Here is a 72,089-nt window from a genome sequence, read left to right as displayed (position 1 = left end):
GAAAGAAAAATCTCAGCCAGCACCATGGCTCACTTGGCTAATCCACCACCTGCAGCACCGGCATCCCAAATGGGCACTGGTTTCTAGACCAGGTTGCTCCTCTTCCCGTCCAGCTCTCTGTTTTGGCCCAGGAAGGCAGTGGAGGATGGCCCAAGTGCTTGGGCCCCTGCACCTGCATGGGAGACCAGGAAGGAGCACCTGGCTCCTGGCTTCAGATCAGCGCAGCACTGGCCGTGGCGGCCATTTGGTGGGGGGGTGAACCAACACAAGGAAGACCTTTCTCTCTTTCTCTCTCTCTCACTGTCTGTAACGCTACCTGCCTAATTAAAAAAGGAAAGAAAGAAAAAATCTCTCTAAAATAAATGAATAAAGGAACGGGTTAACACCAGACAAAGTCAGGGAGAGGACAATGAATGCCAGCAATAGGCAGAGCACGTGCAAAGGCACTGAGGCCGGAAAGCTCCTGGCATGTTCCAGAAGTTTCTCCCATTCCTGTGCTGCTGGGCCACGTGGCCCAAGGAAAAGGAGCTGACTGGAACCTTGTAAGTAGGAGAGTGACAAGGTCAGACTAGTCTCAGTCACAGCCCAGGCAGACCTGGATCTGGACGTGGCTCTGCCATTGAACAGGCAAGTGCCTGGGGCCACTGTGGGACATCACAGGTCCAGTCTCTCGCGTCCACATATCCCAGGATGGCGGTCATCCAGGAAAACATGGAAGTTCTTCTCAAGATCTCTACACGTGGGGTGGGAGAAGCCCCGCCCACCTTACCTGACAATGGGGAGCTTGGTGAAGGGCACAGGGTCAGGGTGAGGCCATCTGGGAGAGTGATGAGCTCCATGGTCCCAGGACACTTGGAGGTGTAGTTCTCCAGGCTCTGAGTCACATCCTTCTTCTCTGAAGAGAACACAAACACAAGATAAAGGCTCATTAAACAGAACGGACAGCTGCGGTATTTCCTGAGCACTCCGAGGTAGACAGGTATGGACCATGGAGGCGAGGGCTGTGCAGGGCGTCCCTCAGTGGATCCAGACATTCAGCAGCAGCTGCTCCATGTGAGGGCCTAAGGATGGAGGCAACATCAAGGCACTCTCCTCGACGAAGTTTCCATTGGCCCAGGAAACGTGTCTGCACCAAGTTCCAAGGCAGCCAGCAGGCAAGACGGGGGGAGGAGTGTGCCTGCGACCAAACAGCACTTTCCCAGTTGTTTGTTTTTTTAAAGGTTGAGAAGTAAAGATACAGCTTTTGGGACACAAACTCCTTAAAGGGAAGAAGACCTTGCCTTTACCCATACTTGAATTTTTCTGAGCACTCATGCAGGCCAAGTACCATGCTGTGTTCCTCAGACTACAAAATCTGGAAGGAGGGGCTGGCATTGTGGCATAGTGGGTAAAGCCATCACTAGCAATGCCAGTATTCCATTTGGGTACCGGTTGGAGTCCCAGCTGCTCCATTTCCAATTCAGCTCCCTGCCAATGTGCCTGAGAATGCAGCAGAGGCTAGCCCAAGTTTGTGGGCCTCTGTAGCAACATGAAAGACCCAGATGGAGCTCCAGGCTGCAGCCTGGCCTAGCACTGGTCATTAAAGGTATTTGGGGAGTAAACCAGTGGATAGGAGATTGCTCTCTGTCTCTCCCTCTTTCTTTCTCTGTTATTCTGCCTTTTTTTTTTGACAGGCAGAGTGGACAGTGAGAGAGACAGAGAGAAAGGTCTTCCTTTGCCATTGGTTCACCCTCCATTGGCCGGCACGGCTAGCACGCTGGTGCCAGCGCACCACGCTGATCCGATGGCAGGAGCCAGGTACTTATCCTGGTCTCCCATGGGGTGCAGGGCCCAAGGACTTGGGCCATCCTCCACTGCACTCCCAGGCCATAGCACAGAGCTGGCCTGGAAGAGGGGCAACCGGGACAGAATCCGGTGCCCTGACCGGGGCTAGAACGCGGTGTGCCGGCGCCGCAAGGTGGAGGATTAGCCTAGTGAGCTGTGGTGCCAGCCTGTTATTCTGCCTTTCAAATAAATAAAAACAAATCTTTAAAAAAAAAAAAACCTTGAAGGCAAGAGATCTTGGTATATTTAAAGAACTTCAATACTTTTTATTCAAAATAGGTACATGATACTTTCCCTCAAAATTTCTATAAAAGAAGGGGTGAAGAGGGGGTCCAGTGCCGTGGCACAGAAGGTGAAGCCTCCACGGCAGTGCAGGCATCTCATATGGGTGCTGGTTCAAGTCCTGGCTGCTCCACTTCTGATCCAGCTCCCTGCTAATAGCCTGGGAGCACACTGGAAGATGGCCCAAGTGCTTGGCCCCTGCATCCACATGGGGGACTGGATGAAGCTCCTGACTCCTGGCTTCAGCCTGCTCTACCCCTGGCCACTGCAACCATTTGGGGAGTTTACCAGCGGATGGAAGATCTCTCTGTCTCCACCTCTCTCTTGGGAATTCTGTCTTTCAAATAAATAAATCAATCTTTAAAAAAAATCTTCAATTATTATTGAAACAAAAAGAGGTGGGGGAGAGGCATTATTATCCCCTTTGAAACATGATAGACTAACTCAAGGATAATCTGGAAAATTTCATTATGCACTGGTTATAAATGCTACCAAAATCTAATTTTTTAAAAGACTTATGTTCAGCACCCATTTGGAATGCCAATGCCAGAGGCATCGGCTTAACCCATTGCACCACAGTGCCAGTCCCTAAACATTAATTTTTAACTATGATATTAACATTGTGGTAATATAAGAGCATGCCCATTTTTTAGAGGCTTACTAAAGTATGAAGATGTGAAATGACACAATGTGGCCAGGATTTTCTTTTAAATAACTCAAACAAAAAAAGCAACAGATGAAGTAAATGCACAAAAATCTTGGTAAGTATTAAATTTTGGTGGCTAATATTTGGAGATTCACATTACTATGCTTTGTACCTTTTTTTAAAGATTTTTTTCAACTGAGGAGGCTTTAAAAAGTTCATGAAGGGGCCAGCATTGTGGCATCATGGGTGAAGCTGGTGCCTGCGACACCAACACCCCATATGGCTGCTGGTTCAGATCCCAGCTATTCCACTTCTGTTCCAGCTCCCTGCTAATGGGAAAGCAACAGAAGCTGGCCAAGTGCTTGGGTCCCTGAATCTCCATGGGAGACCTGGAAGAAGCTCCTGGCTCCTGACTTCAGTCTGGCCCAGCCCTGGCCATTGTGGCCATTTGGGCAGAGGACCAGCAGATGGAACTCTATCTCTGTCTGTAACTTCACCTTTCAAATACATAAAATAAATCTTAAAAAAGTTCATGAAAAACGTGTATTATGGAAAATCTATTAATGAATCTCAAAAATGTCTTTTACTGAAAAAAAATTTTCCTTTAATTCCATTTTCCTTGAACATTTTGAAGCATCCTGGAAGCTTAAGGGGCTTGGGGACAGGACATGATTTCTTCCAGGTCGTACAGAGAAACGAGGTCAGCTTGCATCCTCCTGTTCCAACCTGCCCAGGCACCCATGTAACAAAGGGGAGCGAGCACAAGGTCCCACGCAGCAGCCACTGACATCTGCTCCACACACCCAGACTCTCACCCCAGACGCTCCGGTCAGCGGGAGGAGGGCACTCATTATTTCACTAAAATCCAATACATCCTGTCCATGTTGACCAGAGTACCTACCGCTAACTGTAGACAGAGCATCTAACGCCTTTGAAACTCAAATTTTCCACCCCAAGAAATTAAAGAATTCACACAGAAAAACCAGAGCATTCTTAATGAAAATGAGCTGTCACCTCACTACAGAAGCAGAAAATCCGGCAACCAGAGCTTCAGACCATGAACGGCTTCCAGGCCATTTGCCATCCATGAGCTGACACCGGCAAGAAAACCAGCACGTCAGGATTTCACAGTTCACTCCTGCTTCTCCCCAGCAACAACACGAGACAGCCGCATAAGCACCCAGTTAGGTGTGGCTTTCTGAACAGGCGGACGACAGGATGAGGACAAGCAAATGCACCCCCTTTTCCTGGAGGAAAGTGAAGACGGCAGAGGTGAAAGTACAGCTGAGGCTGGACCCCAGCTGAAACAATGTTTTCAGAATCTAGCCCTGGACTGTCAGCTACACAAACAGGGACCACACCAAGGCTTCAATTCTCATAAATGGAATTGTTGATCTGTGTGGGGAAGAGAGAATCCCAGCACACGGCTGGTGGGAATGTGGATGGGAAAACTCCATGGAGGCTCCCAAAGAAATTTAAAAGTAGACTTTCCAGTCCTTCCCTTAGCTACTGACCCAAAGAGGGAGAATTGCCTTGTGCAGATACGTGCACCCTCATGTTCACTGCAGCCAAGGCACAGAAACAACCAACATGCTCACTGGTGAGGGGGTGAATAAAGAACTTTGTGTGTTTGTGTGTGTGTGTGTGTGTGTGAGAGAGAGAGAGAGAGAGAGAGAGAGAGACAGAGAGAGACAGAGAGAGAGAAAGAGACAGAGAGAGAAATGGGATACTAGTCAGCCTTAAAGAAGTAGGAGATCCTGCCATTTGCCACAGCACAGAGAGACCTGGAAGACTTGCTGTGTGAAATAAGTCGGACACAGGAAGAAAAACACTGCATGATTTCATTTACATGCGGAATGTTTAAAAAGAGCTCAAGGGGCTGGAGTTCTGGCACAGTGGGTTAAGCCACTTCTTGTGATGCCAGCATCCTACAACGGAGCACTGGTTCGGGTACAAGCTTTTGTGCTTCCAGTCCAGTTCCCTGACAGTGCACATGGGAAAGCAGCAGAAGATGGCCCAAGTGCTTGGGCCCCTCACCCAGGTGGGAGACCCAAAAGAAGCTCCTGGTTCCCAACTTTGGCTTGGCCCAGCCCCAACCACTGCAGCCATTTAGGGAGTGACCCAGCAGATGGAATCTCTCTCTCTCTCTCTCTCTCTCTCTCTCTCTCTCTATCTCTAACACTGCCATTCAAATAAATAAATAAATCTTTAAAAAATATCAAATGCCCAAAGATATTCACTGCTTACATCAAGATGACACGTTAATCCACTCCACTCTACTAACCATTTTACTACCTATACAAAGATACTCAGAAAGCTTATGGATAAATTCACATTTTTACATATATGTATATATATATGCATTACATATGTATAGATTTCAAACATGTCCACATTAACACAAGCTTACCTCTTAATTCTATTTTTCCATGAACTTTCTGGAGTCCCCTCATATGTGAGTCATGAAACCATGTTGTAAGCCTCAAACAAACACAATGAACTTTATTTTAAATACATTTCTGTTAACAAAAACACAATGTGCTGGTACTTGTGACTTGTACCTAAGGCAGTACTGAAGGGAAATTTGCAGTTTTGGGTATTTATCCTAGGCAAGAAGGAAGACTGAAAACCAAGGATCTGTGTCTTCATTGTAAACACTAGTAAAATCGTATAATTAAACCCAAAGTGCAAAAATCCATGTAACAGACAACACAAATTAATTTTTAAAATCAACAAAGTCAAAAATTGGTTCTTAGAAGAAAAATTAATAAAATTGATAATTCCCCTAGGAGAAAAACACAAATCATCTATATTGGGATAAAGGGGCACAGATCCTATGTTCATTAAAAGGATATTAAGGGAGTCGGCGCCGCGGCTCACTAGGCTAATCCTCCGCCTTGCGGTGCTGGCACACCGGGTTCTAGTCCCGGTGAGGGCGCTGGATTCTGTCCCAGTTGCCCCTCTTCCAGGCCAGCTCTCTGCTGTGGCCAGGGAGGGCAGTGGAGGATGGCCCAAGTGCTTGGGCCCTGCACCCCATGGGAGACCAGGATAAGTACCTGTCTCCTGCCATTGGATCAGCACCGTGCACCGGCCGCGGTGGCCATTGGAGGATGAACCAATGGCAAAGGAAGACCTTTCTCTCTCTCTCTCTTTCTCACTGTCCACTCTGCCTGTTAAAAAAAAAAGAAGAAGAAGAAAGGGATATTAAGGGGGCCGGCACTGTGGCACAGTGGGGTAATGCCCTGGCCTGAAGCACCGCCATTCCACATGGGTGCCTGGTTTGAGACCCGGCTGCTCCACTTCCAATCCAGCTCTCTGCTATGGCCTGGGAAAGCAGTAGAAGATGGCCCAAGTCCTTGGGCCTCTGCACCCACATGGGAAACCTGGAAGAAGCTACTGACTCCTGGCTTTGGATCAGCGCAGCTCCAGATGTTGCAGCCAACTGGGGAGTGAACCATCGGATGGAAGACCTCTCTCTCACTCTCTCTCTCTCTCTCTGCCTTTCCTCTCTGTGTAACTTTGACTTTCAAATAAATAAATATTTTTTGAAAAAAGGATATTAAGGAAATATTAATAGCCATATGCCAACAATTTTGACAACTTTGGTGAAACAGAAAAATTCCTCAAGGAAAAATGACAGAAGACAAACTGACAGTCTGAATAGCCCTGCATTTATTAAAGAATCTGAACCTGTAATCAAAACTCCCCAAAAAGAGCGTCCTGCCCCAGATGGCTTCACTCCGAAGTCCTATCACACATTCCAGGAGGGAGTGTTACCAAGCTCACTGCTTACACGAGTGCTCCAGAAGACAGAGAAGGAGGGGGTACTCCCCTCCATGCAAACCACTGACACCAAAGCCCAGGCAAGAACTGAAAGAACACAAATTCACTCAGCAAAAGCAGCTTGGCGTTTTTAGCAGTCTCACACAGCTGAAGAGACAAACACCCAGCTCTCACAGGGACCCATCGTAGGACCATCATGGGGACCCTGGGCAAACCCCCAGAGCACTACACAGTGAGAGTAACCCAAGCCTCCACACAGGGCAACACATCGATGCTCAGACAGAAATCAAGGGAGTGTCTAAGAAGCAGGAGGTAATGCGGGACATGGGAAATACCTAGGTGTGAGTCCAGCCAAATATCTACACCATCAACTGTTGTCACACAGTGGGGCCGGTGCTGTGGTGTAGCAGGTAAAGCTGCCACCTATGACACCAACATCCCATATTGGCACCGATTCAAGTCCTAGCTGTTCCACTTTGGATCAAGTTCCTTACTAATGGGTCTGGGAAAAGCAGTGGAGAGATGGTTCAAGTGCTCAGGCCCCTGCTAAAACCGTGGGAGACCTGTTGAAGCTCCTGGCTCCTGGCTTGGCCTGGCCCAGCACTGGCTATTGTGGGCATATGGGGAATGAACCAGCAGATGGAATATCTCTCTCTGTCTTTGTCTCTCCCTCTCTCTATATAACTCAGACCTTCATAATAAATAAATAAATCTTAAAATGGTTGTGAGACAGTGGGTGCCAAGCACAGTACAAGGCTCTGGAGATCTGAGATGCACAGATCTAAGTAACTTCCTTATTACTAGGGAGTTACAGCAAAAAGGATTCAAAGTTCAAATGGACACAGGAGCTGAAGACAAAGATGGAGACAGGGCTGACACTAAAGGAAACAGCTCTGGACTGGTAGGAGAAGTCCTGAGCAAGGCAGGAGTACAGAAGATGAAGGTCAAGGTGACCCCATCTGCAGACAGGGCCCTGGGGGACCACCCGGAGATGAAGAGCACCCAAAAGCTGTGGCACAGCCACCAGGAAAGTGCACTGGGCACAGGGAGGACTTCCAAGCACCAGGAAGACCAGCAGAGAGAGCATTTCCTAAAGAAGGTGACAGAAGGAAAATGCAGGGCCCAAGGACAACACCTGGGAAACACAGAGGTCAAGGGCAGTGGGGAAATGAGGGTGAGAAGAACCCTACGGGATCAGGACTCAAGAAGGTAATGGGGGGCGGCAGCATTGTGGCAAAGCGGGCAAAGCCACTGCACACAGTGCCAGCATCCCACATGGGCACCAGTTCAAGTCCCAGCTTCTCCACTTCTAATCCAGCTCCCTGCTAATGTACCTGGAAAAGCAGTGGAAGACAGCCTGAGTGCATGGGCCCCTGCACCCATGTGGGAGACCCAGAAGAAATTCCTGGCTCCTGGCTTAAGCTCGGCCTTGCCCATTGCAGCCATTTGGGGGAATGATCAAGGTAATGGAAGACCTCTCTCTCTCTCCCACTCTCTCTCTCTCTCTCTCTCTAACTCTGTCTTTTAAATAAATAAGTCTTTAAAAAAGGCAACAGTCGGGGGGTTGTTCTCTGGCAAGAAGAGAAATGGGCATGAATGTGACAAAGGTGTACTGGTCATTTGTGATCTCCAAAGCAAACAGCAGGGGAAGGACTCCATGCAACAAGAAGAGTTGGGTGGGGGCCGGCGCCGCGGCTCACTAGGCTAATCCTCCGCCTAGCGGCGCCGGCACACCGGGTTCTAGTCCCGGTCGGGGCGCCGGATTCTGTCCCGGTTGCCCCTCTTCCAGGCCAGCTCTCCGCTGTGGCCAGGGAGTGCAGTGGAGGATGGCCCAGGTGCTTGGGCCCTGCACCCCATGGGAGACCAGGAAAAGCACCTGGCTCCTGGCTCCTGCCATCGGACCAGCGCGGTGCGCCGGCCGCAGCGCGCCGGCCGCGGCGGCCATTGGAGGGTGAACCAACGGCAAAAGGAAGACCTTTCTCTCTGTCTCTCTCTCACTGTCCACTCTGCCTGTCAAAAAAAAAAAAAAAAAGAAGAGTTGGGTGGGAGCAGGGTGAGCAACAGCAAGGCTCCTTGGTCCTGAGTGCTGCTTAATGGGTACCTAGACAGGACCCCATAGGATGAGTATACTACCAGGGGCTTCCCCAGCACTGCCTCACACAGAATTGGCACTCACCCAATTACTACAAAATCATGCCCAGCCCCACACAAGGGACCATCCAACTAGGCCCTGAGACACCCCGTCCCTTTCCCAAGGTCACAGTGCTCATGAGCAGAGTTGAGGTTCTAACCCAGCCCATCAAGCCCGTTCCAGTCCTAGCGCAGAGTGCATCCCTGGGGAATCACAGCGCCCATTTCACAGACCTGGAAAAGTGACATGGCTTTCACAGGGTTCTTGAGGTTCTTCAGACTCAGAGCCATGAGCTCCGTTGTTCATTTTGTCACACTGCCCACCCATGGTGCCCCAATTTGTAAAGTGTGGAAGAAAACACAGATATCCCAAAATAGCCAATCACCATGGCCAGCGAGTTCAGCACCTTACATGGGCAAGAAAAATCAACTAGGCTTTCCTGGACTCTGCACATACGTCCTTGTGACATGATGGTTCCACTACACAAAGTGAGGAAGATGCGTGTCACTACCATGAAGACAGGCCACGACACACCTGCATCCTCACAGAACACTGACAAACAGAGATGAACCCTGCCTTCCTCCCTCCCAGCAACAGCAGCTCCTGTCTGCTTGTCACTTCATTTACCTACGACAGGCTGGAGGCCCTGATAAGCAATCATTCAAGTAGATCAAGAGACTAAATATTTTCCTTGTTCCTTTCAAGTGCATAAACATGGTCCACCAAAGGCAAGGCAATTATGTGAAGTTGTCAGCTTATTATGTAATCATCTGTGTGAAGCACTACCTAGAAAAATTTTAAGTATTTCTCTGGATCTTAACATAATATCCAGATGAAGAAATTACCTTAGTAACATAACAAAGACTTGGGGCTGGCAGTGTGGCACAGTGAATTAAACCACTGCCTGCAATGCCAACATCCCACAGGAGCATGGTTGTAGTCCTGGCTGCTCCACTTCTGATCCAGCTCTCTGCTAATGCACCAGAAAAACAGTGAAAGATGGCCCAAGTACTTGGATCCCTGCCACACACAAGGGAGACCCAGATGGTTCAGGCTCTTGATTTCTGCCTGGCCTGGCTCTGGACATTGCAGCCATTCAGAGAGTGAATAAGCAGATGGAAGAGCTCTTTCTCTCTTTCTTCCTCTCTCTCTAACTCTGCCTTTCAAATAAATAAAGAAATCTCTTTTTTTAAGGTTTGTTCATTTACTTACTTGAAAATCAGAATTAGAGAGAGAGAGAAAGAGGGAGAAATAGATAGCTTCCACCTGCTTGTTCACTCCCCATATGGCCACAAAAGCCAGGGCTGGGCTGGTATGAAGCCAGAAGACAGGAGCTTCTTAGAGGTCTTCCATGTGGATCCATGGGCCCAAGCACCTCGGGCCATCTTCCCAGGCACATTAGCAGGGAACTAGATTGGAAGTGGAGCAGCTGGGACTCCAATGGATGCCCATATGGGATGGTGGCATTGCAGATATGCCACTGTGTCACAGTGCAGGCCCCGATAAATAAATCTTTAATAAAAATAATTTTAGAATAGTGATAAATAATTAGAATCTATTGACTATGAACTAGTTGTTATAAAACCTATGGCACACAAACATTCCAAACAGATGCAGTGATTAAAAGTGACATTGAGGGGCAGGTTAAGTCTCCACTTACAGTGCTGTAATCCCATACGGGCACCAGTTCAAGTCCTGGCTATTCCACTTCCAATCCAGTTACCTGCTAATGGCCTAGGAAAGCAATGGAGGATAGCCCTAGTGCTTGGGCCCCTGCATCCATGTGGGAAATCTGGAGGAAGCTCCTGGCTCCTGGCTTTGGATTAACCTAGCTCCAGCTGTTGCAGCCATTTGGGGAATGAACCAGTGGATGAAAGACCTCTCTCTCTGTCTCTTCCACTCTAAATATGCCTCTCAAATAAATAAGTTTAAAAAATAATAAAAGTGGCATTTATAAAAAAATCTTCATAATATGGAAAAGGCTTATGCTACTTCGAAAATCAGAATACAGATTTATAGAATAAATTTTTAAATTCAATCCAATTTTTAAAACGAATAAACAATACTAAATAGACACATAAAATGTTAAGTGTGCCTGTCTATGCACAGTTAAGATGCAGGATGAGGAATTATTTTTTCCTATCCATTTTTATTTTTCAAGATTTCTAAAAGGAAAATACATAATTTGTATTTGTGAACCACTGGATGGAAGATTGCTCTCTTTTTTTTCTGTCACTCAGCCTCTTACATAAATAAACAAACATTTTTTTAAATGCTTCAACTTGAATTTTCAAAAAGCCAAAAAGCTTTTACAAAGAAAACTTGGGGTCTGCTACAACCCTCCATCCGGGTACAGAATCCAGCACCATAAAAAGTCAGAGGTGGACAGAAGCTGCAAGGTGCCTTGGTTTGAATGCCGGGCATTCCTAGACCTGAGATGACCGTGGCAGCAGCGACAGGTATCCTGGACAGTGCAAACTCGGGACACACACAGTCACTGCCATCCCTTCTCCACAGATTAGGAAGCCAAGGCTCAGAGACTCACCCCACGTCGGGGGTCTGCCACTCCTCCCCCACGTGCCCAGATTTCACTGCACTCCCCCCAGCACGCAGACACTGCCTAAGCAGCCATCATCCTGTGAGGAAGACCCTCCCTGACACCACTCAGCGAGATTCCATCTCTTGAAGAGAAACATCAGTCCTCTAACTCCTGGATCTCACTCTGCCTGGGATATTAAACCTTCAGAAAAGACAATGTGAAGTCGTTCAGCTCCACACAGACTGCCCGACTTACAGGGAAAGAAAGACAGCAGGATCCCTGTCCCCAGGAGTGCACAACACAGGGAGAGATCAGCTAGCTAAGGGACACTAGGAGCCTAACTAAATGATCTCATTGAGATCTCAGCCAGGTAATCAAAAGGAGAGGAGGAAGAATCCCCTGACTTCTTAACAGCAGGGGAGCTGGGGAAAGGAGCAGCCCAGAGCTTCTGCTCAGGCAGGAACAGCACCAACTACATGACCTGCTCCAAGAACCAAAAATGCCCAGTAAGCCAAATACTCACTATGTAGATGAGGAAGACTGGAAGCGACCCTGGGGCTCCGGACGCTGGATGCAGCAGTGTGCAGATGCGTCCCTGGGCACCATGGCGACGGCCATTGGCGAGTGCGCCTGCGCCTGGCGCTGTGACCCGGAAGTGCACCCGCACGCCTGACCCCAACTCCGCGGTGCTCAGGTGAGAGTCAGCGCCGCATCCTCTCCTGCCCGAGAACCTGTGAAAGCCAGGAGGAGAGGAGCTGTCCTCGACGCTGCTGGCCAAGCCTGAGCCTGAGGGAGAACCAGCGGCCCCAGGGTCAGGCGAGGGTGCGGGTTCGAGGCTATCGCGCCATTTCCCAGGCGCGGTTCTCTTCTTCGTCCCCTTCCGGAAGCAACGGCCTTCACGGACCTCAGTGCCGCCAAGCAGACCAGGTGCCCTTGGAGGTGAGTGACGCGCGGCTTTTGCGGTTTCCTTCTGGGGATCTTGGCTGCAGGCGTGCCTGTTGTTCTTGGGTCCCAAAGGTGCCGGTGGAGTCGCGGTTGTGCTGTGCGGATGGACTGGAAGGGTCCCCAGGGTGCGAGCAGCTGTACAAGAGCAGAGTTGGCTCGGTGTCCTCCCGGAATGGCCCTGCATTCCCGTCTGTTTGCTCTTTGAGGACCCAGCTACCCTGCTCTAGACCACTGAGAGTGTTGTCAGGAGGAAGGAGAGCAAAAGTGCGTGTCTGTGTCCTGGTTTAGGAGGACAGTTTGAAGGTAAAATTGGGTTTATGGATCCGATGTCTGTATTCTGTATTATATACCTGTAGAGCAATACAGTTTCTCGTGTGCAATGAGTCCTGTCAACATTGAAAACTGTATGGGTGTACCCACTACTGGGAACATATTGAAGGAAATGAAATCATTGTGTAGACAGAGAGGTTTCACAGGCCTATGCTTATTGCAGTAGGATGCACAAAAGCCAGGCTATACAGTCTGCAGACGCATGTATGGTGTCCATAGCCCATAATGTCTATTCAGTCTTGAGGTGATCGGCATTTTGGCTGATGGCTTATCTTTGCTCTTGTGAATTGAGCTGTAGTAAATATGGGGGCAGAGAGAACTCTTTTTTTGTATGCCGATTTCATTTCCCTTGGGTATATACCCTGGGCTGGAATGGCTTGCTCCTATGGTACGTCTATATTCAGATTTCTCATGTATCTCCATTGTATCTTCCACAGTGGTGATTTCAGTTTATATTCCCACCAGCAGTGGATTAGGGTGCCTTTTTCCCCACATCCTCAAGGCCGTTGTCGTATCGATTTGCATTTCCCTGACGCCTAGTGATCCTGAGCATTTCTGCATGTGTTTGTTGGCCATTTAGATTTCCTTTCTAGAAATATGCCTGTTGAAGCTCCTTGCCCATTTCTTGAGTGGGTGGTTTGTTTTGCTGTTATTGAGTTTCTTGAAAGTTTCTGGTAGTTTATCTTTTATCAGTTGCATACTTTGCATATAATTTCTCCCATTCCGATAGTTTCCTCTTTACTTTGCTGAGTGTTTCTTTTGCAGAGCAGAAGCTTCTCAGTTTGTTTGTTTGTTTGTATGTTTTGGTGTCCTCATCTATTTCTTTGTTTAGTCTTTGTGATTCTCAGGTATTGAACCTCCTTCGTTAAAGTTATCCCAAAGTCCTTTATTTTCTTTGTAGCTATGTGACGGTACTGGTCTTAGAAGTGCTTTCTCAGCCATGACATTGTCTATGTATACAAATAGGATGTTGAGTTTCTATCCTGGCACTTTACCAAACTCTACTCTGAGTTTCAATAGTCTCTTAGAGTAGTCTTTTGGATTACCTATATATAGAGTCATGTGATCTGCAATTGGGGATAGTTGGACTTACTCTCTCAATTTTATCTAATATTGAGAAATGAGAGAAAATATACCAGCATGATAACATGCACATAGAAAATGGCAACAGTGACCTCAGATGCTACCTCTCTGTATTCGATCTTTCTTTGTGGAAGACTTGATTTGGCCTGTTTCCAACATGATCCATGCTTTAAATGCAGGGCTAGACTGTGCAAGGTGGTGACTAGGAAGTAGACCTGTGTTCTGTGGAGAACTCCGTAGATCACAGGTGTTTCAAGTCCTTGTGTGAGTGGGTACATAAGTGTCTGAAAAAAATATATTACTAAGATTACCTCATGCGCAAGTCAGAGATAATACCACACAGAATGTTTGTAAGGAAAAAGAGAATGAATGGGCACCAAAATTTTTTCTTCTAAGACCAAGTTAAACTTTTTTTCAAATTCTGTGTTAATAGGTTAGGTAATGCATATAAAATCAAATTCTAAATAAACTCTTGTAATGCCCTTGATGTATTATTTTATTTATTGGTATGTTTTCCTTTTTGAATAAAAAAAATGCCTTTTTTAAAAGATATTTTTTTATTTATTTGAAATTAGGATTTACACACACAGTGAGAGAGAGAGAGAGGAGAGAGAGAGAGAGGGAGAGAGAGAGGTCTGCCATCTGCTGGTCCATGCTGCAGTTGGCTGCAAGGGACAGAGCTTATTGTATCCTGAGGCGGGACCCAGGGGTTGGGGGCCCTGAAAAGCATTTATAGGTCAATTTTTCACTGACTAATTTTTGCTCACTGTTTCCTATGATTTGTTATTTGTCTTTGTGAACCCCCCCCCCCACCTCCCTGTGACCTGATAATCTTGGAATTCATTTTGGAAATGAAAGGCGGGTCAACCTCTCTGGGTTCTACTTTGGTGAATGCCACAGGCAATCACTTTTTCACAGTGGGGCTTTTGCTCCATACACGTTATTCTCATTTTCACATGCAGAAGTTGGGGCTCAGAGAGGCTGAGTGACTTGCCCCTGGTGACACAGCATGATGCTGCCTGTGTTGCGTAATTGGGGAGTGAGTCCTTGTGAGCAGAGAAGTGAGGCTGGTGGGGCAGAATGAGTCCCAAGGCACCAGCAGGAGTGTCCTCATGGGACCTCTCTGAATCTGACCTTATGCAGCTTCCTCCTCTGCCCCATCCATGCTGGCCTCTCAGGTCCGTGATGGTGCCAAGTTCTCTTTCACTTCGGGGCACTTACATTGCTTTTCTTTCTTGATTGTTTCTGTCCTTGAACTTGTGCCATGAAACTGAGGAACACACCACATTTCCAGGTGGTTAAGAGTTTGGTATCTGCGGGAGATGTCGTGGAAAGATGAGTTTCCAAGCCTCATGTTCCTCTTCTGTTACAATGGGGCAATGATAGATTCTACCTCACAGGGTCATTGGAACGGATTCCAGGAGGGCTGATGCTCAGTAGGCGTTCAATACACAGGTGTTGAGTGTGCCCATGTTGGACTAATCCATTTACATAGTCCCCAGGCCCCATGGCTGCCCTGGAGTTGGGAAAGCACAGTTGTGCCCTTGTCCCTCCCGCCCATCCAGTGGCCATAGGTCTGCTTCTGTGGGGGCCTGGCAGCCCTGTGTCCTCTTCCAGCAGTTCTCCCAGCCTGTTTCAGTCACAGCCTGTGAGGGTCGATGAGATGTTCATGAGTGAGAAGCTGCTTGGTGAACTTTTTAGCACATAGTTGGAGGTGGGAGCAAGAAGCCAGGGACCAAGCAGCATTGAGCATGTGCAGCAGAAATGCAGGGGCCTGAGCAAGACCTGCAGCAGCTCCGTCATGTGTCCAGACTCTGTTGCTGTTCTGGTCCTACTGAGATAATTTTGTCTGAAAATCTGTGGTTACGATGTCTGATTGGTACAGGACTCATGTGGTATGATTCTGCATTTTTATGGAATCATGGAATCTGCATCTGTGTTGTTTACATGAATACCCTGTAAATCCTTGGCTGCTGGTACTTTTTAAAGATCTCTGAGTTAAAGATAGTTATCCAGTTGGCTGCTTTTGGTCTTTTTGCACTAGTAGGGCACTTTTTGCACTAGTAGTGTGTGTTCGTGTGTGTGTGCATGTGTAGGAGCTGTACTGCTGGAGTTCTTCACAGCAGGAATGGTGCAGGTTTCTGCAGTGCTTCAGGGCTCCCAGAGTGTTTCAAAGGCAGTTGGGGAGATCTGGTCAGCATCTCCAGGGAAGCAGCCCACATTTGAGATGTAGCTCTTACCTTAGAAGAGATGGGCCTTGGGAAATAGTGCCATGTGGGAGTGGAAGAATATCAGTGCAGGGAATGAGAAGTACAGACCTGAGGAATACAGATGATGTTTTCTTTTCTTCCTTTTTAAAATACATACATATTTATTAATTTGAAAGGCACAGTGAGAGAGGGAGAGAGAGAAATAGAAATAGATACAGATATTACCCATGCACTGGTTCACTCCCCCAATGCCTACAACTTAGGGCTGGGCCAGGCTCAAGCCAAGAGCCTGGAATTCCATCTTGGTTTCCCTCTTGGGGGTGAGAACTCAAGTACTTGAATCTTCATGTGCTATTTCCCAGGTGCATTGGTGGGGAGCTGGATAGGAAGTGGAATCACTGGGTCTTGAGCTGGTGCTCTGATCGGATGTGGACCTTCCAAGTGGTGGCTTAACCTGCTGCATCACAACCTGCCCTTTCTGTGCTTTTAATACCTATAGGAGACATAATTTTATGGAAGAATCAATCTATTCATCTTTGCTTTCTTCTTCCCCTTCTGAAAGGGGAAAAATGGCCAATGTTTTAGGCATATTTGTTTATGATAGTCAAAGTAAATCTTACCTTTTTCTTGGTCATTCATTCTTCTAGCAACATTTGAATACATAGGATGTGCTGAACCCTGGAGTTACAGAGTTAGACTAGTGTTCTTGTGGAGTTTGAGGCTTTTTGGGAAAGATTTGTGGAAAAACTATACATTAGAATGACAGTTTAGGGTGGCATTGTGGCATAGCAGGTAAAGCTGCTGCCTTTGACACTGGTATCCCGTGTAGGGAGCCTGTTTGAGTCCTGGCTGCTGGCTGCTCTGCTTTTGATCCAGCTGCCTGCTGTGGCCTGGAAAAGCAGTGGAAGGTGGCCCAAGTCCCTGGGCCCCTGCACCTGCGCTTATGTGGGAGATCTAGAAGAGGCCTCTGGCTTCAGATCAGCCCAGCTCCAGCCATTGCAGCCATTTGGGGAATGAACCAGCAGATAGATCTCTCTTTGTCTCTCCCTCTCTTTGTAAACTCTGCCTTTTAAATGAATAAATAAATCTTTAAAAAAGAATGAAAATGTAATAGTGTAGTTTATTGGTAAGAGCCTTAAATAGAAAAGTAGGTTCTCATATTGCTTGTATAGGTGAAAAATACTGTTTAGCAATATCTGTTAAAATGTGAAATGAACATAATTTTTGACCCAGCAGTTCCATGGCTCAGACTTTATACCCATATGCAACAGTAACTCTAGGATAAAGGGTTTTTCTTTTCTTTTCATGATGATTCAAAGTTAAAATTTATCAGAGGCTTTTGCTGAATCCCTAGGACTGCTGGTTTGCCTTCGCCCATTGGCAAGCATCCCTTGTCTTGTACCGGCACTCTGTCATGGGCGAGCAACACTTACTCCCTTGCCTGTCATGGATCTAGGCTCTCTGGGGGCCCAGGAAGAGGGATGGTCTCCTAGTTTCTTAGGCAGATGTGATGTGCTTTCCAACTTCCACAGGCACAGCAGCCCCTGTGGCCATTGTCAGTCCACCAACTCGTGATGGGTAGGGAATGGCAGGTATGGCAGTTTCCTGGGTGACTTGCTGGCAGAGGGACTAGGAGATCACCTGTACTCCATAGAATCTGGGAGAAGAGAATGTGGTTTGTGGGACTCGAGGAGTCTTCCTGAGGAGCTGTTCCCATGAGGAGGAGAGCTGTGAGAAGTGCAGCTTATAACAAGGCCCTGTCCTGGATGTACTTGTGCTGACCCAGCAGGCCTCTGTCTTTTCTTCTACATCTGGAGCAACAAGATCCTTTGGGCTTATGTGTCTTGCTTTGTTAAAAAAACAAACAAACAAGAATAACAACAACAAAAAACCTCCTAAATAGCCAGAATCTTCCTTTCCACCTGGACAATCCAGTGGCCAGTCCTTCAGGGTGGACCAATGGAGTCATTGGCATTGAAAACCTAGCCCTGCCATACGCTGCCTTATCTCAAAAGCTTTCTGTTTCCTAGTGCTTACCGCAGACACTGGCAGCTGCTATGTTGTGTGCATGTTAGGTCACCCTCAAGATGACCATTCCCCCAGGCTCTCTCCCTACACACCCACATCTGGCAAGCTCACCAACCTCCTGCCCTTGGCCAAGGTTGGTCACAGCACTGACCTGCACACCCCCTTCCCCATTCCTTCCAGACATGCTGCAGAGGCAGCGTCCATATCTTCCTCAGGCAGGGTCAGTCCCTCTGCAGTAAGCATTTGCAGAGTGGTTGCCCACCTAGAATTACACAGGCATCTTCCCCAGAGTGTACATTCTCTGAAGGCACTCACTTGGTAGGTATATCCTTGCTTTAATAGCTGTTCAGTAAAGGAACAAAATAATTGAAAAATCCAAAAAAAATTTGCTGCTATTGACAGGCAAAGAGAAATTTACCGATTTTCTGGGCTTCCTGTCAGTATCCAAAGTAGAAGAATGCAAGGATCTTATAATTCTCTTCATGTGATCTTTGCTTTCTCACTGAATCACTCATTGCCTCCTAGGATGTGAAGTCAACATTAATCTTGAACAAGTTGAGCTAATCTGTGCCAAAGGAAGATGCATTATTCATTTAGACCAGATAACCACCATCTTGCTAGGGAAACAAAAACTTGTTTGTGCATGAGGAAAAAAAAAATTAGAAGTCATTTTTCCATCCCTCAAATGGGAAGGTTTCTAGGGAACAAAGCAATAAGAAATGCAAGCAGACACCTACATATGCACACACATACACACACACATATACACATGTACATACAGAGACACATGTACACACACAGACACACATTTACTTCCTGCCTGGACACCTTAGTTAGAACTGGGAGAAATGATTTTTATTTTAGTTCTTATTCCAAATTGAGTTCTCTGGGAAACATTCTGAGCTTAAGATTGATGTGCAAGAAGTTTACTCAACAGCTCTCTTGGGGGAAGGAAAACATAAGAGGAAACCAACTCACAAACTAGTTTTGCTGACCACCTGGCAGCCTTGTCCAACCCTGCTCAGAGCTCTGGAGATAAAATGGCCCGTCAAGGTGTCCCACACAAGGTCAAAGGGCTGGACCTTTCTACTCTTAACCTCAAGCAGTCACTGAATGAACCTGTATCTGAGCAAAGCTATCTGTAGCTCTAAGGAGGTCAAAAACAGAAGGCTCCCTGTCAACTGCCCTCCTGGCAGCAGGGGTAACAGTTCAGCTTTTTTTTTTTTTTTTTTTTTTTTTTTTTTTTTTTTTTTTTTGACAGACAGAGTGGACAGTGAGAGAGAGAGACAGAGAGAAAGGTCTTCCTTTTGCCGTTGGTTCACCCTCCAATGGCCGCCGCGGCCGGCGCGCTGCGGCCGGCGCACCGCGCTGATCCGATGGCAGGAGCCAGGAGCCAGGTGCTTTTCCTGGTCTCCCATGGGGTGCAGGGCCCAAGCACCTGGGCCATCCTCCACTGCACTCCCTGGCCACAGCAGAGGGCTGGCCCTGGAAGAGGGGCAACCGGGACAGAATCCGGCGCCCCAACCGGGACTAGAACCCGGTGTGCCGGCGCCACTAGGCGGAGGATTAGCCTAGTGAGCCGCGGCGCCGGCCCCAGTTCAGCTTTTAACAAAGGTCTGGGCCTATCTCTGAAACCACCACAGATCTACTCCTAACCAACTGTATGTATTTGGGCAGGTCACTTTACTTCTCTGGATTTTCACTTTATCCCCTACGAGAGGGCTGGTGAATTAGGTAATCTGAGTTTGAGTCCTGACTCTGCTCCCAATTTTAACTTCTTACTGATGCATATCCTGGGAGGCAGCAGGTGATGACATTAGTACTTGGATTGTTTAGGAGATCTGCATTGAATTCCTGGCTCCAGGTTTCAGCCTAGTCCAACCCCAGAAAGTTGCAGTTATTTGGGGAGTGAACCAGAAGATATCTATCTCTGTTCCTTCCTCTCCCCACTCTATCTTCAAAAAATTAAAAATATAGACTTTAAAAATAAAATTAATTTTCATAGTCTGACATCTACCAAAATAATGCATGCGTGCACATGTGCACACGTGTGTGCACATGCACACACACACAGTTTATATGCAGTTAAGATGTTACCTGGTATACCCACATCCCATATCAGAGAACCTGACTTCAAGTCCCAACTCTGCTAATTTCAGCTTCCTGCTAATGCATATGCTTGAGGCAGCAGATGATGGCTCAAGTAGTTAGGTTCCTGCCACCCAAGTGGAAGACTTGGACTGACTTCCTGACTCCCAGCATTTGGGAGAGGAATGAACCAGTGAAAATGTCTTGTCTGTCTCCCCTTCCCCCTCCCCTCCCCTCCCCTCTCCTCTCCTCTTTTTTTCTCTCTCCCTTTCAGATAGGTAGATGATAGATACAATTAAAATGACTACACATGAATGTGCATGTCTCTAGAATATATAATATAAAATAATGCTATTTTCTGAAGTCTTTTAATGTTCCAGACCCTCCACCTAGAAGTGATAATTCTCTTTTTCAACTGATAGCAGTTAGATCCAATTATAGAAACCTAGCAGGAGAAGAAAAAATCCCCTTCTCATTTCTCCCTTTATCAATCAACCCACAGGATCTTCTACATCCTCCGCTGCTAGATTTTTTTCAAGGCTCGTGTGGGCATCTGCAGCATGGAAACCAGCTGGCAGATTTCTTGAATCTGCTTATTCTACTTTTTAAGCATCTTTACAAAGAGTTCCCCTGAAGAACCTGCTGCAGTTAGAGTCAGCATGAGAAAACAGCAGAATCAGATTATCTGAGAGTATAAGATGCCTGAATACCAACTCTATATTAATACAGTTCAAAGGCAAAGCTCATTTGTGGAGCCTTTCAGTCATGTATCATTGAATAAAATGTGCAACTTGGTGAAATACATCCAGGAACACATTTCTTCTTTTTCATTTGGGTTGTAGAAGTGGTCACCCATGTGCAGGTAGAGGCCAAATCATAGGGGCAGGTTTTAATGTCCATTAGAATATACCATTTGCTAAAGACTTTGGGAGCATATCTTTGTCTCATGTTGAGAGTCTCAGGATGGACTAACTTGGTTCCTGGTTTTGGGAGCTAAGAGAAAATGATTAGGGAAGCATGGATGTAGAAGGAAGACATATAGGATTCTGAGATGAAGGAAGATGGAGTAGTTTACAGGTTTCCAACTGCCAGTCTGGAGGATGCGAAAAGTTGGTGTTTCAAAATTGCTTAGGCAGCTTGTTAAAAATAGGGATTTAGGGCCAGCGCTGCAGCTCAATAGGCTAATCCTCTGCCTGCGGCGCCAGCACACCAGGTTCTAGTCCCAATTGGGATGCCGGATTCTGTCCCGGTTGCCCCTCTTCCAGGCCAGCTCTCTGCTGTGGCCCGGGAGTGCAGTGGAAGATGGCCCAAGTGCTTGGGTCCTGCACCCCATGGGAAACCAAGATAAGCACCTGGCTCCTCCTGGCTTCAGATCAGCATGGTGCACCAGCTGCAGCGTGCCAGCTGTGGTGGCCATTGGAGGGTGGACCAACAGCAAAGGAAGACCTTTCTCTCTCTGTCTCTCTCTCTCTCACTGTCCACTCTGCCTGTCAAAAAAAATAGGGATTTAGAAAACTCATCCTTAGAAATTTTGAGATAGTAACAAATTCTCTTGCTTGATTTTATTATATCCAGATAAGTTTAAGAACTGCAAGAGTAGTTAAAATGTAAGACTTGGAAGACTAGAATTCATTTATTACTCAAATATATGGTTCTTAAACACTGTCTACAGAAAAGTTGCCTGGTTGAGTTCTGTGGGGCTTATAAATATGTATTAGACATAGGGTGTCTCAAATCTCTTTGACCATGACTGGAGGTCTAGCAAGGTAGGCATTTAGAAGGCAGACAGAGAGAAATGCTCTCAGACAGCAGTTTACAGTTCAGTGGGACAGAGAAAAAAGAGTGGGATTGTGAACCTGAGGAAAATAAGAAAACCACTTTAAAACAAGTAGGGAAAGAATGGGAGACAGTGTGGCAGATCTCTCCAGGAATGGTCGCTAGTTGAGATGACCAAAGCTTGAAGAAGGCCAATATTAAATCAGCCTCATGTGTTTGTAGAAAAAATCCAGTGAATGCTTACATGTAGCATTTAACACAGTGTGTAATGAATGTCAAAAAATGATAGATATTAATCATTGCATCTTTATGGGGCTACGAGGAGCCAACTTGTTCCAAAATACTTCTCTCTCCCTCCCTATCAGTTATAGAGCCTATAATTCTGTATGATAAATTTCCTTCTTGGACTTTGAGGAGTTTTCCAATTTCAAGAATTTTATTTAGAAGCTATTTTGAAAAGCTCACATCTAAAGTTTTTAATAGTTAATCTTTGGCTGGCGCCATGGCTCAGTAGGCTAATCCTTTGCCTGTGGTGCTGGTACTCTGGGTTCTAGTCCTGGTTGGGGCACCGGTTCTGTCCCAGTTGCTCCTCTTCCGGTCTAGCTCTCTGCTGTGGCTCAGAAAGGCAGCGGATGATGGCCCAGTGCTTGGGCCCTGCACCCGCATGGGAGACCAGGAGGAAGCACCTGGCTGCTGGCTTCAGATTGGTGCAGAGCGCCTGCTGTAGTGGCCATTTGTGGGGTGAATCAATGGAAGGAAGACCTTTTTCTCTGTCTCTCTCTCTCACTGTCTAACTCTGCCTGTCAAAAAAATAGTTTATCTTTGATAAGAAAGAATAACAACAGGGGCAGTGATGACCTGAGAAGAGCAGAAGTCAGAAAGGAGGGGAGGCAATGTGAGAAGCTAGACACCACTGCTGCAGATCCACCCTCCTGCAGATGAGGTCAGTGTGGCCCAGGCTCCCTCCAGGTACTGGGGAAAGAGACCATAGAGTAGGTACCCCTGTTCCTTAACCACTCAGGTCTTCACAAAACGCTTCCACTGATGAGAGTCAGTCACTTGGCCCCTCAAGTCACAAGTGGGTGGATAGGTGGAGAAGGCTTGGAAAGGTAGTCCCTGGCTGAATCTTTATGCTTTTAATAGCATAAGAATCTTTATGCTATTAAATCAAGGTACAATCAAGATTATTTGAGTGCTCAGGACTCCTGAGAACTTGACAATGCACTCACAAAGAGGAGTGAGAAGCAGAGAGACACAGGCTTGGCCCAGAAAGAGAAATGCTAAAGCCAAGAAACAATTCAGAGTATAGAATCCCCTCCTTCATGTATGATTTGACCTTTTCAGATGGGAGAAAAGTGTCCATCAGGGATGAAGTTTGAGAGAAGAGGAATCCTTCTGGGATTGAGAGTAGAAGCCTCAGCCTAATATTTGAGATTTGAGGCCAGGAGGAGGGAAAGAGGCCAACTACCTGGGACTAATCTCCAGATGGAAATTTGGTTCTGAGGTTTGACCAGCATGGCCTGGTGACCACCAAAGGTTTGTTTTTCCTGGTCCAGCCAAGGGCTGCATTTCTCAATCCCCCCCACCTTATATGTAGATGGGACATGGGACTGCTTCTCACCGATGGAATGTAAGCAGACAGGCTTGGTGAAGTGCCAGGTGGTTAGGAAGCGATGTCTACCCTCATAGTCTGTCTGCATCTGTAAGCTGCTGAGAGGAAGAAGAGGTCAAAGAAGCCACAAATTAGAAGGGGCCTGGGCCTCTGTATGATCATGTGGAAGGCCCTGCAACCTGTAATGTGAATGGAAGTAAGCATGATGTTTTGAGTCCAAAGATTCCAAGGTTTATATTTGAGCAGTCAGCTTTACTTTAACAGATAAAAGGGCGTAGAAAATTCAAGAATCAAAATGATGACTCCTTTAACTCTTCTTCCCTAAGAATAAAAACCCTTGTGTGATAAATACAGGCAACTCACATACCTCTCTAACCACCAAGGCAAAGAAAAGGGGAATTTCCCTTCCCCACATCTACATGTACCTAGGCTTCAGGATCCAGACTTTTAGAGGATTTTATTTATCTTTGTCAAGGTCTCCATCTGTCATCTTTTAAACCACTTTTACTCTAGATAAAAGTATTGGAAAGGAAGCAGGCATTAAACCTAGTGGTAAAGAAGCCAGTTAAGGCGCAGCGTCCGCGGGCTCCGGGGCGGGGCTCCAGCGGCGAAGCCCCCTCCCTGGGGAGGCGGGGCCTGGGCAAGCTCCGGAGACCCGAGCGGCGGCGGCCTGGAAGGATGCATCAGAAGCTGCTGAAGAGCGCGCACTACATCGAGCTGGGCAGCTACCAGTACTGGCCGGTCCTGGTGCCCCGCGGCATCTGCCTCTACACCTACGAGCAGATCCCCGTGTCCCTCAAGGACAACCCTTACATCACCGACGGCTACCGGGCTTACCTGCCCTCCAGGCTGTGTATCAAAAGTTTGTTTATTTTATCTAATGAGACGGTAAACATCTGGAGTCATTTGCTGGGTTTCTTTCTCTTCTTCACCCTGGGAATATATGATATGACATCTGTGTTACCCTCGGCAAGTGCATCCAGAGAAGATTTTGTAATTTGTTCTATTTGTCTTTTCTGCTTCCAGGTCTGTATGCTTTGCTCTGTGGGCTATCACCTTTTTTCTTGCCATTGATCAGAAAAAACATGTCGAAGATGGATGGCATTAGATTATGCAGGAATTTCTATTGGAATACTGGGCTGCTATGTCTCAGGAGTATTTTATGCATTTTATTGTAATAATTATTGTACTTGATCACAGTGCTGGCCATGATCCTGGCAGTGTTCTTTGCGCAGATTCATCCCAATTACCTCAAACAGCAATGGCAGAGGCTCCGTTCTATCATCTTCTGTTCTGTTTCGGGATATGGAGTGATCCCCACTCTTCACTGGGTTTGGCTCAATGGTGGAATCGGTGCTCCTATTGTACAGGACTTTGCACCCCGTGTACTTGTGATGTATATGATTGCTCTTCTTGCTTTCCTCTTCTACATTTCCAAAGTGCCAGAACGGTACTTTCCAGGACAACTAAACTACCTCGGATCAAGCCACCAAATATGGCATATCCTTGCAGTAGTGATGTTATATTGGTGGCATCAGTCAACAGTGTATGTCATGCAGTATAGACATAGCAAGCCTTGTCCTGACTGTGTTTCACATTTGTGAATTCAGGTATGGCCACCTGGTGAATTCAGTTGTTAAGCAATATATAATGGGGAGTTGTATACCCCACTGTTTTTAAGGTTCTCATTAGTTTTTCTTTTTCCTCTTGTTTAATATATCATGAGTAATGCTTTATAAAAATGGAAAAATAAACTTGGGTATCTGTGTAGTAACAACTGCTTTATGGACCCTTAAAACTACTAATCTTCTGCTTATACAGAAAGTGAAGTTTCGCTGGCAATCATAAGAAACATCTGAACAATGAATGTGACACTAGTGCAGAAATAGGATTTTATTTTACTTACCACCAGCTTCGTTTCCTTAGGAAGGGCTCATTTCCATTAGAAAATGGAGTCATCCTGTGTGATTACTTTAATAGAAGATACTTTCAGTAAATTGTCAAATTTAAGTGCCTAATCAAGGCAAGATTGATACGGCCTGTGCTTAGTATTCATGTAAGTTAGGACAGTGATTTTGCATAATCACTAGCCATTAAATACATACTTTGTTTGATACTGGCACTTAAGATAGTATTTCCTTTAGTTATACATTCTCTACTCTCTAGCAACACTGGATTTTTTTACTTTGCCAGAACAAAAACTTGCAACTTCTTCTCAAGTTGAGAGGGGTATTGAGAAAAGGAAAAGAAACTTGCATTGTTATTTTCTATCAGATAAGAATCACATTAGATAGTAACTACGTGATTAGGCAACAGATTCTATGGTGTAAAACCACAGAAGTCTTTAGCCACCAAAAGTTTTAATTCCAGATACTATTTAATTCCCAGTAATAATTTAATTGCAAGACAGAAAATTTGACTCTGAAATTCCAGAAAACTTTTGCTTTTCTGAATTTGTATTCCTAAATTTCCTGATGATCGGGGTTCCCAGCTATATGGCTGCGAATAATTTCAAGGCCATAGGACCCAGATGGCCGTCTTGACCTGGAAGTGCACTTTTAGGCCTTAGAACAAGTCATGCCGATGCCCAGTTGGGTGATGTGGCTATTCACCTGTGCTCTGGTCCTGCTTCTGCATGTTTTATGCATTGCCCTGACAAAGTGCCAAGAAACACTGATACTTGGACCTGAAGTGTTAAACGTACTCCGTTTTGTATGTACGCACTAGGGCTCCCTGCCCCCTTGTATTGTAGTATTTTCATCTGCATTAATTAAATCCCTTAAAGCAGATTCACAAAAATGTACATCTTTTATTGGAATATAAAATATTATCCAAGTTTCTTCATGAGCATGAACTGCTTTCAGAACACAATTATTGAATATCAGAAAAAAAAAGTTGATCCTGGTGAAGTTCATTCCCAAAATGCCTTGTGTACATCGGATACTAGGAAAGCTGCTTTAATGTACCTCAGTTTATGCATCTGTAAAATGTTGTGTTTCTTTCCAGTGTAGTGCTTTTGAAATACAAATTCCATACCCTCACCTCCACCCCACCCACAACGCTCAGCAAGGAGCATTTCCTAGCTAGGTTCAGTCAGGGCATTTTCTGTCATACCCGTTTTTTATGACAGAATGCTACTCTGAAAATGGCTCTCTTACCTCATAAGGCCACAAATTCGATGTATATGTTAAGTGGTACAAGAGTAGGCGATATTTCCTTTAAAGCATGCTTTGTTGGCCTACTTTTAAATTAATATTTTTGTCATTTTGGTCAAACAGAATACACTGAGTAGTTAACAATCAAGTTAAAAATAAAGTGGAAGTCCAGTTATTTTATGTATGGAACCATTTTTTATTATAAAATCTTCTCCAAATTAAAAAGAAATTAAATTTTTTCAATTTTAAATTCCTATTTTTGTTTTAGTGTATTGATTTAATGCTTGCCATATGAATTAATGCATATACTGTATTTTTTAACACCTTTCTTTGATTAAAAGATATACTGTCTCACCGTAGAGAGAATTATGCCATGTAAATATTTCAACTGTTTATGAAAAGGCTAGAATTTGGAAGAGGGCCTTCTCTCATTTTTATCTTTTCTATGTTATATTTATTATAAAGTAGGGAATGAAGGAGTCGATTTCTGTCAAACTATAAGCACTTCTTTATATCCGCCTTTATTGACCACCTACTGTGTGCACAGCACTACTGTTAAAATTTTTACAATATTGTTAACATTAAAGAACATTTAAAACTTGCATGCAAATCTGAGCCTTGTATATTTATTTTGTTTTTATAGTTATCAAAATAAGATTAAAAGTATGCTATCCAGCTTCAGTGCTCAAAAACAACTGGTGTTAATTTTACCTATGTGTAAACTATAAAAGTTCTTTACCTACAGACTTTATGTTTTAAAATTACTATGCCTGTTTTATATTGTCTACAGTAATTTATAGGGTTGTAATTAACTCATTTAAGTACAGTTATCTTTCTATATAAAGCCATTTTCAAATAGCCAGGTAGTGTTTGTCTGTCATTACATTGAGTGCAATTTATTAAGCTGCATGGCAAAAATATGTATTATGTAAATAAAGTAGGCTTACTAAATATAAAAAAAAAGAAGCCAGTTAAGATGTCTGCATCCCGTGCTGGAGTTCCTGGGTTTGGTTCCTGGCTCCAGCTGACTCCAGCTTCCTGCTGTTGGAGACCCTGAGAGGTAATAAAGGATGGCTCAAGTAATTGGGTTGCTACCACTCGCATAGGAGATGTGGAATGTATTCCATGTTCCCAGCATTGGCCTCTGATCAAATCTGGCCATTGCTGGCATTTAGGGAGTGATTCAGCAGATGAGCAAGTTTCTCTCCCTCCCTCCCTCTTTCTCTCACTCTCCCTCCCTCCCTTCCTCCTTCCCTCACTTCCTCCCCTACTGCCTCCCCTCCCCCTCTCAGGTAAAAAGGAAGGAAGGAGGGAAGGGAGGAATTAATTAAGAAAGGTGGAAGAAAAGAAGGAAGGAAGGAGAAGAAGACAAGACAGAAAGGAAGAAAAGAATGGAAGAAAAGAAAGGAACATGTTGGAGAACAGGAGGGATACTTGGTGTTTGTTTTAACTTCGTGGAAAAGCAGAGAGGTAAAATAACAGACTGACAAGCAGGTGAAATTCTTGGTTGTGAATAAGGGGAGTACTGCCAGAAGAGAACACTGATCTGTCTCTGACCTTCTGGGTTTGCTAAGAGACAGAGTTCTTTAATTTGGCTGATGCACTGATGGTGTTTGAGGGGGCAAGGGTGAGCTTTTGAGTTCAGGTAGTAACTTGAACTTAAAAGAGTTGAGTTATTCTTCCTAAAAGCATAAAGAAGAGTTGAGAAAAGGAGAGATGGAAAGGGAAAAGTGACAGCAAGATCTGGAGTTGCCAGAGGTTCTAATGGGGTGGGGGTGTTAGGGATAATCTCTGGGATGAGGGGGAGGCAAGGAGACTGTTGTATCCATGAAACACTAACTCTCTGGCTGCCTAAACTATCTGATCAACTTGCATGGCATTCTTCTGTTTTGTCCCAAATTTTCCATGGAGATTTGCACACTCAAGACACCTTCTTGTGGGAAGTTTTGCAGGGCCACCCAAGGATGGGATGGAGTTCCATGAGAGTAGAATAGGAGTAGCATGTAGTGATCCTGCTCCAGACAGAGCTTAAAATTGTAGATCCACTCAACAAAAATCCCCTGGCCCTCCACGTGTCCATGGCTATACTAGGGCATGGGGACAATACCTGTATGCAATACACATGATGCCTGGAAACTTAGTCTAGTGGAATGGCAGACAGTAAATAACTGAGCACATAAATAAATGAGAAAACAAAGTGAAATATGGGCCATTTCTTTGCCTGGAAACAAACGCAGAACACGGAAGCCAAGACTTCCTTCTGCCAGGAATTTACAACCTCCTGCGGTGAGTGGAGGTCCACTCCACTGTCTCAGAGGGGCCTCAGTACAGCTGGGCTGCAGACTGATCGTGTCCTCATTTATTTATTTATTATTTCCTCCACAAATCCTCTGTCTTGGGCCCACAGTGATGTCACAGTATATGTCAATGGATAATAAATGTATATGGAGCCCTTCTTTGTATGGGGAAATAGTTGCTACCCAGGAGGATAAATCAAGCTTGTCACTGCAGAGGGCATTCATGGATTCTGCTTCAGTCTGGTTGCTAAGGTAAAAGCAGTGAACCGTGGTTTGAAATCATTCTATATCACTGCCTAGAGGCCAGGAATAATGCTAATGGGAGGCCTCCAGAAGCCCCCTCACTGTCCTTGGGGAGATATGCATTCTGCCCTGCCCCAAGGAGAGACACCTCGATTTAATTCGTGGTTGGTGGACGATGACATCCTTGTCCTGCTGGCAGTGCAAGGACACCAGCTAAGGGCACTCAGAAACCACTGAGCCCACACTGCCATGCTGCTGGCGGGAGTGCAGGAAGGGAAAAAGAAGGAGCTCCATTTAACATTCTAACAAAACCAGACCGAAGGCCTCCTGAACCACTAACTCCCTTCTGAAGGGCAGGTCTCAGACTAGCACACTTTGTTTTGCATCAAGGAAGAATGTCTGAAAAAGCCAGAGCGGTGGGATTTTAGCACAAAGTGCAGGGCGGACCTCACCATGGGCCAACAGACCAGAGGACAGAAGGAAGATGGAGTCATCTTCAGGTCTTGTTCCTCCCAGACTGAGCCCAAATGTCTCCTCTTAGGAGAGCAGACCCCAGCACTCCGTACGTCCTCATTCATTACTATTAAATCAAGGTCTAGGGCCTTGGTGATCTCCAGAGGAATCCGGGGAAGCACACCAACCAGGTCCTGTGACTTTGAGGGCATTTGTGCCTCTGTTTGTAAGTGGTGGCTCATAGAGCTCATGTGTCTTTGAACTTCTGTGCATCAGGACAAACTCTTTTCCAACGAGGGCACCCCAGTGTGCCTTCAACAATCCCTGAGAAGTCCCTTAGCTCCTGATCACCTGCCAAGCTTGATATTGTCAGTCAGTTTCATTTTTGTCATCCTGATGGCTATAGTAATGATAGCTCCTGGTGCTTCAACTTGCATTTTCCTAGTTATTAATGAAGTCAGTATATTTCCATGTACTCATGGCTATTTGGATATTCTCCTTTGTGAATTACCTGCTTCATCAAAACTATTGGCCACTTGGTGAAGCTCTGCCTTTTTCTCATTTATACTGGTTCTTTCTATATACTAATGAAAAGACTGCCTTTTCATTCTCTTCATGCTGTCTCCAGATGAGCAGAGGCTCTTACTTTTGATAGGGCCCAACTTTTAAATGTTTTCTTTTATGATTTGTATTTTTTAACTTTTATGTAATTAATATAAATTTCTAAAGTACAACTTTTGGATTATAGCGGCTTTTCCCCCACATGACCTCCCTCCCACCCACAACCATCCCATCTCCTGCTCCTTCTCCCATCCCATTCGCATCAAGATTCATTTGAATTATCTTTATATACAGAAGATCAATCTAGTATATACTAAGTAAAGATTTCATCAGTTTGCACCCACACAGAAACACAAAGTATAAAGTACTGTTTGAGTACTAGTTATACCATTAATTCACACACAGAGTACAACACATTAAGGACATAGATCCTACATGGGGAGTAAGTGCACAGTGACTCCTGTTGTTGATCTAACAATTGACACTCTTATTTATGGCATCGGTTATCACCTGAGGCTCTAGTCATGAGTTGCCAAGGCTATGGAAGCCTCTTGAGTTCACCAACTCCAATCTGATTTACACAAGGCCACAGTCAAAGTGGAAGTTCTAGTCTCCCTTCAGAGAAAGGTACCTCCTTCTTTGATTGCCCATTCTTTCCACTGGGATCTCACTCACAGAGATCTTTCATTTGGTCATTTTTTTGCAAGACTGTCTTGCCTTTGCATGCCAAAAATACTCTCATGGGCTTTTTAGCCAGATCCGAATGCCTTAAGGGCTGATTCTGAGGCCAGAGTGCTGTTTAGGACATGATTTGTATTTTGTGTGTCATAATTTAAGGATATTTCCTTACCCTGAGAACAAGAAGATATCACCTTATGTTGCCTTCCCTTTTTTATTGTTTTGCCTTTTGCATTTAGTTCTGAATCTCGTGAAACTAAACATAGCAGTCAAGTTTTAATATTTTTTTGCACATGAGTCCCACTTGCCCCACTTCTGCTTATGGGAAAGACAGTCATCTTTCTCTTATTTTAAAGTACCATCCTTACAATACATCAAGCCCATTCTGTGTGAGTTAGCTTTGGAATCATCAGTTCCCTTCCACTGTTTAACTTGCCCATTATCAGATTGTCCTAATTACCAGAACTAATGTGTCTGTATGTCCTGGGGAGCAAGTCCTCTCATCTTCTTCTTCAAAAGTTTACTTTGGCCATTCTTAAGCTTTTGGGTTTCCATATAAAATTTAGAATCACATCTTTGCTATAGAACAGTAGCTGAAAGAGAATTGAGATCATTATAACATTAAGTATACAATCAATAATCATGTTATATCTTTCTACTTAAATAATTCATGTTTTATTTCTCTCAGTAATGCTTCATGATTTTCACAAAGGGATCTTGGACTTTTATCAGATTTATTTCTAGGTGTTTGATTTTTTATGCTTCTGTGAATGTTTCATTTTAAAAAATAAACTTTATTTATTTTTGGAACAGTTTTAGGTTTACAGAAAAATATTAAGTGGAGATACAGAGATTTTCCTCTTCTGCCCCCCCCCCCACATTTCACCTATATCAACATCCCCCACTGGACGGTATGTTTATTCTCATTAATTAGCCTACATTGACACATCACTATGACCCGTAGTCCACAGTTTACTCAGATTCACTCTTGGTGTGATATATCCTACAGGCTTTGAAAAATGTACAACAACACATATCAATCATAATTTAATGCAGAGTTATTTTCTCTGCCTTAAAATTCTTGTCCTAGGCAACCACTGATCCTTTTACTGTCTCCATAGTTAAGTCTGTTCTAGACTGTCCTATAGTTGAAATCACAAAAATAGGTTTCTTTTACTTAGGAATATACATTCCTGGTTCTCCTATGCAAGCTTTTCATGGTATGATCACTCATCTCTTAACACAGAGCAATATTCCATCATCTGCATAGACTACAGGTTATTTATTTCTGGAGACTGCACGGCTTCCTGCTCAACCCCAGCTGGGCCTTCTTCCTGGAGAGGAGAAACTGGTGAGCAGTTGTGGCTGCCCCAGTGGTGGCCATGGCCTGGGTGCCCAAGGGGAGGGGAAGGGACACCCCATTCCCTAGGGTTGGGCAGCCCAGGCAGAGATGTGAACTTCATAACCATGGCAGAGAGGGTCATGTGGGTAGCCCCACAGGCATGCGGAGAAATGTAGGGTCCTGGTGGGCTTCAGTAGAGTTGGAGACAGTGGAGACAGGGATGGATAGGATGTTGGGGGATGAGTTTCCTGGGGCTCTGCAGAGAATTAGGGGCCAAAGAAAATGTAGTCTATAATATTAAAGATTATATAAATATATTAATAATCTGTAGGTAAAAGTAAGTTATCCGATAGAAGGCACTGGGGGAGAATATCTAACCTTTGAAAATTAAGACAGTTTTCTTCATAGAATGAAATCACATTTCCAAATGGACTAAACGTTTAAATATAAAGGATAAAACAGAATTTCAGTTAAAATCTTAAATTCTGAACAAATGCACAAACATCTCTGCTCCATCCTAAATGCTGTTTATCAATAAAAATCATTTTGAAGAAGGCATGAACACTCAAGAGCACAAAGAATGAGAGAGAAAACAACAGCAGCAAAACTCTGGAAAGAAGAAAGCAGATGAGCAGGTGAAAACATAGACATAAGCTGTGAGCCTGCAGTGGGGAAAGTTGAGAAATGGCCTCAGTAACGCAATGCAAACCCCCCAAGCCTCAGGCTGCTGAGGTGGGCATGAAGTTGAGGGTAAAAGAGTGTTTAATGAGCGTACTCACAGTGCACTGGGGAGCCTCTGCCCTGCCCATCCAGGCTGTAGCCCAGGTTTCATTCCCTTCAGAGGGTCCTATAGGTAGAGTTGAGAAAAAGATCCTGTGCTGAAAAGAGATCCAGTGAAAATTATTCACTGAATACTGGGACGTTATTTTCTCTCAGATTTTAAGAATTTGAATAGTCAGACTTCGACTCTCCAGGCAAAAAAATTAGATGAGAATTCCCTGGAGAAAATGTCCAAGCTAGGAGGAAAGATAACAGGGTAACAACATTGGGGGGTTCCCAAGGAAATAATTTGCCTGCCTTGCCCTGGAAAACCTAGGACAGCTTAGCAGCAGTCCAAGAGAAAATGTTCATTGCAAACTGGGGAATGGGGAATCTCACACACATCTGATTGAATGGTTAATCTACCCCAGGTGGACTGCCCTTAATGAGAAACCACTATAGATTTTTTGGTTTGTTTGGGGGATTTATTTGTTTATTTGAAAGTCAGAGTTACAGAGAGGGATGGAGAGAAAGAAATCTTTTATCTATACTGGTTATAAGAAGCCAGGAGCCAGGGGCCCCACCTTGTCTCCCCACAGGGTGACAGAGGCCCAAACAATCAACCCATCCTCAACAGCCATTCCCCAGGCCTCTAAAAGGGAGCTGGATCAGAAGTGGAGCATCCAGGGCAGGCACTGGTCCCCACAATGGATTCCAGTGCTGCTGGCTGCCCTACCCACTACACCACAGCACTGGCACCTGGCCTCACTGTTTTTGACCATACTTGTAAGAACCGTCTTATGAGAAGTGCATGGCTGAAGCATCTGACTTGATTTTTATAATGATGAGAGATATGGATACAATTCCGTTCTTCTATGTAAATACATCAAGCTTTGCCAGCACCATTTGTTGAAGAGATTATCGTTACACCAATGAATGGTCTGAACCCTTTTGTCAAAAATCAGGTGGCTGTATGTATTTAGATTAACTTTGGGATTCTCTGTTTTGCTCCACTGGTCTGTGTCTCGGTTTTTTTATTGCCAGTCACATGATGTTTTAATTTGTGTAGCTTTTTAATATGTTGTGAAGTCAGGTATTGTGATGTCTCCAGCTTGATTTTTATTTCCTCAGGATCACCTTAGAGGTTCTGGATCTTCTGTGGTTCCTTATGAATTTGAGGGTTGTTTCTCTAATTCTGTAAAGAATGTCATTGGTATTCTGTAGATTTATTTACGTGAAATAGTTTTTTTTAAAGATATAGATTCTTCCAATCCACAAGCAGGAGTATCTTTCCATTTTTTGTGTCCTTGATGGTTTCTTTGGTCGGTGTTTGAGAATTTTCATTATAGAGATCTTTCACTCATTTGATTAAATTTATTCCTCAATATACTAATTTTTGTGGTTATTGTAAATTGGATTTTTTGCTGATTTCTCTGTCAGTGAGGCCATCATTAATATGTAAAAAAGCAGCTTTTTTTGGTATGTTTATTTCTACCTTTAAACTTTGCTGAATTGGTTTATCAGTTCAAGCAGCATTTTAATGTAATGTTTGTGTTCTTCCAGGAGCAACATCATGTCACCTGCAAACATTAATTATTTGACTTGCTCTTTTCCAATTTTAGTGCCTTTTATTTTGTTCTCCTCTCTAATTGCTCTTGTGAAAATTTACAGTACTTTATTCGGTCAGAGTGGTGAAAGTGGACATCCTTGTGTTGTCACAGATTTTGACAAAATGCTTTCATCTTTTCCTGATTCAGCATAATATTGGCAGTTGGTTTGTCAAATATCACCTTTATGATTTTGAGGCATGTTCCTGCTATGCCTAATTTGTGGAGGGATTTTTTTTTGTACCATAAAAGGGTAATAAATCATACCAAATGCTTTCTCTGCATCTAATTTGAGTATGGTTTCTATTCTTTCATTATGTTGATTAATTTATGATGTTGATTGTTTTGCAAAATGGAACCAGCATGGCATTTCTGGGATCAATTCCGATTGATAGTTATGTATGAGCTTTTTTTTTTTTTTTGACAGGCAGAGTGGACAGTGAGAGAGACAGAGAGAAAGCTCTTCCTTTGCCATTGGTTCACCCTCCAATGGCCGCCGCGGCCAGTGTGCTGCGGCCGGCGCACCACGCTGATCCGATGGCAGGAGCCAGGAGCCAGGTGCTTTTCCTGGTCTCCCATGGGGTGCAGGGCCCTAGCACCTGGGCCATCCTCCACTGCACTCCCTGGCCACAGCAGAGAGCTGGCCTGGAAGAGGGGCAACCAGGACAGAATCCGGCACCCCGACCGGGACTAGAACCTGGTGTGCCATCGCCGCTAGGCAGAGGATTAGCCTAGTGAGCCGCGGCGCCGGCCTATGTATGAGCTTTTTGAGGCTTTGAATTGTTTATGTAGTACTTTTTAAACTTTTATTTAATGAATATAAATTTCCAATGTACAGTTTATGGATTACAATGGCTTTCCCTCCATAACTTCCCTCCCACCTGCAACCCTCCCCTTTCCTGCTCCCTTTCCCCTTCCATTCACATCTAGATTCATTTTCAATTCTCTTTATATATATATATATATATATATATATATATAGTATATATTAAGTAAAGATTGCAACAGTTTGCACCCACATAGAAACCCAAACTGAAAAATACTGTTTGAATACTAGTTATAGCATTAAATCACTATGTACAGCACATTAAGGACAGAGATCCTACATGAGAAGTAAGTGCACAGTGACTCCTGTTACTGACTTAACAAATTGACACTCTTGTTTATGGCATCAGTAATCACCCTAGGCTCTTGTCATGAGTTGCCAAGGCTATAGAAGCCTTTTGAGTTTCCTGCCTCTGATCATATTGAGACAAGGTCATAGTCAAAGTAGAAATTCTCTCCTCCCTTCAGAGAAAGGTACCTCCTTCTTTGATGACCTGTTCTTTCCACTGGGATCTCACTCACAGAGATCTTTCCTTTAGGTCATTTTTTTTTTGACAGAGTGTCTTGGATTTCCATCCCTGAAATACTGTCACGGGCTTTTCAGCTGGATCTGAATGCCTTAAGGGCTGATTCTGAGGCCAGAATGCTGTTTAGGACATCCGCCATTCTATGAGTCTGCTGTGTATCCCGCTTCCCATGTTGGATTGTTCTCTCCCTTTTTTATTCTATTGATTAGTATTTTCAGACACTAGTCCTGTTTATGTGATCCCTTTGACTCTCAATCCTATCCTTATGATCAACTGTGAACAGAAATTGATCACTTGGACTAGTGACATGCATTGGTACATGCCACCTTGATGGGATTGAATTGGAATACCCTGGTATGTCTCTAACTCTACCATTTGGGGCAAGTCAGCTTGAGCATGTCCAGAATTGCACATCTCTTCCCTCTCTTATTCCCACTCTTATATTTAACAGCGATCACTTTTCAGTTAAGTTTCAACACTTAAGAAAAACTGTGTATTAATTACAGAATTCAACCAATAGTATTAAGTAGAACAAAAAAATATTAAGAGGGGTAAAGTATTAAGTTGTTCATCAACAGTCAGGGCAAGGGCTGACCAAGTCACCGTTTCTCATAGTATCCATTTCACTTCAACAGGTTTCCTTTTTGGTGCTCGGTTACTTGTCACCGATCAGGGAGAACATATGATATTTCTCCCTTTGGGACTGGCTTATTTCACTCAGCATAATGTTTTCCAGATTCCTCCATTTTGTTGCAAATGACTGTATTTCATTTTTTTTTTTTTACTGCTGCATAGTGTTCTACAGAGTACATATCCTATAATTTCTTTATCCAGTCTACTGTTGATGGGCATTTAGGTTGATTCCAGGTCTTAGCTATTGTGAATTGAGCTGCAATAAACATTAAGGTGCAGACAGCCTTTTTGTTTGCCAGTGTAATTTCCTTTGGGTAAATTCCAAGGAGTGGGATGGCTGGGTTGTATGGTAGGGTTCTATTCAGGTTTCTGAGAAATCTCCAGAGTGGCTTCCATAGTGCCTGACCAGTTTGCATTCCCACCAACAGTGGGTTAGTGTCCCTTTTTCCCCACATCCTCGCCAGGATCTGTTGTTGGTAGATTTCTGAAGCTGAGCCATTCTCACCAGGGTGAAGTGAAGCCTCATTGTGGTTTTGATTTGCATTTCCCTAATTGCTAGTGATTGTGAACATTTTTTCATGTGCCTGTTGGCCATTTGGATTTCCTCTTTTGGAAAATGTCTATTGAGGTCCTTGGCTCATCTCTTAAGTGGGTTGTTTGTATCAAGATACCAAGGACATTCTTCTCAGATCTAGAAAAATTATGCTGAAATTCATATGGATACGCAGGAGAACTCGAATAGCTAAAGCAATTTTGTACAATGAAAACAGAGCCGGGGCCGGCGCCGGGGCTCAACAGGCTAATCCTCCGCCTTGTGGCGCCGGCACACCGGGTTCTAGTCCTGGTCGGGGTGCTGGATTCTTTCCTGGTTGCCCCTCTTCCAGGCCAGCTCTCTGCTGTGGCCCGGGAGTGCAGTGGAGGATGGCCCAAGTCCTTGGGCCCTGCACCCCATGGGAGACCAGGAGAAGCACCTGGCTCCTGCCATCGGATCAGCGTGGTGCGCCGGCTGCAGAGAGTCGGCCGCGGCAGCCATTGGAGGGTGATCCAATGGCAAAGGAAGACCTTTCTCTCTGTCTCCCTCTCTCACTCTCCACTCTGCCTGTCAAAAAAATATATAAATAAATAAATAAATAAATAAGAAACAAAGCTGGAGGCATCACAGTACCAGATTTCAGGACATATTGCAGGGCAGCTGTAATCAAAACAGCATGGTACTGGTACAGAAATAGATGGATAGACCAATGGAACAGAATTGAAATACCAGAAATCAAACCAAACATCTACAGCCAGCTTATATTTGATCAAGGATCTAAAACCAATTCCTGGATCAAGGACAGTCTATTCAATAAATAGTGCTGGGAAAACTGGATTTCCACATGCAGAAGCATGAAGCAAGACTCCTACCTTACACCTTACACAATATCCACTCAACATGGATTAAAGACCTAAATCTACGACACGACACCATCAAATTATTAGAGAACATTGGAGAAACCCTGCAAGATATTGGCACCGGCAAAGACTTCCTTGAAAAGACCCTGGAGGTGCAGGCAGTCGAAGCCAAAATTAATAATTGGGATTGCATCAAATTGAGAAGTTTCTGTACTGCAAAAGCAACAGTCAGGAGAGTGAAGAGGCAACCGACAGAATGGGAAAAAATATTTGCAAGCTATGCTACAGATAAAGGATTCATACCCAGAATTTACAAAGAGATCAAGAAACTCCACAACAGTACTTTGTTGAGAATCTTTGCATCTATGTTCTTCAAGGAAATAGGCCTGTAGTCTTTCCATTTTGTGTCTTTGTTCGTTTTTGGCATCAAAATAATGTTGGCCTCCTAAAAAGTGTTTGGCAGTGTTTTCAAATAGTTTGAATATTGTTGGAGTTTGTCTTTAAAGTTTTGTAGAATTGGATAATAAAGCCATCAAGTCCTGGACTTTACATTGATGGAAGAATTTTGCTTACTGCTACAATACCACTACTTTTTATGAGTCTGTTAGATTGTCTTTATTTTCTGGATTAAATTTGGTAACTTATTTGTATTGACAAACTTCTCCATTTTTCTGAGGTTTTCCAGTTTATTTGCATATAATATTGAATGGCAGTTTCTTTTGAAGCCTTGTGTTTCAGTAGTGTTGGTTATAATGTCTGCTTTTTCATCTAATCTTATTTTTTGAGTTTTTTTCTCTCTTTTTCTTTGTCAGTCTTGTTAGAGGATTATCTATTTTTTTGACAGGCAGAGTGGACAGAGAGAGAGAGAGGAGGGAGAAAGGTCGTCCTTTTCCATTGGTTCACCCCCCAATGGCCGCTGCGGCCGGCGCACCACGCTGATCCAAAGCCAGGAGCCAGGTGCTTCTCCTGGTCTCCCATGCCAGTGCAGGGCCCAAGTACTTGGGCCATCCTCCACTGCCTTCCCGGGCCACAGCAGAGAGCTGGACTGGAAGAGGAGCAACTTGGACAGAATCCGCCACCCCGACTGGGACTAGAACCCGGTGTGCTGGCACCACAGGCAGAGGATTAGAATAATGAGCCACAGCAGTTGCCCAGAGACTTATCTATTTTTTAAAAATTTTATGTGAGGTAAACAATTTTCATGTACTTGCCATATACATATTCAGGAACATATTGATTCCTCGCACCCAACACTTCCTCTAGCCCATACTTCTTCCTCTTCCCTCTGCTGTTTTCACTGTTAATTCTAATAGAAAAATATTTTCAGGTAACTTTATACTCATAATATTCACTGTTCATTAAGTAGAAAGTTCAACAAATAGTATGAAGAAAATAAATTGTTCCTCAACATGAGACAAGGCTTGTAAAAAAAGCATCATATCTCAAAATACTCATTTTACTCCTACACATTATTACGTGTTAAGTACTATATTAGTTACCACAGATCAGGGACAACATATGATATTTGTCTTTTTGCGACTGGCTTATTTCACTAAGTATAATGGTTGTTTTCAGTTGTATCCATTTTATTGCAAAAGACAGCATTCCATTTTTTCTTGCTGAATAGTATTCCATAATGTATATATACCACCGTTACTTTTTTTCCAGAATTATTTATTTGAGAGGCAGAGTTGAGAGAAGGAGAGACAGAGAATAAGAGGTCTTCGTTCTGGTTCACTCCCTAAATGGATGCAATGGCTATATCTGGGCTGATGTGAAGCCAGGAGCCAGGATCTTCTTCTGGGTCTCCCACACTGTGCAGGGGCTGAAGGACCTGGGCCATCTTCCACTGTTTTCCTAGGCCTTCATCAGGGAACAGCCAGGCTTTGAACTGGCTCCACTATGGGATGCTGGTGCAGCAGGTAGGAGACTTATTCCACCTTGCCACAGTGCTGGTCTCCATAATTTCTTTATCTAGTTATCATTTGATAGACATCTAGGTGAATTCCATATCGAGGATGTTGTGAATTGGGCTGCCATAAACATGTGGGCACAGATAACTCTTTCATCTGCTGATTTCAATTTTTTTAGGTAAATTCCCATGAATTCACTGCTGGTTCCTATGGTTCATCTATTTTCAGCTCTTTGAGGTATCTCCATACTGTCTTCCACAATTACTTCACCAGATTACATTCCCAGTGGATTAGGGTACTGTTTTATAATAATAATATTCTTAATATTATTAATATATTATAATTATATTAATAGTTGACAGGAAGAGTTACAGACAGAGAAAAGTGTTCCATCCAGGGGTTCACCCCCAAATGGCCGCAATGGCTGGAGCTACACTGATCCAAAGCCAGGAGCCAGGTGCATCTCCCTGGTCTCCCATACAGGTGCAGGGTCCCAAGCATTTGGGCCATCCTTCACTGCTTTTCTGGGCCACAGCAGAGAGCTGGACTGGGAGAGGAGCAACCAGGGCTAGAACCTGGTGCCCATATGGGATGCCAGCACCGCAGGAGGAGGATTCACCTAGTGCACCATGGCACTGGCCCCTAGGTACTGTTTTGCCACATCCTTTCCAGCATTTGTTGTTCGTTGATTTCTGTATGCAAACCATTCTGTCTGTGGTGAGGTGAAACTTCATTGTGGTTTCGCTTTGCATTTCCCTAATGGCTAGTGATCCTGAGCATTTTTTCATGTGTCTGTTGTCCATTTGAATTTCCTTTCTTGAAGAATGTCTGTTCAAGTCTGTTGCGCATTCTTAACTGCATTGTTTGTTTTGTTGTTGTTGAGTTTTTTGAGCACTTTATACATCCTGCATATTAATACTTTATCAGTTACATAGTTTGCAAAGATTTTCTCCCATTCTGTCAGTTGCAAAGTGAACTTTTCTGAGTTTTTGTTTACAGTGCAAATGCTTCTCAGCTTGATGTAATCCCATTTGTATGTTTTTGCTTTTATTGCCTGTGCTTCTGGGTTCTAAGAAGTCTGCACATGGCAATGTCTTGCATCATTTCCACAATGTTCTCTAAGAATTTGAAGGTCTTAGGTTGTACATTTAGGTCCTTGATCCTTTTTGAGTTGATTTTTGTATTAGAATAAGGTAGGTTTCTATTTTCTTTTTGTGCACCATTTTTTGAAGAGATTCACCTTGTCACAGGGTTAGATTTTAGATCCTTTGTCAAAGATAAATTATTAGTAGAAGTGTGGATTGAGTTTTGGAGTTTCTGTTGTGTTCCATTGGTCTACATGTGTAGTTTTTGCCAGTATCAGGCTGTTTTGATTGTAACTGTTCTGAAATATGTCTTGAATTCTGGTATTGTGATGCTTCTGGCTTTGCTTTTCACATACAAGATTCCATTAGCTATTCTGGGTCTCTTGTGTTTCCATTTGAATTTTAGCATCTTTTTTCCCTAGATCTGAGAAGAATGTAACTGGCATTTTGATTGGGATCACATGAATCAGTAAATTGCTTTTGGTACTACTGACATTTTGATTATATTGATTATTTTAGTCCTTGAACATTAAAGATTTTTTCCAATTTCTGTGTCTTCTGTTTCTTTCACTAATATTTTATAATTTTCATTATAGACATCTTTGGAATTCTTGATTAAATTTATTCCATGGTATTTAGTTTTTTTGTAGCAATTGTGAATGGGATTGCTCTTAGAAGCTCTTTCCCAGCCATGGCTTTTTATATATAGACTGTTGATTTCTTTTGTTAATTTTATATCCTGCCACTTCACCAAACTCTTTTATGAATTCCAGTAGTCTCTTAGTGGAGACTTTTATTTCCCCTCTGTATAGAATCCTGTCATCTGCAAGTAGGGGTAATTTGACTTCCTCCTTACCAGTTTGTATCCTTTGGTTTCTTATTCTTGCCTAATAGCTCTGACTGAAACTTCCAGGTCTATATTGAATAGCAAGGGCACAATTTGGCATCCTTGTCTGATTCCAGCTCTTCATGGGAATGCTTCCAACATTTCCCCATTCATAAGATGCTGTCTATAGGTTTGTCATAAATTGCCTTGACTGTGGTGAGGAATGTTCTTACTATACTCAGTTTGCTTAAGGTTTTCATTATGAAAGGATGTTGTATTTTGTCAGATGCTTTCCCTGCATCTATTGAAATAAACCTATGGTTTATTTGAAAGTTTTATTATTTGAGCGGCAGAATTATAGACAGAATAGGAGAGACAGACTTTTTAATTGGTTGGCATACAGTCCTTTGTATTAACTCTTGATAGATAAATCTTTTTATCATCTGTGGTAGCTATTGTTACCTTTCATTTTTGATCTCTGACTTTACTGATCGGGGTCTTCTTCATTTTTTTTTTTTTAAGGATAGTTGGCCCAAGAGTGTATAAATATTTTAAGTACATTCTTCATTTCACTGATTTTTATATTCTTTTTTGCTTTCAATTTTGTTTATTCTCTAATTTTAATTATCTCTTTCCTCTTCCTAATTTTGTGTTTGGTTTCATTTGTTTTTCAAGGGCACTACGTTGGTGGCTCTTATTTGATGCCTTTCCAATTTCTTGGTCTAGGGATCAATTTCTCTAAACTTTCCATTTAATACTCTTTCGCAGTTTCCCATAAGTTTTGATATGTTATACTGTCATCTTTATTCGTTTCCATAATTTTTTATTTTTTGTATGACTCATGGTTCATTCAGGAGCATGTTCAGTCTCCATGTGGTTGTATATGTTCTTGAGGTTCTTGGTGTGGTCATTTGCCTCTTCATTCCATGTGGTCATGGAATATGCATGGTATGATTTTGATATTTGTTGAATTTGCTGAGACTTATGGCCTACCATATTGTATATCCTGGAGAGTGGCTCAAGGCATTAGTTCCTGTCAACCATGTGGGAGACATGGATCCAGATCCCACTTCTCAGCTTTAGTCCCATATGTGGGCATTTGGGGAGTGACTTAGTAGATGAGAACTATCTCTTGCTATCTCACTCATAATGAATTATTAAAAATTTTATCTCTCTTTTTACCTGGAAACTTGATTTAAAGTATTCAAACTTGATGTATTTCATATATACAAATTTAGAAACACTAATTATTCCCACCCTACCCTCCTTCCCTCCCTCCCACTCACCCACCCAAACATGCTCCCATCCCTCTTCATTTTTTTTAAAGATTTATTTATTTGAAAGTCAGAGTTACAGAGAGAAGAGGCAGAGAGAGTGAGAGAGGTCTTCCATCTTATGGTTCACTCCCCAATTGGCCACAACATCAGAGCCGTGCCGATCTGAAGCCAGGAGCCAGGAGCTTCATTTGCGTCCCCCGCACGGGTGCAGGGGCACAAGGACATGGGACATCTTCCACTGCTTTCCCAGGCCATAGCAGAGAGCTGGATCACAAGAGGAAAAGCTGGATCTCGAACTGGCGCCCATATGGGATGCCAGTGTTCCAGGCCAGGGTGTTATCCCGCTGCGCCACAGCTCCCATCCCTCTTTAATCTCCATCCACTCTTCCCATTCTTACTTTATGCAAAAATCTATTTTCAATTGTTTTATACTCACAATATAAAGACTACACTAAGTAAAGAATTCAACAGTTTGAAAGAATTAAAAAAAAAAAAGTTCCTGAAGAGGCAAGACATGGTTTGTTTAAAATCATCATTATATCTGCAAGAGTTGTTTAAAATCATTGTATGTCAGAGTGTCAATATAACTTCTAAGGATCACCTTTTAGGTACTCTGTTACCACAGATCAGGGAGAATATACATATTTGTCTTTTTGGAAAGGCTTATTTCACAAAATGTAACGTTTTACAGTTGCATCCAGTCTTTTTTTTTTTTTTTGTATAGGAAAAGCTTTCTTACCTGCAGCATACCGGAGATCAACACTGGCCCTCTATCCAAGCCTGGAGCCAAGACAGCTGTCACCCATTTTTTTGACACTGCCTGGCCACTTCCGGTGCCGCTATGCTTACTGGGAGGAAGAGGCGGGTCCTAGATGGATGGCGCTTGTGCAGTCAGTCTGGTGGATACAGAGCTGGCAGTGGCAGTGTGTTGTCGGCTGCTAGAGTTGTCGGCTTCCGGCGGCGTTTTCGGCAGCGGTACTGGCCTGGAGAGTGCGGGAACGAAGGTGAGTTTTTCTTAAAAAACAGTGAGAGGCCTGGGACCTCGGGAGGTGGGAGGGTTGTGGTGCCTCGGGGCAATGTAGACACTCAGGTCCACAGGCTGGGCGGCCGTGGGGGCGGGCGGTAGCTCGGCTGTGGGAAGCGGAGAAGCGGGTGGCTGGGCTCGCGCTGGAGGACAGGACTGCAGGTTACAAGGTATGTTTATTTGTAACCTGTGACTTAGTTATTTCATCAGTTCTAGCAGTATTTCTGGTGGGTGTTTCAGTTTTCATTGATTTTTATGAGTCTTTTTAGGATGGCTGTGACTTCTGGAATTAATCTTAGTAGGTTATGTGTATTTGTTATCCAGGGATTTCTCCATTTCCTCCTAGTTTTCCAGTTTATTAATATACAGTACTGAATAGCAACTTCTTTGAAACCTTGAGTTTCAGTGATGTTGTTTATAATGTCTGTTTTTTGTCTGTAATTTTATTGACTGGAGTTTTTATCTTTTTTGTTAGTCTGGTTAGAAAATTATCTACTTTTTAACATTTTATATCAGGTATGTAAATATCATGTATTTCATATATATAGATTCAAAACATACTGATACTTCTTCCCATGCTAGCATCTCTCAAGCCTACACACCAGCCTTTTTCTTCCTCCTTCTCTTGTTCCCACCCTTAATTCTTCGAATTATCTGTTTTCAGTTAACTATATATTCATATGATTAAGTAACAGTGTTCAACATGGAGTATGAAGAACAAAACACTGTTCTTGAAAGTGAGACTAGAACTATAAGAAACAATTTTATGTCAGAATGTCATTTTCTCTCCCACACATTACATTTAGGTACTTTATTAGTTACCACAAATCAGGGAAAAAATACGTTATTTGTCCTTTTGGGACTGGCTTATTTCACTGAATATACTGGGTTAAAGTTACATCCATTTTGTTGCTAAAGACAACATTTCTGTGTTCCCCAATGGGTGGTATTCCATAGTGTATATATGCCATAATTTCCTTATCCAGTCATCAGTTCATGGACATCAGGTTTAATTCCACAACCCAGCTATTGTGCCCTGAGCTGCAGTGAACATGAAGGTACAGATAACTCTTTCAAATCTACTGATATAATTTCCTAGGGGTAAATCACCAGAACAGGGATTGCCGATAAATTTCATAGTAAACGGTAGATTTATTTTCAGCTTTCTGAGGTATCTCCATACTATCTTCTGCAATGGCTTTACCAGTCTACATTCCCACCAAAAGTGAGTGGATCAGAGTACTGTATTCCCCACTTCCTCAGCAGCATTTATCGTTGTTGATTTCTGTATGAGAGCCATTCTGACTGTGGTGCGGTGAAACCTCATTGCCATTTTGATTTGCATTTCCTTGATGGCTAGTGATCCTGAGCATTTTTTCATGTGTCTGTTGGCCAAATGGATTTCCTTTCTTGAAACATGCCTGTTCAAGTTCTACGCCCATTTCTTAACTATATATTTTTTTATTGTTGAGCTCTTTGTCGATTGTAGATACTAATCTTTTATCAGTTTCTTGTTTGCAGACAGTTATCTCCCATTCATTCTGTTGTCTCCTCACTTTGCTGAGTGTTTCTTTTGCAGCGCAGAAGCTTCTCAGTTTGATGGAATCACGTTTCTCTGTTTCTGTTTCTGCTGCTTTTGCTTGTGCTTCTGCTGTCTTTTCCCAGAAATCTTTGCCTATGCCAGTGTCTTTCATGTTTCCCCAGTGTTCTCTAGTAATTTGATGAGATTGGGTTTTAGATTTTGTTCCTTGAACTATTTTCAGTTGGTTTTTCTATAAGGTGTAAGGCATGGGTCTTCTTTCATAGTTCTGCATATGGAGGTCCAGTTTACTCAGGAACATTTTTGAAGAAACTGTCCTTTGCACCTGGGATTAATCTTTAGCGCCTTCTTCCAAGATAAATTGATTGTAGATGTGTGGATTGATTTCTGGAGTTCCTTTTCTGTTCCATTGTTCTATATGTCAATATTTTTACTAAACCAGTTGTTTTGATTGTAACTGCCCTGTTCTGTGTTTTGCAATCTGTTTTTGCGATGCTTCGAGTTTTGTTTATGTTGTATAAGATTGCTTTCACTATTCAGATGTTCTGTGTTTTCATAAGAATTTTAGCATTGTTTTCTCTCCATCTGGGCAAAATGTTATTTGACCTTTGATTGGGATCCCATTATGTCTGTAAATTGCTTATAGTAGAATGGAAATTTTCATTATGTAGATTGTGCCAATGAATGACCATGGAAGATTTTTCTGTTTTGAGTGTCTTCTTCCATTTCTTTAATGTTTATTAATTTTCATTGTAGACATTTTCATGGATATGAAACTGGATGCAGTTGAAGTTCATCTGCTGGGTAATCTTCCATTTCTGGGGACTGCTTGACTTCCTGCTAAACACAGCTGGGACTTCTTCCTGGAGAGGAGCAACTGGTGAGCAGATGTGACCACCTCATGTACACGGCAGCCTTGGAGCCCAAGGGAAAGAGTAGGGAAGGGATACCACATTCCCTGCGGCTGGGTGGGCCATGTGGACAGTGAAGTTGACTTTCATCCCGTGACAGGGAGTGTCAAATGGAGTAGCCATTTGGGGTAAAAGAAATGTGGGGGCCAACGGGGTAGAGGAGAGTTAGGTGCAATGAGGATGAGGGCACTTGGATGTTGGGGAATGCGTTCCCCCAAGTTTTGCAGTAAATCAGGTGTCAAAGAATGTGGTAAGAGGGGGAATATTGGGGCATCCAGGCAATGAGAGGGAGGCCTGGGAGGAGAAGTGTGTGCTGTTGCCTCAGAGTACAAAACACCAAAAGTCTGTTTTTGAGGGATATGGAAATAAAAGTTTGGGTTTTAGAATTCATGGTTAAGGATGACAAGATTGCAAGGAATCTCTGCTGGGGGGGCTGATAAGGGTAAATGCCACAGAAGAACTTGGGACATGCAAGGCACTTGGGAGTTGGGAGCTGAAATGAGGTAATTTCTTTATGTCATCATCTTTTGATAGATAGGGGAAATGGAAGGATTATATAGAGGAAGTCAGGTGACTTTCAGCAGAATTGTAACATGAAGGAGGGTTAGGTCAACTTATAAGAACTAGTGGAGTATCAGAGTGTTAGACTCGGGAGAGGGTCTGGGGAGCAACCTTAGGAAAAGTGAGGGAAGGGAAATGGGTGGACTGGTAGAGGAAACTTTCAGAAGGGATGGGGAGCCGGCGCCGTGGCTCAATAGGCTAATCCTCCACCTTGCGGCGCCGGCACACCGGGTTCTAGTCCCGGTTGGGGCGCCGGATTCTGTCCCGGTTGCCCCTCTTCCAGGCCAGCTCTCTGCTATGGCCAGGGAGTGCAGTGGAGGATGGCCCAGGTGCTTGGGCCCTGCACCCCATGGGAGACCAGGAAAAAGCACCTGGCTCCTGGCTCCTGCCAGGATCAGCGCGGTGCGCCGGCTGCAGCGGCGGCCATTGGAGGGTGAACCAACGGCAAAGGAAGACCTTTCTCTCTCTGTCTCTCTCTCTCACTGTCCACTCTGCCTGTCAAAAAAAAAAAAAAAAAAAAAAAGAAGGGATGGGGAATGGATGCTGAGTTAATCAGGAAATTCAGATAACATCTGCAGAATACCAAGAGATGGAGAAGATGTTATCTGAAAGAAAACTGGGTTGTTAAGGGACTAGGGAACATGAAGACCTTGTCTTAGGCTGGGAATGAAGTTTGTGGCTTGTAGTCCACTTGTAGACGTCAGAATTCGGGCAGAGGACTCTCTCTTGATAAACGTGTGCTTCTTGGCTTTTGAATGTGTCTGTTATTCGCTCACATTCGTTCTTGTTATTTATCTAATACTGAATGCTTCTTGAACATCCTTGAGAAAGTTTGTGGAAAGAGGGTGATTGTCGTGATGGGTGTTTTTCATATCTTTCTAGGCAGCTCTGCGTGAAAGCTCCTGCTTTCATGATGTTTTTGTTCTTATTATTTTGGGGTGCTAGGGATGGCTTGAGTCCTAAAGGATTTAAACAGAAAGAATACGGTATGAGCTCTTGGAATAGCTTCCCAATTTGTTGGAATTCAAACTTAGTGATACTTCCTATTCTACAACTGCTTTTTTTTTTGCCAGCTCAGATATTGCCAGTTGCTTTTAGAGTCCCTAAACTGTGTCTCTGTGTCAGACTGTGACATTTATTAGGAAGGCGCATTCTTCCTTAAGTGTTACTTAAATGATGTGTCATTCTTTACAATGCAGTGTTATTTGGTATTTTTGAGTAATATATGTTCAGAATTATATAGCTTACTCTTTTTTAAATATTTATTTTATTTATTTGAAAGAATTACAGAGAGAGGTAGAGACAGAGAGAGGTCTTGCATCTGCTAGTTCACTCCACAGATGGCTGCAACGGCTGGAGCTGGGCCAATCTGAAGCCAGGAGCCAGGAGCTTCTTCCAGATCCCCCACATGCATGCAGGGGCCCAAGGAGTTGGGCCATCTTCTACTGCTTTCCCAGGCCATAGCAGAGAGCTGGATTGGAAGAGGAGCAGCTGGGACTAGAAGCAGTGCACATATGGAATGCCAGTGCTTTAGGCCATGACTTTAACCTGCTGCGCCGGCCTCTGTAGCTTACTCTTACTTTTAGAGTATTTCTACAGAAACATTTTCATACTTATATTTTCATAAAAGTCCTAGAATTTTCCACATACACAATGTTACTAATGTGCACAGTGTGTCTCGTTTTCTCTGTAGTGTGAGTACTTTTTTTTTCTATAAGTTTCCATTAAACATTGATATTGTGTCCAATGGATGCGTGTATATGTTTAGGGTCAAAAAAATTCTTCAATATAATTTATAGACTGATTTAAAAATAAACCACATTCCCTTTTCTCTGCTTTCCTTCTAACACTGACTCTCCCAGAGTCCCCTTCCATCCTTCCCTCCTTCTTTCTTTCCTCATTTCCTTCCTTTTCCTTCCTTCCAGTTTCAGATAATATATTTTATATTTATATTACAGTAATAAGGCTAATAAGAAGTTTAAGAAGTAAGAACAGGTGTGCCGGTGCTGTGGTATCCCACAGGGGAGTCAGTTCAAGTCCTGTCTACTCCATCTCTCATCCAGCTCCATGCCAATGTGTGTCCTGTGGCCAGTGAGGAGTGCGCCTGTGCCTGGCGCTTTGACCCAGAAGTGCACCCGCAGGCGCCGCCACTTCTGCCCTTGATGCACTGGTGGGAGTCAGAGCCGTGTCTGCTCCTGCCCAGAGACTTGAAGAGCCGCCTTCAACGCTGGTGGCTGAACCTGAGGAGACCCAGGGCCCTGCAGACTCAGGCTGGGATCAGGTGAGGCTACAGCCGGAGGCAGCCGCATCAGTTTCCTTGGGCTTCTGGAAACTTCCAGGCGTGGTCCTCTGCTTCGACCCCTACCTGAAGACTACACTTCGGGACTCAGTTCCTGTTCCTGAGGAACAGAAATGCTCTTTGGGGAGTTTGGCGCGGTGGCCTTCCTGTGACTGGGTAGTCATGGCCTGGGGTGCAGAGCGGGGGGAGGGGTGTGTGTAGGGTGTAGCTGGGATAGAAGGTGGAGGAGAGGAGAGGGTCAAAGGGGAAGCAGGAGGAGAGAGGAAGTGGGGAGAATGAAAGTGGAGAGGCGAGGGAGGGAGGGGGAGAAACACATGTGGGGGAGAGGAAAGGAGGGGGAGAGTGACAGGAGTCCCAGGGCTTGTGTGTGGGAGGGGGATTGCGAGAGGAAGAACTTTCCCCAGAGCTCTGGGTCCATTTGGGGGGTTTTCTGTGCCTGGCCAGAAGTAGCCTTGGCTAGCTGCGTCTGTCGAAGAGGCTTTGACTGACAGCCTCTCTGCTCCGGGTTGTTCAGCAGCGTAAGGTGTGTGTGCAGGAACATGGGGACACGGGGCACTCGAATTAATTGGCACATAATCCGGTGAATTTTCACAGACTGCACACACAGAGGAGAAAGCAGAAGCTTAGAGAAATGCCAAGAATCCCTCAGTGCCCTGTTCCAGCCTGCCCCAAGATTCTGACACCTCACAGTAAGTACTAGATATTTTATTCTATTTAAAGAATGGTTTGCAAAGCAGAGTTCTAGATGAGGCGGGGCGGGAGAGATCTTCAGGGTATGGGTTCACACTGCAGGTGGCTACAATGGCTGGTGGTGGGCCATGCCGAAGCTAAAGCCATGTACTTTATCTAGTACTCCAGTGTGGGTTCAGGAACCGACGTCCTCGGGCAACTTGAGTTTGTGTAACACACTACCTGTATATGTAAAGTGCTTACCCCTTTTATCACCATTTATTTGCTAAATACCGATATCACATATAAGACTGTGAGCTTGTCCAGGGCAGGACTTTGTCTCTGCTTTCATTCCTGTAGTCCCTGGTACACAGTTGGAATTCAGCTTATGCAGAATGAACAGTGCACTCACTGTTGGATCTTGGGACAGGAACTGTTGGTTATAGAAAGGTCTGTTTACAGCAATAACGGTAGGAGGGACAAGAAGCGATGTTTAAGAGAATCAGCATTAATGAAGCACTTTCAGTGGTCAGGCTTCTTAATGTACCATTGTCTCATTTCTAAATAACAACACAAGGAGGGGAAGCAAGAGTTTTATTTAATTATACAACATTGTCCTGTCTAATCCTCTTCAAAACTCTGTGAGAAAGGCACCACTGATACCCTTTTAAATATGAGTTCAAGGAAGTGGGAACCAGCCCTAGGCCATATATAGATATCAGTGAAGTTCCAGTTTAAATCCTGCTGTGCTTGCCCCTCCTGGGCTGCAGGGTGTGGGCTAATGTGAGAGGTGAGTGTGTGAGGAGTGCAGGGAGGGTCCTGGAGGTGCGGTGCAACTTGCCTGCTGGGAGTGTCTCTGCAGGGCCAAAAGCCTTGACCTTTCAGGGTTGCCTGGATTTCAGCTTGGGCTGTCTGGAGTTGAGATTCTGAGGGCAGGAGTGTGGTGGGTCTTGCCAGTTCCCGCCTTCCTTCTCTGAGCAAAAAAGTAGCTAAGATGAGGCTGAGGGCCCTGTGAGTCCCTGCCCCACAGGCAGGTGCAGTGGGGGCCTGGGCTGTGCTTGCTAGCACAGGTGCCTCTGCCACACTTGATCTTGTGGCGGTTGCAGTGATTAGTAAAGTGGGTTCTTTGCAGACCCCAGGGAAGTGGCATTTCTCAGCTTCCCAGTTCCACGTGTGGTATGATGGCATGCCCCTGAAGGATCAGTGGGAACCATGCACAGGCATCTAAAGATAGGAGAAAATAGTGATTGTTAACTAGCCTCAGGCTGGCGGCTGTGCTGGGTTAGTGAGGAGTCCCCGGCCAACCCCCACAGCACCTTCAGGCAGAAGTGCTCTTTGTTCATCGCTGTGTTACTTTATTGCTTTCTGTCCCTGAGTTACAGCTACCCGGAATGGCTTAGAATTTTCTCAAGCATGTAATTAGAGGAGTGGCTGTGAATCTAGGAAACAGTTTGGTCTTACTAAGGTAATCATTAAAAGTCCCTGAAAAGCATTTGTAGGTCAATTTTTCACTAATTTTTGCTCACTGTTTCCTCCGGTTTGTTACTCCTCTTTGTGAATCGCCTCCCCCCACCTCCCCATGACATGTCATCTTGGAATTCACTTTGGAAATGAAGAGCAGGTCTACCTCTCTGGCTTCCACCTTGGTGAATGTCACAGGCAATCCCTTCTTTACCAGTTGGGCGGTTCCATGCATGGTATTTCATGAGCACATGAACATTTTGTCTTGCTGAAGGAGGCTTGTTGGCGTTTATCCAGTGAATACTGTGTATCAGTGGTTGTGAACCCTTCTTCCTCTGCGACCTTGGAACTAATTGGGGTGGTTGTGTGTGCCTGGTTAATGACGTTTCCCTCTTTGGTAACAAGGAGTGATACAGTTAGAAGCATACAGGCTTGGCTCTGTTCACACCAAGCATTTTTAAACAAACTAGCCTTTCTAAAAAGTCCAGCATGCAGACCCTCCCAGTGAGGGTTGTGTACGTGAGATGAGGTTCTCTTGGCTCTGGTGTTTTGAGATGTTTGGACCTCGTGTCATCTGAGGACATTGGCATCCAACCATCTGGCATCCAACCATCTCAACAACTAATGAAATTGATCATTTTAGCAAACTGTTCTTATTTATTCATTTGTTATCTTTAGAACTCAAAAGTTTGGAGCTTTGCTTTAGTTTCAAATGATGCTTACCTTATTTCTAAGTCTGACAAAATGCATACAGACTCTCATTGAAATCAGATGCAGTTTAAGGGTCTGTTTTATAAGCTGTTTGATAGAACAGGTCTGTTTGTGTCTTCAATGAATGAAGAAAGGTGAAAATATTAAAAGATATGACTGTCCTTTTTTTAAAAGTTTTCTTATTTCTTTGAATGGCAGAGTTAACAGAGAGAGGAGGAGAGACACACAGAGATCATCCAACTGCTGGTTCACTCCCCAAATGACCCCAATCGCCGGGATTGGGCCATGATAAAGCCAGGAGCTTCCTCTGGGTCTCCCATGTGGATGCTGGGGCCCAAGCACTGGGGCCATCCTCTGCTGCTTTCCCAGGTGCATTAGCAGAGATCTGAATTTGAAAGTGAATTAGCCAGTGGGTCTCAAACCAGCACCCAAATGGGATGCTGCAGGCAGAGGCTTAACCTGTTGGGACACAATACCAGCCCCATGACAGTTTTTTATGTATGTCCATCAAAATCTATTTGAAACATGACAGCATGTTAACTGTCAGTTTTCAAAAAACCACATGCACAGGGGAACAAATGCACACACAGCACTGTAGCCAGGCAGCCACAGAGTGACACAGTCTCAAAGTCCCATGTGCACGCATGCAAGGCTGGCTGTGCTCGTTGGGTTTTCCAGCTTCCTGCGGAGGAGCAGTAATCCCCATAACTTAAGCCCAACCTCTTATTTCTTTGGGCTGGGGCAAGGGGATTCATGAGAACTAGATCAGAATGAATGCTAACTCACATTACTCATTAGCAGTTCTCTTTGGTGTATACCTTAGTTCCTTTATACCATTTTAAGGTGAACATTCACTAGCAGCACATGTGCAAAGTTGTGCAGCCAGCACTGGCATCTGATTCCAGAACTTTCTTCTCACTCCTCAACCCCCAAGATACATCATCGGCTGTCACAGACAACTTGACAAAAATAAGCTGAATCCAGGAACAAGAGCTTCTTTGGATATGACTACACTAAGTATCATGAGAGATTTGCCAGGAGTGATGGATTCACTGGTTTACAATATGCCTCATTGGAACCCAGGGAATGTTTTTTACTCTGAGATTAGAGGGCTGTCAGATCCAATTTAAGAGAGGTAATAGAATTACCTCTTAAAAACCTAGAATTATCCCAGCATGTAGGAGTAATACCTCCAAAAGGCTGTTTGTTATATGGAACTCCAGGCACAGGAAGAATGCTTTTGGTGAGAACTGTTGCTAGTCAGCTGGATTGTAACTTCTTAAAGGTTGTATCAAGTTCTATTGTAGACAAATAGATTGGTGAAAGTGCCTGTTAGATCAGAGAAATGTTTTATTATGCCAGAGACCGACCATCAAACATGTATCATTTTTATGGATGAAATAGATGTGATTGGTGGTCGTCGGTTTCCTGAGGGTACATCAGCTGACAGATTAAGAGAACTTTAATAGAGTTGCTAAATCAAATGGATGGGTTTGATACTCTGCATAGAGTTAAAATGACCATGGCTACAAACAGACCAGATACACTGGACCCGGTTTTGCTACGTCTGGGAAGATTGGACAGAAAAATACATATTGATTTACCACATGAACAAGCGAGGTTAGATATATTGAAAATCCACACAGCTCCCATTACAAAACATTATGAAATAGATTATGAAGCAAGCATGAACCTTTTAGATGGCTTTATTGGAGCAAACCTAAAGTGTTTGTACTGAAGCTGGTATGTTTGCAATTCGTGCTGATCATAATTTTGTAGTACAGAAAGACTTCATGAAAGCCATCAGAAAAGTGGGTTATTCTGGTTGGCACCATGGTTCATTAGGCTAATCCTCCGCCTGCGGCACGGCACCCCGGGTTCTAGTCCCGTTTGGGGCGCTGGATTCTGTCCCGGTTGCTCCTTTTCCAGTCCAGCTCTCTGCTGTGGCCTGGGAGTGCATTGGAAGATGGCCCGAGTCCTTGGGCCCTGCGCCCACATGGGAGACCAGGAGAGGCACCTGGCTCCTGCCTTTGGATCAACGTGGTGTTCGAGGCCGCAGTGGCCATTGTGGGGTGAACCTAAGGAAAAAGGAAGACCTTTTTCTCTGTCTCTCTCTCACTGTCCACTCTGCCTGTCAAAAAAAAAGTGGGTTATTCTAAGAAGCTAGAGTCTAAATTGGACTACAAACCCGTATAATTTACTGTCAGTTTTTTGATTGCTGCATGGCAGACATTGGCTTAATGTAAAAATAAAGCTAAGCAAACAATGTGTGTACTGTCAATGATCTCATTAAAAATAAGAGTAAAATATGTATGAGTAACATAAATTAGTATATAAGTCAGTGACTCCACTTTTAAGATGGGTACAGAAGAAATCGGTATGTTGTTCATGTATTTATTGCAGCAGAAATTAGAAAAGAAGAATGTGTTGAAGCTTTTCATATTTGCTATGTGAACATTTTGTAAAACATTGAAAATGGTCTGGGAGTAGTACAAGAGAGTATTTCTTATGATTTATATCATTTGAGTATTGATTTAGATAGGCTATGGGAGGAAGTGAAACATCAGACCTTTGATATTTAAGATCCTCCATAATATGTTGCATTAATAGTCTTTTTTTGACAGGCAGAGTTAGACAGTGAGAGAAAGAGACAGAGAGAAAGGTCTTCCTTTACATTGGTTCACCCCGCAAATGGCTACTATGGCTGGCGCACTGCGCTGATGCGAAACCAGCAGCCAAGTACTTCCTCCTGGTCTGCCATGTGGGTGCAGGGCCCAAGCACTTGGGCCATCCTCCACTGCCTTTCCAGGCCACAGCAGAGAGCTGTTCTGGAAGAGGAGCAAGTGGGACAGCATCCGCTGCCCCAACTAGGACTAGATTGCCGGTGCCATAGGTGGAGGATTAGCCAAGTGAGCTGGGCGCCGTCCAACATTAATAGTTTTTCAAAACTGTTACTTAGGAACCCAAGAATCTGCACAATAAATTTGATTTCACCACCAAAATGTATCTTCAACCTGCCTATATCTGCCACCACTCTAAGCCAAGGCAAAGCTGAACTCTGTTCTTGCATGGCTCATAGAGCAAGTGCCTACATAAATTCTGTACCCTGGATGCCCCAAATGCCTGGTTATAACCCCAACCGTAGCCCATCCCACCATAATTCTCTTGACTGAATTCAGTGACCTCTGAGCTGATTTCTTCTATCAGTAATCTTTTCCTCTGTAATATGTTTTCCACTCAGCATCCAAAGAAATCTTTCTGTACAAATGTATTTTTAAAATTGTTTGAAAGGGAGGGAGCTGGTTGGGAATGGATAGGAGGGAGAGAGGAGAGAGGATGGAGGACAGAGGACAGAGGACAGAGGGGAGGGGAGAGGGAAGCAGGGAGAGGAAAAAGGGGAGGGAGGAGGGAAGAGGGGATAGTAGAGAGGGAGATTCTCCATCCACTGGTTTATTCTACAAATATAACCCTGTGACTTGACTCCTTGTGTGTGGCTGCCTACTTTGTGCTATCCTTGATGGATTCTTTGTACTTCTCTTCCTTCTCTCTTACTTGTGCATTACCTATCATTTCAGACCACATCTGAAATGCTTTGCTCCTTTTGGGTGCCCCATTTCTCTTGAGGTGATCTTACTGTTGTGGCTTCAACCAATGTTTCTATGAGACTACCTTCCAAAGTAGTGTCTCCATCATCAGCCTTCACCATGAGATCCAAATCTCCATTGCCACCTGCCTGTTAGAGACACACACTTGAGTGTCTTGTGGGTACCACAAACTTCCTCTTCCCTTTTTTTTTATTTTTTATTTTTTAATTTTTTTAATTTTTTTATTTTTTATTTTATTTTATTTTTTGACAGGCAGAGTGGACAGTGAGAGAGAGAGACAGAGAGAAAGGTCTTCCTTTGCCATTGGTTCACCCTCCAATGGCCGCCGCGGCCGGCACGCTGCGGCCGGCGCACCGCGCTGATCCGATGGCAAGAGCCAGGAGCCAGGTGCTTTTCCTGGTCTCCCATGTGGTGCAGGGCCCAAGCACCTGGGCCATCCTCCACTGCACTCCCTGGCCACAGCAGAGAGCTGGCCTGGAAGAGGGGCAACCGGGACAGAATCCAGCGCCCCGACCGGGACTAGAACCCGGTGTGCCAGCTCCTCTAGGCGGAGGATTAACCTAGTGAGCCGTGGCGCCGGCCAATTTTTTTTATTTTTGACAGGCAGAGTGAATAGTGAGAGAGAGAGACAGAGAGAAAGGTCTTCCTTTGGCTGTTGGTTCACCCTCCAATGGCCGCCGCGGCTGGCGCGCTGCAGCCGGCGCGCTGCGGCCGGCACACCGCGCTGATCCAATTGCAGGAGCCAGGTACTTATCCTGGTCTCCCATGGGGTGCAGGGCCCAAGTAGTTGGGCCATCCTCCACTGCACTCCCAGGCCACAGCAGAAAGCTGGCTTGGAAGAGGGGCAACCGGGACAGAATCCGGCGCCCCGACCGGGACTGGAACCCGTTGTGCCGGCCCCACAAAGTGAAGGATTAGCCTAGTGAGCCATGGCGCGGGCCTCCTCTTCCCTTTAAACCTGCTCCACACATTGCACTGGATCTCTGCAGTGGTGGCTCCATCTGAGTTGCCTTCCAAGTTGGAAAGTTTGGCAGCACCCTATTTCCAACCATCTGTCTCCTAGTAGTCACCAAATCAATACCAGTGGTGTCTCAGGACCTACACAAGCACTCAGACCAAAGCTGAACATCTGCTGATAACTATTACTTCTGTCTAGATTCTTTCTTCCAGGCTTTTTCTGCTTTAGGCCTGCATACCACCTGCATTTTCCTAGAAAGCACAGGTGACTCTGTCTGATCTTTTCTCATCTCTTGCATACTTGCCAAAGCCCTAATCCCTTAGAGGGGATTCCAAGGCCTCATTCTCAGGTCTGTTCACAACTTCCTATTCCAAGCCGCCCTCCTCCCAAACAGCCCCTGCTTCTGTCATGCCAGACTTGTCATGGTTCTGCATATAGGCAGTCACTACTTGATGTTCCTCAATGTTTTCAGCTTGAGAAACTCCTAGCCATGTTTCAAGATATCCAACTCAAGGGACTTCCTTCTCTTTGATACTTTTCTCTCATTCCCCCAGGCAGAGCTATCGTATCCAGAGCTTCTGTAACACACTACCTATCTACATAACGTACTTAACCCATTTTATCACCATTTTTTTGCTAAATACCCATATCTTGTATAAGACTGTGAGCTTGTCCAGGACAAGACTTTGTCTCTCTGCTTTCATTCCTGTAGTCCCTGGTACACAGCTGGTGTTCAGATATGCAGAACTAACAACACACTCACTGGTGGGCCTTGGGACAGGAAGTGATGGTTAATGAAGGGTCTGGTCACAAGAACAAAGGTAAGATGGACAAGAAAGGAGATTGTAACAGAGTGGCATTCATGAAACCCTTTCTTTTCTTCCAACTTTTATTTAATAATTATAAATTTTCGGGGGCTGGTGCTGTGGCTCACTTGGCTAATCCTCCGCCTGCGGCGCCAGCATCTCATATGGGCACCGGGTTCTAGTCCTGGCTGCTCCTCTTCCAGTCTGGCTCTCTGCTGGGCCCAGGAGTGCAGTGGAGGATGGCCCAGGTACTTGGGCGCCTGCACCCGCGTGGGAGACCAGGAGGAAGCACCTGGCACCTGGCTTCAGACTGGTGCAGTGCACCAGCTGTAGTGGTCATTTGGGGGGGCGAACCAATGGAAGGAAGACCTTTCTCTCTGTTTCTCTCTCTCACTGTAACTCTACCTCTCAAATAAGTAAATAAAGTCTATAAAAAATAAATAAATATAAATTTCCAAAGTACAACTTTTGGATTATAGCAGTTCTTCCCTCTGTAACCTCCCTCCCACCCGCAACCATCCCATCTCCCAGTCCCTCTCCCATCCCATTCTTCATCAAGATTCATTTTCAATTATATTTATATACGGAATATCAACTCAGTATATACTAAGTAAAGATTTCAACAGACTGCACCCACACAGACACACAAAGTGTAGAGTATTGTTTGAGTAGTAGTTTTACCGTTAATTCACATAGTACTACACATTAAGGACAGAGAGATCCTACCTGGGGAGTAGGTGCACAGTAACTCCCGTTGTTGATTTAACAATTGACACTCTTATTTATGATGTCATTAATCATGTGAGGCACTTGTCTTGAGCTGCCAAGGCTATGGAAGCCTCTTGAGTTCACCGGATCCGATCTTATTTAGACAAGGCCACAGTCAAAGTGGAAATTCTCTCCTCCCTTCAGAGAAAGGTACGTCCTTCTTTGATGGCCTGTTCATTCTGCTGGGATCTCATTCACAGAGATCTTTTATTTAGTTCCTCTTTTTTTTTCCAGAATGTCTTGGCTTTCCATGCCTAAATCACTCTCATGGGCTTTTTAGCCAGATCCGAATGCCTTAAGTACTGATTCTGAGGCCAAAGTGCTGTTTAGGGTATTTGTCATTCTATGAGTCTGCTGTGTATTCTGCTTCCCATGTTGGAGCATTCTCCTCCTTTGTAAGTCTATCAGTTATTGTTAGCAGACACTAGTCTTATTTATGTGATCCCTTTGACATTTAATCCTATCATTATGATCAATTATGAATTGAAACTGATCACTTTGACTAGTGAGATGGCATTGGTTCATGACACCTTGATGGGATTGAATTGGAATCCCCTAGCACGTTTATAGCTCTACCATTAGGGGTAAGTCTGAGTGAGCAGGTGCCGAACTGTACATCTCCTCCTTCTCTTATTTCCACTCTCATATTTAACAGGGATCATTTTTGAGTTAATTTTAAATGCCTAAGAATAATTGTGTGTTAATTAAAGAGTTCAACCAATGATATTAAGTAGGACCAAAAAATACAAAAATAATAAAATAGTAAGTTGTTCCTTGACAGTCAGGCAAGGGCTGATCGGGTCATTGTTTTGCATAGTGTCGGTTTCACTTCAACAGGTTTCCTTTTAGCCCTTTCAATAGTCAGGCTTCTTAATGTACCATGTTTCATTTCTAAATAAGAACACAAAGAGGGAAAGCAAGAGTTTTATTTAATTACACCACATTGTACTGTCTAATCCTCTTCAAAGCTCTGTGAGGAAGGCACTGCTGATCCCCTTTTAAATATGAAACTGTATGAGGTGGGAACCTGCACTAGGCCATATATCAAGAACAATAAAGCCCCAGTTCAAAACCTGCTCTGTTTGCCCCAGAGCCATGTTCCTCCTGGGGTTGGAACCCTAGGTTCTAGCAGTTAGAGACATGGGGTATGAGAGAGGTGGTAGCTGGTGAAAACCGGTGGTCCTTTTCTTTGGGCTTACCTTCATTGGGTGCATCACCACAAGGACTTGTCCTGTGTCACTAAGGACACTTCATACTAACTCTGTGGCCTCATGCTGTGATTTGTTAATATAGGTCCTGTGTCCTGGTTCACACTAATGGTCATCTTAAGATTTACTTTGCTGTTCTAGTGTTTTAAGGTAAAATTTGGTTTACTGATCTGATATCTGTATTCCTTAATATATACCTGTATAGCAATAAAATTCCTCATGTGAAATTAGGCCTGTCAACATGGAAAACTCTAAGGATGTCGCCACTACTGGGAACATACTGAAGGAAATTAAATCATTATGTAACAGAGGGATGCACAAGCCTATGCTTATTGCAGCAAGATGCACAATAGCCAGGCTGTGCAGTGTGTATATGTATGTATGGTATACATAGACCATAACTTCTTAATTCACTTTTCAGTTGATCAGCATTTTGATTGATTGAAATATGCCTATTGAAGCCATTTACCCATTTCTTGAGTGGGTGGTTTGTTTTGCTGTTGTTGAGTTTCTTGAAAATATCTGGTAGTAAACCCTTTATCAGCTGCATACATTGCAGATTAAGTTCTACCATTCTGTTAGTTGCTGCTTCACTTTGTGGAGTGTTTTTTTTTTTTTGGTGTCCTCTTCATTAATCTTTTATAGTTCTCAGATATTGGACATCCTTGGTTAAATTTATTCCAACCTATTTTATTTTCTTTGTAGATATGTGAATGGGATTGGTCTTCGAAATCCTTTCTCAATCATGACCTTGTCTGTGTATACAAAAGCTGTTGATTTTCTATCCTGCCACTGTACCAAACTCTACTCTTGAGTTTTGATATTCTTTTAGTGGAGTCTTTTTGATCTCCTATATACAGGAGAATAGAAAATGTCAACAGTGACCTCAGAGGCTACCTTTCTGTATTCTGTTTTGCTTTGTGGAAGACACGATTTGTCCTATTTCAAAGGCAGGGCTAGAATGTGGAGGGCAGAGATGGGGAAGCAGACCTGTGTTCGGTGAAGAACTCTGCAGATCACAGGTATTTCTACCCCTTGTGTGAATGGGTACATAGTCTGAATAAATAAATTACAAAGATTTCCTCATGTGCAAGTCAGAGATAATGCCACACAGAATGTTTGTAAGGAAGAAGAGAATGAATGGGTACCAGAATCTTTTCTAAGACTGAGTTAAATTCTTTTTCAAATTCTGTGTTAATGGGGTATGTAATGCATATAGTATCAAATTCTAGATAAACTCAAGTAGTTGGCCTTGATGTAGTATTTTCTTTACAATGAGCTAGGTTTTACTTTTTAAAAAAGTCTTATTTATTTATTTGAAATTCAGAGTTACACACAGAGAGGATGAGAGGCAGAGGCAGAATGGCAGAGAGAGCTAGAGAGGAAGAGGTTATCCATCTGCTGGTCCACTCCACAGTTGGCTGCAATGGCTGGCGCTGAGAGGATTCAGGGTGAGGAGCTAGGAGCAAGGAGCCTCCCTGGGGTCTCCTGCATGGGGACAGGTCCCCAGGACTTGGGCCATCTTCGACTGCCTTCCCAGACCATAGCAGAGAACTGCGTCAGAAGTGGACCAGCTGGGACTCGAACCGGCGTCATATGGGATGCTGGCACTGCAGGCAGTGGCTTGACCCGCTATCCCCCAGCGCCGGCCCCTCCCAGAAGCTGTTCCCCCTGGGATCCAGCTGTCTGCTAACATGCCTGGGAAAGCAGAGACGGCCCAAGGACTTAAGCCCCTGAACCCAGAATGGAGCACCAGAAAAAAGTCCTTGGCTTCTTCTTTGGCCTGTCCCAGCCCTGGCCTTTGTAGCCACCTGAGGGGTGAACCCGCAGATGGACGATCACTGAGAGAGAGAGAAAGAGTGCTGGCGATGCCCCCTGCACTGCTTCTCTCCCCAAACGGCTTTGACGGCCAGCACTGGATCAGGCAGAAGTCAGGAGGCAGGAGCTCCATTCAGGACTCCCACGAGGGAGGGAGGGAGGCAGGGAGGCAGCGAGCCAGGGAAGAGTACCCAGGCCTCAGCGGCTGCCTCCCTGGATCACAACCTGGAGCAAGAGCAGCTGACTGAGGCGGGCCTGTGGTTTCGGGCGCTGGATGCGGCAGTGCACAGATGCGTCCCGTGGCGCCATGGCGATGGCCAGTGAGGAGTGCGCCTGCGCCCGGTGCTTTGACCCGGAAGTGCACCCATAGGCGTGGCCGCTTCTGCCCTCAGTGCATGGGTGCGAGTCAGGGCCGTGCCCACTCCTGCCCACGGCTTGAGCGAGCCTTGAGGAGCCGTCTTTGACGCTGGTGGCCAAACCTGAGGAGTCCAGGGCCTCCCAGGCTCAGGCCAGGATCAGGTGAGGCTGTGGCCCGAGGCGGCCGCATCAGTTCCTTGGGCTTCTGGAAACTTCCAGGCGCGGTCCTCTGCTTCGGCCCCTTCCCGAAGACTACACCTCAGGACTCGGTTCCTGTTCCTGAGGAACAGAAATGCTCTTTGTGAGGGGATTCGGCACGGTGGACTTCCCGTCACGGGGTAGGCGTGGCTCGAGGTGCAGAGTGCGGGGAGGGGGTGTGTGGGGGGTGTCACTGGGTAGAAGGTGGAGGAGAGGGAGGACAAAGGAGAGGCGGGAGAAGAGAGGAAGTGGAGAGAATGAAGGTGGGGAGGCGAGGAAGGGAGGGGGAGAAAGGCGTGTGGGGGAGAGGAAAGGAGGGAGAGAGTGACGGGAGCCCTGGGGGTTGTGTGGGAGGGGGGTTGGGAGCTGGGTCAGTTTGGGGGGTTTTCTGTGCCTGGCCAGATGTAGCCTTGGCGTCCTTAGAAGAGGCCTTGACTCACGGCCTCTCTGCTCCAGGTTGTTCAGCAGTGTAAGGTTGTGTGTGCAGGAACACGGGGGCACGGGGTGCTTGAATTAATTGGAATGTAATCCGGTGAATTTTCAGACTGCACACATGGAGGAGAAAGCAGAAGCTTAGAGAAACGCCAAGAATCCCTCTGTGCTCTGTTCCAGCCTGTCCAAAATTCTGACACCTCACAGTAAGTACTAAGTATTTTTTTTTCCTATGGAATAATTGGTTTGCAAGGCAGAGTTCTAGATGAGGCGGTGCAGGAGAGATCTTCAGGGTATGGATTCACACCCCAGGTGGCTACAATGGCCGGCGCTGGGCCAGGCAGGAGCACAGGCCAGGTACTTTATCCAGTACTGCAGTGCGAGTTAAGGTGGCCCAAGTCCTTGGGGTGCTTCCTCTGCTTTCCTAGGCATTTGAGAAGGCAGCTGGATCTCAAGTTGGAATAGCCTGGGTTGATGGGGGGTGGGGGGTGGGGTGGGAGCAGCCGTGGCATAGTGGATGAAGCCACCCCTGCATGTACCAGCATCCCACATGGGCGTTGGTTCGAGTCCCAGCAGCTCCACAGAGTGGATGTGCCATGTGGGTCTGAGAAGAGTGTTGTGTTGCGGTGCTGTGGACAGAGCATCCTCGAAGGATCCGTTCAACACTTGGTTGATTCAGGTGCTGTTCTGTTCAGCTACATCCTTACTGATGGTCTGGCTGCTGATCTGGTAACGAAAGAGATGTCTTGACGTCTGTGAGTGTAATAGTGCCTTTGTTTATTTCTCTTTGTAGTTTTAACAATGGTTGCTTATGTATTTTGGGCTGAGGTTTACTTTTGGATTCACTATCCTACTCTGTTGAAATGTGTTTCTTCTGTTGTTTCAGGAATCCCAAAGCAAGGTCTTGGTTATTGTAGGTTTATTGAAAGTCTGCAAAGACAGTTGTCATTTCACCCAGTTCCTTGTTTTTCATGGTGAAGTTGATAGTCAATTGTCTTGAGTTTTCCTAACTACATTCATGTTTGTTTTTTTTTTCTCAAAAACCTCTTGCTGGAGGTTTTTTTCCGTTGTTTGTTTTTTTTTTTGTTTTGTTTTGTTTTTTATTTAAATGGTGTTGAACCTAGAACCATTTTAGAAGAAATGTTATATTAATAATATTCAGTCTTCCAGTCCAATGCACAGCGTATTTACTTAGATCTTCTTTAGTTTCCTTCATCAGCATTTTAATCTTCAGCCAACATGCTGTGTATTTTATTGATAGAGGTTTCATTTCAGTAGGCTATTTTAAATTTCAAATCAGTGTCTACCTGTTGATGATGGTACTATACAATTGATTTTTTTTAAACTTTTATTTAGTAAATATAAATTTCCAAAGTACAGTTTATGGATTACAATGGCTTTCCCCCATAACTTCCCTCCCACCCACAACCCTCCCATCTCCTGCTCCCTCTCCCATTCCATTCACATGAAGATTCATTTTCAATTATCTTTATATACAGAAGATCAACTTAGTATATATTAAGTAAGGATTTCATCAGTTTCACCCACACAGAACATAAAGTGTAAAATACTGTTTGAGTACTACTTATAGCATTAATTCACATTGAACAACACATTAAGGACAGAGATCCTACATGAGGAGTAAGTGCACAGTGACTCCTGTTGTTGACTTAACAAATTGACACTCTTGTTTAAGGTGTCAGTAATCTCCCTAGGCTCTAGTCATGAGTTGCCAAGGCTATGGAAGCCTTTTGAGTTCGCTGACTTCAATCTTATTTCGACAAGGTCATAGTCAAAGTGCAAGTTCTGTCCTCTCTTCAGAGAAAGGGACCTCCTTCTTTGATGGCCGGTTCTTTCTACTGGGATCTCACTCACAGAGATCTTTCCTTTAGGTTGTTTTTTTTTCTTTTTCTTTTTCTTTTTCTTTTTTTTTTTTTTTTTTTAGCCTGAGTGTCTTGGCTTTCCATGCCTAAAATACTCTCATGGGCTCTTCAGCCATATCCAAATGTCTTAAGGGCTAATTCAGAGGCCAGAGTGCTGTTTAGAACATCTGCCATTCTATGAGTCTGCTGTGTATCCCGCTTCCCATGTTGGATCGTTCTCTCCCTTTTTGATTCTATCAGTTAGTATTATCAGACACTAGTCTTGTTTGTGTGATCCCTTTGACTCTTAGACTTATCATTATGATCTATTGTGACCTGAAATTGTTCACTTGGACTGGTTAGATGGCATTGGTACATGCCAACTTGATGGGATTGTGTTAGAATGCCCTGGCACATTTCTAACTCCAGCATTTGGGGCAAGTCAGCTTGAGCATGTCCCAAATTGTACATCTCCTCCCTCTCTTATTCCCACTCTTATATTTAACAGGGATCACATTTCAGTTAACTTTAAACCCCTAAGAATAATTGTGTGTTAATTACAGAGTTCAACCAATAGTATTAAGTAGAACAAAAAAATGCTAAGAGGGGTAAAGTATGAAATTGTACATCAACAGTCCGGACAAGGGCTGATCAAGTCACTGTTTCTCGTAGTTTCCATTTCACTTCACCAGGTTTCCTTTTTGGTGCTCGGTTAGTTGTCACCAATCAGGGAGAACATATGATATTTCTCCCTTTAGGACTTGCTTGATTCACTCAGCATGATGTGTTCTACATTCCACCATTTTGTTGCAAATGACCGGATTTTATTGTTTTTGACTGCTGTATAGTGTTCTATAGAGTGCATGTCCCATAATTTCTTTATCCAGTCTACTGTTGATGGGCATTTCCGTTGATTCCAGGTCTTAGCTATTGTGAATTGAGCTGCAATAAACATTAAGGTGCAGACAGCCTTTTTGTTTGCCAATTTAATTTCCTTTGGGTAAATTCCAAGGAGTGGGATGGCTGGGTTGTATGGTAGGGTTCTATTCAGGTTTCTGAGAAATCTCCAGACTGACTTCCATAGTGGCTTGACCAGTTTGCATTCCCACCAACAGTGGGTTAGTGTCCCTTTTTCCCCACATCCTCGCCAGGATCTGTTGTTGGTAGATTTCTGAAAGTGAGCCATTCTCACCAAGGTGAGGTGAAACCTCATTGTGGTTTCGATTTGCATTTCCCTGATTGCTAGTGATCGTGAACATTGTTTCATGTGCCTGTTGGCCATTTGGATTTCCTCTTTTGAAAAATGTCTATTGAGGTCCTTGGCCCATCTCTTAAGTGGGTTGTTTGTTTTGTTGTTTGGAGTTTCTTGATCTCTTTGTAGATTCTGGTTATTAACCCTTCATCAGTTGCTTAGTTTGCAAATATTTTTTCCCATTCTGTCGGTTGCCTCTTCACTTTCCTGACTGTTTGCCTTGCAGTACAGAAACTTCTCAATTTGATGCAATCCCAATAGTTGATTTTGGCTTTGACTGCCTGTGCCTCCCGGGTCTTTTCCAGAAACTCTTTGCCTGTGCCAATATCTTGAAGGGTTTCTCCAATGTTCTCTAGTAACTTGATGGTGTCAGGTCGTAGATTTAGGTCTTTAATCCATGTTGAGTGGATTTTTGTGTAAGGTGTAAGGTAGGGGTCTTGCTTCATGCTTCTGCACGTGGAAATCCAGTTTTCCCAGCACCATTTATTGAATAGACTGTCCTTGCTCCAGGAATTGGTTTTAGATCCTTGATCAAATATAAGTTGGCTGTAGATGTTTGGGTTGATTTCTGGTATTTCAATTCTGTTCCATTGGTCTATCCATCTGTTTCTGTACCAGTCCCATGCTGTTTTGATTACAACTGCCCTGTAGTATGTCCTGAAATCTGGTATTGTGATGCCTCCGGCTTTGTTTTTGTTGTACAAGATTGCTTTAGCTATTCGAGGTCTCTTGTGCCTCCATATAAATTTCAGCACCAATTTTTCCAGATCTGAGAAGAAGGTCTTCGGTATCTTGATTGGTATTGCATTGAATTTATAAATTGCTTTTGGGAGAATGGACATTTTGATGATATTGATTCTTCCAATCCATGAGCATGGAAGATTTTTCCATTTCTTGGTATCCTCTTCTATTTCTTTCTTTAAGGTTTTGTAATTCTCATCATAGAGATCTTTAACATCCTTGGTTAAGTTTATTCCAAGGTATTTGATTGTTTTTGTAGCTATTGTGAATGGGATTGATCTTAGCAGTTCTTTCTCAGCCGTGGCATTGCTTGTGTATACAAAGGCTATTGATTTTTGTGCATTGATTTTATACCCTGCTACTTTGCCAAAATCTTCTATGAGTCCCAATAGTCTCTTAGTAGAGTTCTTTGGGTCCCCTAAATGAAGAATCATATCATCTGCAAAGAGGGATAATTTGAGTTCTTCCTTCCCAATTTGTATCCCTTTAATTTCTTTTTCTTCCCTAACAGCTTTGGCTAAAACCTCAGGAACTATGTTGAATAGCAGTGGTGAGAGTGGGTATCCCTGTCTGGTACCAGATCTCAGTGGAAATACTTCCAACTTTCCCCATTCAATAGGATGCTAGCCGTGGGTTTTTCATAAATTGCTTTGATTGTATTGAGGAATGTTTCTTCTATACACAGTTTGCTTAGGGTTTTCATCATGAATGGGTGTCGTGTTTTATCAAATGCTTTCTCGGCGTCTATTGAGATAACAATATGGATTTTCTTCTGCAGTCTGTTAATGTGGTGTATCACATTGATTGATTTGCACACATTGAACCATCCCTGCATACCAGGGATAAATCCCACTTGGTCTGGGTGGATGATCTTTCTGATGTGTTGTTGCATTCTATTGGCGAGAATTTTATTGAGGATTTTTGCATCTATGTTCATCAGGGATATTGGTCTGTAATTTTCTTTCAATGCTGCATCTTTTTCCGGCTTAGGAATTCAGGTGATGCTGGATTCATAGAAAGAATTTGGGAGGATTCCCCCTTTTTCGATTGTTCTGAATAGTTTGAGAAAAATTAGAGTTAGTTCTTTAAATGTCTGGTAGAATTCAGCAGTGAATCCATCTGGTCCTGGGCTTTTCTTTGTTGGGAGGACCTTTATTACTGTTTATTTCTGGTAGATTTCCCTGTTTGCTGGCATACACGTCCTTGTAGTACTTTCTGATGATTCTTTTTATTTCTGTGGTGTCTGTTGTTATTTTTCCTTTTTCATCTCTGATTTTATTGATTTGAGTCTTTTCTTTTTTTAGTTAGTTGTGCCAATGGGGTGACAATTTTGTTTATTTTTTCTGAAAACCAGCTCCTCGTTTGGCTGATTTTTTTGTAAATTTTTTGGAGTCAATCCTATTGATTTCTTCTCTGATTTTAATTATTTCTCTTCTCCTACTAGATTTGGGTCTGGTTTTCTGCAGTTTTTCTAGATCCTTGAGATGAATCGAAAGCTCATTTATTTGGTGCCTTTCCAATTTCTTGATGTAGGCACCTATTGCTATAAACTTTCCTCTCAACACTGCTTTTGACATATTCTATAATTTTTGATATGTTGTGTCTTTATCCTCATTTACTTCCAGAGAGTTTTTGATTTCTCTTTTGATTTCTTGAATGACCCAGTGTTCATTCAGGAACATGTTGTTCAATCTCCATGTGTTTGCATATGCTCCAGGGATTCCTGAGTTGCTAATTTCCACCTTCATTCCACTGTGGTCTGAGAAGCTCATGGTATGATTCTAATTCTTTTGAATTTGCTGAGACTTGCTTTATGGCCTAGTGAAGTGGTATTGGATATGAGGGCTTATCATTTTCGTTGTTGGAGGATTTATAACTGGATTCAATGTCTTGAGTAGATACAGGTGGATATTTCAGAAAGTCACAGGAAGCTGAAGTGGAAAGTTTATTGTGGAGCAGAATAAGTGTGTGTCAAGAGGCCAGACGATATGTCCTCACCAGGCTCTAATTTTTTATTTTATCTTGTTTCATAAGTGAGAGATTTGCAAAGTACTTTATTTTTGGTTAACAGCTCTTTTTTTTTTAAGACTTGGCATACATCTCCCCACTTTCTCCTAGCCCGTATAGGGTGTCTGATGAGAAGTCAGATGTGATTCTAATCAGAGATCTTCTAAAAAGGGTCTGGTGTTTCTCTTGTATGATTTTAGAGTCCTGTCTTCATGTTGGAGTGTGAAGAATTTGACTGCGGTGGGTCACAGTGAAGATCTTTCAGGTCGTGTGTATTAGGACTTCCATGTGCTTCCTGTGCTCCACTGTTCCTTTCCTCAAATTAAAAAAGTTGTCTGTAATTACTTCAGTAAAAGGCCTTCTTGTCAACTGTCTTTCTATGCCTTCACTTACTTGTTCTGATAATATCCCTTAGCTGAGGCCTAACAGTAAAAATATTCTTAGTGGGTGACATGCTAGGGAGAGAATGACAAGGCCTATTCAGAGCAGCTGTCACTCCTGCTGCAGTCCCTTGGCTCCAGCTCCCAAGCAGTTGCCTGGCCAGAGGAGGATAGGGCTGCCCATGCAGTGACAGGTGCCAATAAAGTGTGTGCTCCCTGTTGCCACTACCACCGTGTGTCTGGCCACAGTTGAACCGTGGTCCCAAGGCTGGGAATGGCATCCAGGAGAGGAGTGATGCATACCACATTTCTGTTGGCTGCAGACCAGTGCAGTCCCTGCGTACTGTTTCACACCAGGAAGAGCAGGGCTCCTGCTGTGGCAGCGGCGAGAAGCTCTGGGGTGCATGCTTGCTTGGCCTAGGAGAGAAGATGAGCTGTTATGACAGCTGTGTCACTGGCATCTGGTGGCTATGCCAGGGCTGGGTCTTGAATTGGTTCCCTCTGAGCAGTGGCTTGCACTGTCATCGCACTGCTCACACCGCCTGTGGTTCAGACTTGCAGCCCACCTTTGGCGGGATCTGTGGTCTGTGTGGTGTTCTTCATGTCCTCAGCTGCCCTGAGCATGAGCCCCCCTGGGATCTGTAGCTACTCTGGTCAGGTCTGAGTGTGGTTTGGTTGACTCTAGGGGGACAGACTTTAACAGAGAGGATCTGCAGCTTGAGCTATGAAGGGCAGGATTTAGGGAAAGGATAACTCTTCCCTGACTGAGTGTCCACCAGGACAGACAGGCCAGAGTGTTGGCTCACGTCTTTGCTTGGGATTTCTTCCAGCCATGCAGCTTCACTTGTGTTAAGGTGGTGGGCAAGGGGAGGGTCTGGAGGGAGATACTGGCCTTGAACACAGGTGGTCCCCTTGCTGAGATACTTACTGCCAGGGAACCACAGCCGTTCTTTCTTTATCTGTCACCACAGGGCCACACTGACTCATGGAAGCAAGAAGCCAGAGGCCCTTATTCATTCATTCCTACCGTACCCTCCCGTGTTCCTCTGTGTGCATTGCACATGTGTTCCCAAAGCGCTCTTGCTACAAGGCTCTGCCTGGATGCAGAGGCCCCCCACGTGGAGCCAAGAAGTCCTTGTAATTTGTTGTCTGTCAAGGTCACCTGATGGCATTAGTGGCTATACTAAGTGGCACCAGGTGTCCTACAATTTTCCCAGCCTGCCTCGCTGGGCTGTTTAATGGTGAGAAGGAGGGAATGTAGAGGGCACAGCCCGGTGGGGCAGCTCCCTGCACTGGTCTGCAGCCAACAGAAATGTGGTATTTTTCTTCTTCAGCCCCTTCTGGAAGCAATGGCTGTCCCGCCAGCAGACCAGGCCCCCTTGGAGGTGAGTGACGCGTGGCTGTTGCGGTTTCCCGCTGGGGGTCTTGGCTGCAGGCGTGCCTGTTGCTCGTGTGTCCCGAAGGCGCAGGTATAGTCGCGGTCGGTTGTGCTGTGTGGACAGTCTGGAAGGGTCCCCAGTGTGCGAGCAGCTGTGTGAGAGCAGAGGTGGCTCGGTCTCCTCCCTGAAGGGCCATGCGTTCCCTTCTGTTTGCTTTTTGAGGGCCCAGCTGCCCTGCTCTAGACCTCTGAGACTGTTGATGGAACGAGAGCAAAAATGCATGTCTGTGTCCTGGTCAGGACAGTTTCGGGTTCCTGGCATTGGGTGTGATGTTAGCGCTCTGTGGGTTTTTCATGAAAGAGCCTTGTCAGGCCGAGGTGTACCTTCCGTTCCTAATTTGATGATTTTTTTTTTAATATCAGAGAAAGTAATGGAAGTTTTTGTGAAATAGTTTTTCTGTGTCTGTAGGGATAATGTGTGGCCTTTTCTCTTGTTGATTCTGTTCTGGGATATATTGATTTTGTATGGTAGCCATCCTTGAATTCCTGGAGTAACTCTCAGTTGCGCACTGTGAGCTAAGCTTTGGTTGTGCTTCTGGATCGCATTTGGCAATTTGTTCAGGATTATGACAGATTCATGACAGATTTTTATTTATTTATTTATTTTTTTATTTTTATTTTTTTGACAGGCAGAGTGGACAGTGAGAGAGAGAGACAGAGAGAAAGGTCTTCCTTTGCCGTTGGTTCACCCTCCAATGGCCGCCGTGGCCGGCGCGCTGCGGCCGGTGCACCGCGCTGATCCGATGGCAGGAGCCAGGAGCCAGGTGCTTTTCCTGGTCTCCCATGTGGTGCAGGGCCCAAGCACCTGGGCCATCCTCCACTGCACTCCCTGGCCACAGCAGAGAGCTGGCCTGGAAGAGGGGTAACCGGGACAGAATCCGGCGCCCCGACCGGGACTAGAACCTGGTGTGCCGGCGCCGCTAGGCGGAGGATTAGCCTAGTGAGCCGCGGCGCCGGCCATGACAGATATTTATATGCCACTTTCTTTATTATGTGTTTGTTTTTGATGTTGGGATAATGCTGGTCTGATGGAAGAAAATTGGATGTTTTCCCTCTTAATCTCCTTTTTGGAAGGATTTGTGAATCATGGATTTTAATTACCCTGTAACTGGGAGTTCTCACTGGTGAAGCCTTGTGGTCCTGGAATTATATTCATTTTTTGTGTTTGGTTTTTGGTTTCCCTGCTAATAGAGTCTCATTTCAATTTAAAAGTATATGCACAATTTCTAGTTTGACTACATTCATTTTGGGGGTTTATTTCTTTCTGAGAATCAATCCACTGTATCTACATTGACCAAATTCTTGTGCCTTCATTTTTCCATAGTGTTTTTGATTATTATTTTAGTAAGGTTGTTAGTAATGTCCTCTCTGTCATTTCTCTTGTTAAGTTATTTGAGTCTGTTCTCTTTTTTGCTTGTTTCATGTGTATAAACGTAGTGTCAGTTTCACTGAGTTTTCAAGAACTGTATTTTGGTCTCACTGAATTTTTGTTGTGATATTTTCTATGCCGTTGACTTTATTTCCGTTTGAATCATTTTCCTCCTTCCAGTTTCTTAAGATTTACTTTACTGTTCTAGTGTTTGAAGGTAAAATTGGGTTTATGGATCCGATGTCTGTATTCTGTAATATATACCTGTAGAGCAATACAATTTCTCATGTGAAATTGGTCCTGTCAACATGGAAAACTATATGGGTGTACCCACTACTGGGAACATATTGAAGGAAACGTAATCATTGTGTAGACAGAGAGGCTTTCACAGGCCTATGCTTATTGCAGTAGGATGCACAATAGCCAGGCTATGCAGTCTGCAGACGCATGTATGGTGTCCATAGCCCATAATGTCTTTATTCAGTCTTGAGGTGATCAGCATTTTGGCTGATGGCATATGTTTGCTCTTGTGAATTGAGCTGTGGTAAATGTGGGGACAGAGAGAACTCTTTTTTTATGCTGATTTCATTTCCCTTGGGTACATTCCCAGGGCTGGAGTGGCTGGCTCATATGCTACGTCTGTATTCAGATTTCTGACTTATCTCCATACTGTCTTCCACAGTGGTGATACCAGTTTACATTCCCACCAGCAGTGGATTAGGTTGCCATTTCCCTCACATGCTCAAGTCCATTGTAGAATTGATTTCCATTTCCCTGATGGCTAGTGATCCTGAGCATTTTTTTTATTTTAATTTTAATTTAATGAATACATTTTTACATAGATAAAACTTTTGGACTATAGTG

At 44.2% G+C, this 72,089-nt stretch overlaps 1 long non-coding RNA gene and 2 pseudogenes across 1 annotated transcript; all 3 read left to right on the top strand.

The window, feature by feature from the left end:
• Positions 1 to 12,008: 12,008 nt before the first annotated feature.
• On the top strand, positions 12,009 to 49,167 carry LOC138846963 (uncharacterized). The gene is made up of 4 exons (XR_016225600.1): positions 12,009 to 12,144; positions 43,575 to 43,854; positions 46,171 to 46,294; positions 48,950 to 49,167. It is a non-coding gene; the product is annotated as an uncharacterized LOC138846963 (long non-coding RNA).
• Positions 23,945 to 25,477, top strand: LOC127488612 (progestin and adipoQ receptor family member 3 pseudogene; annotated as a pseudogene).
• Positions 49,168 to 52,952: 3,785 nt separating the features above from the next.
• On the top strand, positions 52,953 to 54,222 carry LOC149120393 (26S proteasome regulatory subunit 10B-like; annotated as a pseudogene).
• Positions 54,223 to 72,089: the final 17,867 nt, after the last annotated feature.

This window comes from Oryctolagus cuniculus, chromosome 19 (assembly GCF_051225735.1).
Source record: "Oryctolagus cuniculus isolate XC-2025 breed Fujian yellow rabbit chromosome 19, ASM5122573v1, whole genome shotgun sequence".
NCBI classification, from domain to species: domain Eukaryota; kingdom Metazoa; phylum Chordata; class Mammalia; order Lagomorpha; family Leporidae; genus Oryctolagus; species Oryctolagus cuniculus.
Note: the sequence above shows the minus strand (reverse complement) of the source record. Positions and strands in the feature narration are given on the sequence as shown.